This window comes from Balaenoptera physalus (genome assembly GCF_965194825.1).
Source record: "Balaenoptera physalus genome assembly, chromosome: 6".
Taxonomy (NCBI): domain Eukaryota; kingdom Metazoa; phylum Chordata; class Mammalia; order Artiodactyla; family Balaenopteridae; genus Balaenoptera; species Balaenoptera physalus.
The window spans coordinates 116,248,404-116,319,767 of NC_138885.1; the positions used below are offsets into that span (position 1 = coordinate 116,248,404).

The 71,364-nt window shown below is 48.0% G+C and overlaps 2 protein-coding genes and 1 long non-coding RNA gene across 5 annotated transcripts; 1 reads left to right on the top strand and 2 right to left on the bottom strand.

Moving 5' to 3' along the window:
- Positions 1-20,082: 20,082 nt before the first annotated feature.
- On the bottom strand, positions 20,083-22,369 carry LOC309662259 (uncharacterized protein; the record flags this gene model as incomplete). Its single annotated transcript, XM_082464721.1, has 3 exons — positions 20,083-21,210; positions 21,407-21,563; positions 22,303-22,369. The coding sequence occupies 3 exons, from the start codon at positions 22,367-22,369 to the stop codon at positions 20,436-20,438; spliced, it is 999 nt and encodes a 332-aa protein (XP_082320847.1). The 3' UTR covers positions 20,083-20,435.
- A 3,615-nt stretch (positions 22,370-25,984) lies between these two features.
- Positions 25,985-26,416, top strand: LOC309663118. Of its 2 annotated transcripts, none has more exons than XR_014265115.1 (3): positions 25,985-26,112; positions 26,242-26,279; positions 26,385-26,416. It is a non-coding gene; the product is annotated as an uncharacterized lncRNA (long non-coding RNA). The 2 variants fall into 2 exon arrangements; XR_014265116.1 differs by having other exon boundaries at positions 26,242-26,298; positions 26,385-26,400.
- A 320-nt stretch (positions 26,417-26,736) lies between these two features.
- Positions 26,737-31,716, bottom strand: LOC309663117 (transmembrane protein 18-like). 2 transcript variants are annotated; one of them, XM_082466539.1, is made up of 5 exons: positions 31,601-31,716; positions 30,528-30,645; positions 28,141-28,195; positions 26,965-27,058; positions 26,737-26,877 (listed from the first exon to the last, which is right to left on the bottom strand). In XM_082466539.1, exons 1-5 carry the CDS (start codon positions 31,655-31,657, stop codon positions 26,785-26,787), a joined length of 417 nt encoding a protein of 138 aa, XP_082322665.1. In that variant the 5' UTR covers positions 31,658-31,716; the 3' UTR covers positions 26,737-26,784. The 2 variants fall into 2 exon arrangements, with proteins under 2 accessions (XP_082322665.1, XP_082322664.1); XM_082466538.1 differs by having other exon boundaries at positions 30,528-30,648.
- Positions 31,717-71,364: the final 39,648 nt, after the last annotated feature.

Here is a 71,364-nt window from a genome sequence, read left to right on the forward strand (position 1 = left end):
TCTTTCAGACTCCTTCCATGCAGTAGACGTTCAATAAATATGCTCTATAAAGGAACAGTTGAAAAGATGAAGAAATGGTGTTGTGTTGAATTGAATTTCCGTGTGACAAAGAGCCTCGGCGCTGCTCTCTGCGTCCTCTGTGCTGCGCGGGTCATGCGTAAAGGAACCCGGTCACGACTGCACTTGGCTGCCTGTCGCTGCTCCTTTTTGAAATTATGACATAACCACTCCAACAGGCTTGTCTGACCCCAACCGTGGCTTCTAGACTGAATGGTTGAGTAACTCTAAGTAGGAGAGGCAGAGGAGCCCGGGATGTCTGGATGGGCTCCGGCCAGGTTGCAACCGTGGAGTGTCAGACAGTTGCCAGCACCCAGAGGGGCCTCTGAGAGCCGACACCAAAGCTGCAGTCAGGCTAGTGACAAGGGCATTAGAGGTGAGCAGGAAGTAGGGGGTGGTTCGCCAGAGTTCACGCTGCCGTGGGAGGATCGGGCCCGTGTATCTCACACGCGCGCACACGCACACACAGGACACGGTCACGGGAACACTCCCGGGGCTGTTTGTATAAGTCATGTCACCAGACTAAGCAGCGGAGCTACCCAAGCCAGCAGGAATATTAAAATAGACGCCACAAAGGAATTTTGAAATCACAGCGCAGTTATAAGGGCATGTCATTCGAATTAGCCAACTTTACATTTTTAAGATATAAATATATTTTAAAAATTTTAATTCATGTGCGAGTTTTAAAATAATTCTAATCTCCCAAGGTTACAAAAACCATGTAATTTTCAAAGTTGTTGGAATTTGTATATTGTGAATATTTTCAGAAAAAAAATATAACTAGAGTCACTTTTTTAATTACTGCAAAATCGACCACAGTAAGAGATTATCGTAATTTTATAGCCCAATGCTCCCAGTGAGACTTTCAGGAAGGAGTGTAACATGAAGTTACATACAGAGGGTTTCTTTTAATGAAACATTTACCAATTCTCTTATGCCTTAAATAAAGTAAAAATGTTCTAAAACAGTTAATTATTACTAATTATTAATGCTTTAGTTTGTAGCTAGCTTTAAAATTCTAGGAACTGTAATATACTGTATCTTTCATATATCAAATATATATATTTGATATATTTAAATATATATTGACCATATTTTGGTATAGCTATAATTCTGCATCTCTGCTCCCCTTAACAATAAGCTTCCGTAAGAAAACTTGCTTACCTGCCCTGCTTATGGGCTTGTAGAATTAGTATATAATAATATTGTAACGTCTTTGCATATCATGTTTCTTTGACCAGGAGCAGATGATTTTCAACACACCTCTTGTCTATAAACAAATCATTTTCCATAATAGCCAGGAGAGAAAATAAATAATAATGATCAGAAAAGAAATGCAGCCAAATTTTCTTTGATTGAACTTCATATGTATGATTATGCCACTAAATTAATGTTTTAATTAATAAATAACACGGACATAAAAGGGAAAAATAATGCATTAAATATTCAATTATGTTCACATATTTTTGAAAAAAAGTTAAAATGTATATTAAACATTAGTCTGTCACAGCAATGAGTAGCTACATTGCAGGTTCTATTTTTGAGGATTCTTTCACAAATACTGGAGCATCAAGTGGTCTTCTCTGCAGGGTCACAGTTCCTGGACGTATAGCCCAAAGCTGCCAGTCTGCCCTCAAGGTCAAAAGCACATTTCAGTCATTTTATTTTGGATTTTTTGTGTGCATGAAGGAACAGATATACATGTAGATAGGAAATGTCTTAAGTATTAAGATAATTTTGGTCAAGATTCATAAATATCCCATTTCACAATAAATTCCAGAAATTTCAACACTGCCCATGTCACTGTTTCTCTGAGATTAATTCTAGATGCTTTCAGAGTCTCCAGGATTAAGACATTTCCACTAATATGCCTTCAACAGAAAATTGGCCAAAATTTTCTAATATGTTCCATAAACCACCACAGTTTTTCAAGCTCTCATGAATCAGAGAAAGTGGCTGAATTACATTATTCGATCCATTGCTGAGAAGAAGTATCCACTTTTTGTTGAATCTGCTGGGGGTGTTGAGCCCACGGCGTCTGATTCCCCAGGGGTGTCGTGCTTCACAGGCATGGAACTGACTCCTGTTCTGTCCTTTGTCCTTATGCTTGCTCTACCGTCACTGCTGGTTTCAGATCTACTGTTTAAAAGCAGTCACCTAGTACCCGGGGCTGGAAACTCAAGGATTCAGGACCCCTGGGCACGTGACCCCAAGAAGGGTGTGCATAGCTGACTCAGCGGGTAGTCCACCCAGGAGTTCTCTGAAGACACTTCTTATTGAATTCAACAGCTACTAAAACAGAAGGCATGCAAATGGGAGATTTGAAGTTGTCCTGGATAATTATTAAAACAAAGCAATTATTTAGAACATGGATCGATAAAATATTTCTACTGGGTAGAGCATGTTATCACTTAAATTGTCTACAATTGCATGGTTTAGAAAAGCAATGATTTACAGTGACTTTTATTATTGTTTTGAGTTCTTGGCAGACTTGCCCCTGTGGTGCCCTTCACAGAGCCCTGATTGGTACCCACCACACAAGCTAAGGAGGAACATCAACCAAACCTTCAGGTCCTGCTGTGGGTCCCCAGCAGTAACCTTTGTCTTCAGGTTGGTGTTTGACTCTCTTGTGTATGAGCGTTACGTACGTGAACCCCTAGTAACACGGGGATTGGCTGCTTGCTACACAGAGCCTCTGGTGGTTTTTCTGTTCGAGGGCTCTTGTGAGATGTTTCCATGCTAATATATGCAGTCGTAGGAGTTCACTTTAACTGCTGTAATCAAATCTAGGAATGCTTATTTCCCTACTATGTGCCAGTGGGAATTCTGTGATAAGGAAAACAGGCAGAGTTCTTGTACTCCTGGAACTTACAGTCTCCTAGGAAGACAAACCCATCAGCAATTAAATATAACCTGTCTGATTATGACTATACAGAATCATATCTATGCTAATAATTAAAACAACATTTATCATCAAATCATGCTGGAAGCTTTTACGAAAAATAAATAACTGTCTCTGATGATTAGAAACATAATTCATATGGTATTATGGTTATCAAATAAAATTCAGGAAAATGACTTCATATTTAAAGAGTTGCAACTCCCAGATTCAAAAGTGGCAAAAAAAAAAAATAGTTTGTCTAAAAAAGAGATGTTTTAGAATAGCACTCCATTAAAACTAAGGTATAGAGAAATATTTAGAGAAATAATTTGAGAATAAACACAAATAAACCCAGAACAAAATCATAAAAACTTGATAAAAGAGAAAGATATGTATTGCTTAAAAGAAAACTAAGGAAAAAGGATTGCTTGAGTATGAAAGTTGGAGCAATAACTCAGCTTCTGTAATTCATGATACTTACATTAAGCGTTTTATTTTGGGGTTTTTCTCCCAATAAAAGAGTGGAGAACACCCTTACTGTGGTAGAAGATGTAATCTATGAAACGAGAGAATCAGAGATTTTTAGTGTCGAGTAGATATCACTTGAATACCCACGGTCTCTTTCCATGAAGAATGTGTACAACCGAACCTGCTGAACCTTTGTTTAAAAGTTTGGGTGACACCAGAGGGTCCAAGATCACTAAAACTGACTTTAAAAATTCCTTTATATTTATTCCAAGTAAGCAAACTATATTTTTTTAGGTGCTAGATTTTCTCACTTCAAATGCTGTATGATTAGGAATATTGGTTTGGTTTTGTTTGCTTGGATTTCAAGAAAATTGAAAGCATAGAAGCATAGGGAATATCTTTACTTCATTTCATAACCATAGAGTGTGTGAGGGGTGTGGGAGACAATAAAAGGAAAAAAAATATCAATTTATTTAAAAGGAAATGCATAAAACAAATACTTATATTTGGAGCAGAATTTTGAATTATAATAATTTGATATCCTGAAATCTTGAAGAATCCAATTAGGATAACTTAGTTTCTTTAAGAAAAAATACTACCTAACTGATAATAAAATATTATGACTCTCTGCAAAGGTTATAATGCAATATATTTTTCCATTCTCCTGTAATGGTCACTGACATTTCCAGTGTTTCTCTTTTACAAATAATGTTGCCATGAAGATTATTTTATGTCTCCTTGGGATTTGTGTGATAGATTCCTCAAGGTACAGACATAGAGGGAGGATATACATGTGCAAATCTTCCACTGAACTCACTATTTTTCAATGACTGCCTTAGGTGGTTGAGCCATTTACACTCTGTGCAGCACTTCATGATCTCCTGTGACTTTAGACACTGACCAGAATGTGTTATTTCTGGACTTGTACATTTTTAACCGCCTGGTGAATGTAAAGTGGCATCTCGCAGTTTTATTTTGCACCACCCTGATTACCAGTGAGGTTATCTGTATTTCAATATACTTTTCATTCGGGATTTCTCATCTGTGCACTGATTTTTTTGTATCTTTTGCCCATTTTTATATTGGGTTTTTGACATTTTTGTATTTTTTATAGCATTTCTCCATACTGTAGAAGCTAATTCTTTGTAGACCAGAGGAGCTCACTACAGCTTTCTAATACATCTTGATACTTAGTAGGAAAAGTCACCATTCCATTTTTATTTTATCTTGTTTACATAAATTTTTAAGTGCCAATTTTCAAGGTCCCTGTAAAAACCTCTTAGGGTTTTTATTAGAACCACAGAGAATTTACAGATCCATTAGGAAGCAGAAGGCATCTTTCTGATAATAGGTGTTCCTATCCATGAATATGGTATATGAATCCCTGATTGTTCTATAATTTTGTTCAATAAAAAGTGGTAATTTTCTTTATTATAATCTCTTGGTTTTACTGAGTAAACAAATATATCATTTTCAAATAGTAATAGGTTTTTTTTTAATCTTTACAGCTTTTATTTGTCTTCTTGGACTATTATTTAAGAATATTACCTAAATGGACTATTACCTAAAGTACAGTGCTGAGTAAAAATGCTAGTAGTGGTCATCTCTGCCTCTCTTCTTCTTAACTATAATACTTGCTCTATTCTCTGACAAATAACCTTCATTAATTTTCTAGAATGTTTAGTTCTTTTGGTTTCCTAGGAGTTACTTTTAAAAATAATAAATGGGTGCTTACTTTGTTCAAATTCTATTTTTTCTATATCTATTAGGAAGAAGATATGGTTTTTCATTTCAGTTTGATAACAATTTTCACACGTTAATATATTTGTATTATTAAAACTAACTCTTTCTGGGATCATCATAAATTTGTCTTGATATATTGTTTTGTTGTTGTGTGTGTGTGTGTGTTGTGTTTATATTTTGCTACAGATGATTTGAGTAACAAAATTAACAATCTTGACCTAATAGATATAAAAATTTACCCTCAAGTCTTGGGTATGTTCTCCTGAAGCACATGTGGAACATTCAAGAGCTGACCATGTACCAGGCTGTAAAACAAGTTGATATCATTACAAAAACTCAGTGTAAGACATAAAACTTTCCTGACCCCAGTAACATTGTTAGAAATAAAAGGTAAAATGCTATTTTAACATACAACAGCACACATTTGTAAAGTAAATGAAATCCACATATAACTCGTAGATGAAAGAAATGTCAAAGAAAGTTTGAAAATATATACAGGTGAATAATAACAAAAAATACTACATTAAATCTTTGGGAGACAGCAAAAACAGTATATAAAGGACAATTTATAGCCACAGGTACTCAAAATACAGATTTTTTTAAAAGACTGAACAATAATAAATTAAGAATATAAGTAAATGTTTATGCCATTAAATTAAGCAAATGAGTGGTTTAAAATCTACTTACAAAAATACTATCAGCCTCAAAAGTTTTATATTATATCAATGCATCACAGTAGAGATAAACCCAAACTTTTACAAACTACTTAGAGTATAAATTAGGGAATATTCTTAGAGTGCCTATTTTTTTTAATTTTTGATGAGTCTCTTATAAGCAAATTTGATTATCTGCATCTTTTTAATAATCAACTTAACAACCATTTGAATTTGACTTTGCATGTTTCACCCATTTACATCTATTTTGATGAGAGATAGGTTTGCATTTATGTCTATTATCTTATTTCATAGGTTATACTGACCCTTGTTATTAACAGTGGTTCATCTTCTACTCTAACGACTGCTTTCGAATTGAGTGATTTATTCCATATTTTTCCTTGTCTAGTAATTCCAAAGCTATTTATTGACTTTCACTTTTTTCTTTAGCAACCATCATTGAGATTTTGACATGTGTCTAAACACTCTCTAAAGGTAAGAAGCCCTAAAGTGCTGTTTTGGTGGGAAGAGTTTTGCTTCAAAATTCTATTTTAATGTTTATAGGGAAATCATGTTAAGTCCATTTTAATAAGTTATATTTTTCTAAGAATTTATTAATTTACTGCAATAATTCAATATTATTTATATTTTGTTGAATCTGCAGTTTATGCAGTTAGATGTCCTTTTTATTCCTGATATTGACATTTCTGAATTATTTCCTAAACTAGGATCTGTAGAGATTTATCAGTTTTATTAGTATTTTTATAGATCTATTTTTTTATCTTTAGGCTTTCTATTGTATGATGTTTTCTATTTCACTAATTACCTCTCTTATCTTGACTACTGTTTCCTTCTCTGAGTTTTTTGGTTGCTCTTTTGCTAACTTCTTTGGATGGTGACTTAATGTTCAGTCTTTCTTCTTTGCTTATCTCTTCACTTTAATACTGCAGTCACCCTCCATCTCTGCCAAGATTGGTCCCCAGGTGTTGACAGGTGGCACTGTCACCTCTCACTCTGGTACTGCATCACCACCTGCCCTTGAACAACAAGACTGCGGTTGTTTTGAAACAAGTGAGCATGTCCTGTCCTTACTCAATCCCTCCAGGTTTTCTCCAAGCAGGTAGACTGCACTGCACTCCGTGGGACCCACATGACCCTCTGCTACTTCGTCCCCAGTGTCATCTGAAGCCATGCCGGCCTCGTGACTGCAGTGGCTCTTCTGTGGATCCTTGTGTCTGGAGTGTTTCCCACTCCATTTGATCACCATTCTATCCCACCTCAAGGAGCTGTCCCACTTCCCCGTGGTGCCATCCCAGAACAAGCCTGTTTTCCAATCTGCGGTGATCTTGTTTTATTCTGTGTGGGTTTTTTAAAATTTAATTTCTTTCTAGAGTGGGTCGGCACTGAGAGGAGGAAAACTTTCTTTTAAATGTGTCTCTATTTGCAGAACTTACTACTTGAGAGGTGCTCAACCAGCCTTTGTTGGAAGGAGTTACCTCGAGGTGGGAACCACATGAAGATCATCACTGAGCAGCCTGGGTGTGAGGGGCTGGGTGTCCACAGCCTGAGCTGCAATCCAGGTTCTCACCCACTTGCCCCGTCACCCTTCGGGGCTGAGTTCCTTACTCTGTGACCAGTAGGCTTACCAACATCACCTCTAAATGGACGTTTGCTGAATATGTCACCAGACATGGAAGGATATCGCCAGAACTGCAGGTGTGCTAAGTCAGGTTCCTGGGGTCTTCAGAGCCAGTCCCTGCCTTGGGGTCCTGTCCCTGAGCTGCAGGAACCCCAAGACTGGGGCTGCAGATGATGGTGCAGGAGTATCAGAGGTCAGACCTGGGCGACGTGGGCGGGAGGTGAGGCCGGCGTCCAGGGACAGGGGAGGGCCATCACTTGGAAGGGTACGAGAGGGCATGTCTATGCATTTACTTATATTTATATGTATTCCTGTGTTTCCTCATTTTCCATTCAAATGCCAAAAAGTTCCAAAGTGCATCTTAGCCAAGATGTTCTACCAACTTCCCTAATGTGTGGCTCCATTCACCTTGCTCGCCAATGACTGTTTATATGCCTTTGACTGTCAGATGCCTGTGGTTCCTTCTGGTAGAGAGTGAGACCCAGTGAGAGGAAGAGAGGAGGGGAGGAGGGAAGAACGGAGCCGAGGACGTGGTTCCATCCATCCTGCCGTCCTGCTCGTCTACTACTCAGTCCCCTGCAGTCAAGTTTCATATCTCGGTATTTTCCTAATAAAACCGTCTCCCTCACTATACTTCACACTGATATCCTCCATATACTTTAATTTGTTTCTCTTATTTTAATTCCATTCTGTTTTGGGTGCCTGACCTCAAGATCATATTGCATACCCGTTCCAAGTTTTGAGTCTTTGCATTTGTTTCCACTCACATTTTTAGAACCTGAAGACTTAAATATCAAGCTACTTGTCTCTGTCTCAGTGTTACATGAATGAGTCTGTTTTCCAGCAAACGTGGTGTGAGGTTTATGTCGGCCTTAATTAGGGAATAATGATGCCCTGGACACACACATCTGGATTGTAATCAGCCCCCATCCCCCCCTCGTTCTTCCTTTCCCTTCCTGAGGGGTCCTGGTCTCCTGTAATATACGAGGTGGTCCTGAACATTTATTACAAGAACAAAATGCATACCATACACCTCACTATTTATAATAACTGCCAAGGACTGAGATTACATATTTCAGTGAAAATACCATAAAACATTACATGTAAAGTCAATTATGTCTGTATTACTAAGACTTTAAATCTGCTACCTTAAATATCTGTCATTGACACTGAATTTTTAAAAATCACTTTACATTTATGTATTATTTCACAATGACTAAAATCCCTCTTATACTATGAAATTGGTTTTAATTATTTTGTAAATAAAAAGAGCTTTATAATCCTATTCTTAAATGGTATGTTTAGCTTACTATTTAAAATGACAATTTTAGCTGTAGATGAATGTATTTTGCTGGACGAAATTAAGGAACTTAGAAATATTACCTCACATCGACCACGTATTTGGCCTTTACATACTGCACATATGTGTATTTGTGCAATATTGTGTGTATCGGGTAACATGTACACACGTATTTAGCAATAAATCCAAAGAAAGCACTGTTACTAGTTTTACTGTTACTAGTTTTACTGTTACTAGTTACTGTTCCTAGCAGCTGTTACTAGTTTTCACAATGAATGTTACAGTTGGGGTTAAAGCGAGGATCTCACCAACTCATGGACGAACTGTCTTGTTAGAATGGAGAGTCTGAGAGACAGAAGAATGTCCAAACAAAATGTGGCTCATTGCGTTTCTCTAGAAAAGGCTGACACGTTTATTCTGGATTGGAGGTGAGATGCTGGCCCCAGACAGCCCCCGGGGTTTCCAGTTGTTGCACGCCCCGTGGGACACGACCGTTCCCGCAGGAGTGAAAACGATGAGATGTAGGTGGCTTTGGGGAGCAAGTGGTGGGGACACAGGCCACCCAGGAGTCTGACCTGGGGGCCTGGCTAGGCTGGGATGTGGGAGCTTCCAGGCGCCCAGGAGAGGCAGGAGCTGCTGGTCCGAGGACCACACGGGGTCAGGCATCCACAGCCAGGGCTTCGTCCTCAGCCTGATCTCTCAGGGAACACCTCCTGACGCGGCCACATGACTCCCAGGTCTCGGCAGGTGCAACGTTCTGGGGGGCTCTTGCTGTCGATGGGACGGGAAGAAGCACCAGCTTTCAATTAAATCAAACACCTCCGCCCGATGACCCTTCCCTCCTGGGTGGGACGCTCCCCCCTCCCTGGGGGCTGTTATGTTCTCGAGGGAGAGTCACACCCCAAGGAGAGGAGTGGGCAGCCTATGTGGTGTTGCTAAACGAGACGTATTCAGAGCATCTCACTTCCTCCACACGAGACCCAGTGGCCGCCGTCACTCGGAGACTTTTCCCATGGCAGGTGGGAACTCAGCAGAGCCGAGGCGGGTTCAAGTTAGGTGCAGATCAGCGAGGAGGACCTTTCATCTGGAGGAAACTCCGTGACCAACACTGAAGACGAGAAAGACCAAGCAGGTGTTGTTTGGGGGATTGGTCCCCCAGAGCAGTGGGGCGTGGGGAATGCCCAACCTTGAGGCACCCTGTGGGTCTGAACAATTGATGAATAAGACAAACAGATGGAGTACGTGGCAGTGACCAGACCTGGAGATGGTGACAGAGCTGCAAAGTGGCCAGGGAAGGACCGGGGAGGAGGGATGTCTGGGGGAGAGGGTTTACAGAGAGAACAAAGGAGGAAGTCAGGAAAGGCTTCAAGCTTGGACCCAAGAGAGTAGACCTACGTGTGGCTGGAGAGACAGGAGTGGATGTGGTCACCCCGGGACAGGGCAGCCTTGCCGTCGTGTCTGCAGAGAGCGGGTTTCCCTGCGGCAGCCCCGGCCCGCATGCAGCCTGCTGCCCGGACTCGTCTGACCCCCACCCGCTGGCTCTCCAGCCTCCCCCCTGCTCGGGTCTGTGTTATCACCATGCTGTCCTCACGCCTGTGACTTTCCTTGCTTCTCACCGGGACGAAAACCCAGGGTCCCTTCATCTACAGAGACCAGCCGAGAAAGACTCTGAAATCACCAAACGGAGGAGAAAAGACAGAATGACCTGAATCATCAAATTCAAGTTCAGGGATTTTAGGGCAACCTTTGACACTGAAGAAAACGTAAACTTAAGGTAAATAAGAGGAGGTGCGCTCCGTGCGGTAGGTGGTAAACCACGGAGCTCACCAGCAAGGGCCACTGAGATGCAGCTTTGTTAACTTCAGAAGTGACATCCTAGAAACTTTCCCCATCTTTTCCACTGAAGCGGTGGCGAAGTCCCTGTGCCCCCGTCGGGGGGGGGGGACACTGGCCTGGGGCCTCGCCGAGGCTGAGGCTGATGTGGGCGACGGGCGTCTGGTCAGCAGTGGAGGATGGCGGGGAGGACGGCAGGGAGGACGGCGGGGAGGATGGTGGGGAGGACGGCAGGGAGGACGGCGGGGAGAAGCAGCGTTGGGCCCGTAGAGGAACTGCAGGCTCCCCGAGGGCAACTTATGAAGAGAAACCCTGCAGTGCCACCTGCTGCCTGACTCCTGAAGACGCCGGAGTAAGAGGTCTGAGCCAAAGTCACTCACTAAAGCGGGAAACGCGGGGCAGGCGCTGTCCGTGTCACTGGGTCATTTCCTACATGCACCTGGGAGGGAATCAGGGCACACGTGGGTTCTGTGGAGCCCAGTAGACAGATCCGACTGAAGCAAGGAGAGACGTATTCAAAGGACTCTTCCTCCTGGGGGCCCTCCTTTCTGAGGAGGGGCGGGCAGGGCTGGGGGGCCGTGTGGGCAGGGCAGGGCCTTGCAGGGAACGGCCCCCATCAGGAGAGCACCCCCAAGGGGCCTCGGCAGCCCCCTCTGAGGGCAGGGTGGTCTCAGGGTGAAACACGCCCATAACCCACCCAGGCTTTGCCCTTCACTCGTTCTAACATGAGAGATCCGCAGAGTTTATTGCGTCGTCCATCAGAGTTCCTGGACGTGAGACTAGAATCCACCTTCTCGCCTGCCATCCGCTGTGAGCGGGCCTGGAACTCAGAAACCTCCCATCCGCCTTCGTGGCCGCGCATCCAGACGGCCTCAGTTTAATTCTGGGACCAAAGGTGTGAATGTTTGGGCGTGTGTGGGTGAGAAGGTTCCAGAAGTGGAGCTGCTCACCCCGGGCCAGCCGTGGCAACCACAGGCGATGTCCTGGATCTGGCTTCCTCAGCCCTTTCCGAGTGCGCACTGACCTCCCTGAGGAGGGCCGACCTTGAAGTGAAGGATCACCTTCTTGGGGTGAATGAGAAAGATCCCAGAGCACAGCTTACCTGCCAAAGGCCATGAGGATGTTTCAGGCGGGGCCCCGGCATCTCCACGTTTTCTTGCTTTGTTTCTGTAGCTGGCCCTGGGGCGGAGGGGTGGTTATTTTGTTTTCAGACAGGAAGTGAGGTGAGTTGAGTAGCCGGTGGGCTTGGGGCAGAACTGGGTCTTCTGGACCCAAACGCGGCTCAGGACTCCGTCAGAGGAGCCAGGCGTGGCCCCATCCAGGAGACAAGCTGAGTCTGGGAGTCAGCTTTTTTCAAACCTGGGTGACGTACTGACCCTTCAAAATGTGGGGAAATTCCCCAAATTAACTAACTTGAGAACTATTGGCCTAAAAAACTAAAATGTATTTAATTAATTCTATCAATTACTAAATATCACTGCAAGATAAGCCTTTCAAACTAGTAAAATAAAGTCAGAGATTATCATGAAAATGGAATCCTAGGATTTAAAACACATCTTATTCCAGACCTGACTTCTGACATCCTTGGACCCAACCTAGCAGAGGCGGGCCCAGATCTGGGGACTGGGGCAGGTGCACCTCGCCAAGAAGAGTGAAAGCTGTGAGTCCAGGGTGCCCGAGGGCACGTGAAGGCCGCAGGGAGCAGGGGACATGCAGCTGGTGGGAGACGTGCAGCTGGGCAGCGGGGATCTGCTGGGCCCTGGGCACAAACGGCTCAGATCTAACTGGGGGGCAGATCCGGGGAGCCTACTGTGTGCACCCAGGGCCATGAATTAACACGGAGACACCGCGAGGTCGGGGTCCAGACAAGTAAACTGCTGGCCGCTGTGTGTGTGCTGCCTGATTGAGGGTCGACCTGCAGAAGTGTCGTGTATTCAAGAAACGTCCTGCTCCTTCGGTGAGAAGAGCGGTCCCTGCAGGCTTGGGTGGACGGTCTTTGCCCATCGCCCACGTTCAGATTCCCCTCAGGCAGAGGACACCCCCAGCCCGGACTCGAAGCCCTGGTTAATCTCCCAGGTGGCCAGAGCCCCTCAGTCCCTTCAGGTGAGTCTCAGGCCCAGACATCTGCCTGAGCATGGCAGCGGCCCCGGGGCGGACAGGGTGCAGGGGGAGCCCCGTGAGAACCAGTGCCTCAAAACCCGCAAGAAAACGGGCCCTTGCCCTTATCTGGGCCCCCTGGGGCTTGTATCGTCACACGTCCTGCAGTGGAGATTGGGAAACACAGACGGTGCTTCCAAACAAGCCAGGAGCCCTGGGGCAGAGCGGGACGCCCTGGGGCCGATTTCACTGCCCGGGCAAGTCCGCACCAGGCCTGCTGCCCCTGATGGCACAGCTGGGGAGAGATCGCAGTCCTGACTGTCGCCCCCCATTGCAGGGTTAGACTAGAGCTTATTTTTATGTGTGGTTTGTGTGGAAGTGAGTTTAAATATGTCCTTTCCAAACCTGATTTTAGAGAAACAGGGATCAACATCTATCAATACCCAGCAGCAACTGCCAGGTTTGGAGTCAGTGGGTTGAGGGGGTTTCATCCTGAGAGCCCTCGGGCTACCAGGTCTGGGCTCCCTCGTTGCCGACAATCAAAGATGGTTGACATTCACGTGACTTTAGCCCAAAAAGTGTGGTGATACGAATCACAGTAGTGTCAATGATGAAACTATGCAACTGATCAATGAAAATTTTTTTACCCCACCAAACCTCTTTTCTTTAAATTTCTCACGCACGGGCCCTCTTTTTTTCCCCAGAAACGCAAGCTGCTGTCTTCCTTCTCTCCGCTGGCCCGCCGCCTCTTACACCAGCTCACCGAGGACAGCGCCACCAGCCTGCTCTGTCCACTCTCTGGGCCAGCGTCTCCAGGCAGCTCTGACCCAATGACCACGCAAGGGTGATTTCTGAGGGAATGCATGTAGAACTAGATGAAGTACAACAAGTTTAGCTTCTACTTCCAATTCGGACATCAAATTCCGAGGGCTGGGCCTCTTCCTCACACCAAGCAAGGCTCCGAGGCCCGCTGGGTGCCCTACGGTTCGACTCAGCCCTGACACTGTCTGCCTGGAGATGGCCTCCGACCCCAAGCTGAAGGGCTCAGTCCTGTACGACTGCCCTTCCTCCGCTGCCCACTGGGCCTCCAGGTCGTGCTCCAGGGGCCTCGGCAAGGTGCCCAACTTGAGTCAGTGATTGAACTCAACCTCCCAGAGGTCAGGGGTGGGACCGACGGGGGCGGGGGGGGGGGGAAATCCCTGGCTCCCAGCCCCCATCCTCGGGGGCTTTTCAAACATCACCTCACTCACGTAACAAAAGACACCCAAGGCTCTCCTCACAGGAAGTTCAAAGGGTTTCAGGAGTGGGACTTTGACCAAATATGTATTTCTTACTGTAGATCACAATATCAAAATGTTACACCAGGTCCTTGCAGTTTTAAAGATAATTATAACTGGGAAATGTTGACCATTATATTTGTGAATGAAAAATGTTGCTGCCGTATCAGTAAGCAAAGGACGCTGCAGCCATCCAGCCATCCGCCATTACAGCCGCCCAGACGGTGAGCCCTGAGGATGCCACTGCCACGCCCTCAGCCACTGCAGCCACCCCCTGAAGACGCTGCCCCCTGAGGGCACTCAGGAGGGAAAGCACAGGACACTGGCCCCAGAGAGCTGAGGTACGGATCAAAGGAACGATTCCAGTGAGCCCAGACTCTTGCATCTTCCCATACATAGAAAAGCACTAAATTCTTTAACTTGGGATGTCTGGTTTTCTTTAATTAACAGTAATTTTTCGATGTTCCAACTACCTGATCTTTGTGGCAAAAACCCCTGTAGATCCCGGCTCCCCCCGACCTCTTGTGAGCGGTCCCTCAGAGCTCTCTGAGAGGCTGCGTCCTGGGCTTAAGTCCTCAGTTTTGTCCTCCAAATAAACATCATTCTCAACTTTTAGGCTGTGCATTTTTTTCAGTTCACATATACATGTATATATTTGTATATTTTTATAATATATATTTTACAAGTATGATTTTGCCAAGAGAAAAGTCACCTGGCTCAGGTGACAAGCACTTGTACACGCAGTGCGTGTTTCACTCACTATGAATCTGTGACACGAGGACACACGTTTACCTGCGTCACTGTGCTCAGCGCTGCATGGGGCAGGGTCGGCCCGCGCCTTCTCGGGGATGCCCCCCCCACCCCCCAGCCCTGCTCCCAGGTGGGCTCAGGTGCGTGTGACTCTGGCTGATGAGACCAGGCAGACAGACACCAGCACTCCCAGGCGCACCCCCAGCTCCTCACTGACCCTGCAGGTCCCTCCCCCAGGTGCGGAGCCAGGACAGAGCCTCCTAGTGTGAAGACAGCAGGACCGTGGGTAGTTGGTTAGGGCAGCTCATAGGCGTGGGGCTGTCCTCCCAGACACTCAGTACAGCACAGGAGAATGGACCGAAGGGCTTAACTTTGCATTAACTTCACAGCAAAGAAACACGCTGCTCCAGACGGTAGGAACCTTTCCCAGGCCCTAGAGCTCTCAGCGTTGATGTGAAACAAATTCACACTGAGCGTGAATGATTAGTAACAATTAGAAGTGCAACAGTATTTGCATTTTATTTATAATTTTTAAAAACATTAAGACATTTCTATTTGTAGAGCAGATTTCAGCTAGATCCTGGAAGTGCAGGAGATAATTTGGTCCAAAATTTTTCACAGAGATGGCGTTCTAGTTTTTTAGAATAATCGCTTTTTCCTTTTGCAAAGGAGTCACTGCTTCCTGAGCCACCTCCCCGTGCTCGCATCTGTCTCGGAAAAGTTAAGCTTGAGAAAAGTGAAATTCTCCAGTTTGCCTGCCAATTCATCCCTTAGAAATATCAAAACATAATTCCAATTTAAGTATTTAGAATATTTTTCTCTATATGAATATTACAGCCAAATAGAATAAAATATTTATGTATTCACAAATACAGATTTACAAACTATAACTGTGGTATTCTTTTCTAATAGAGATTTGGCAAAAAAAAAAAAGAGTAAAAAAGGAGGGACTCAGAGCTGAGATGGGGGACCAGTTACTTGAGAAATAGGTGGTCACAGATGAGCTGACGGCTGGTCTTACTCAGAAGGCCAGTCCGCCTGGGTCTCGGGGGAACCTGAGGAAACCACAGGTGACGCTTGAGTCTTACCGACCGGGTGGGTTCATGACACTTCCCGGCAACCCTTTGCTCACATCGATGAGGTAATATTTTCAAAATGACTCTGAAATGCATCTTTAATGAATTAAGTACAACACACCTGCAGACGATCGAAGTAACACATATCTTAAGGTGCAATCTCGAGGTCTCAAAACCCACACAGTTGTTATGGGAGTCAATACCGTGGCCGTTTTGTATTCCCAAAATACGGGCTTTAGTGCCAAGCATGTCTGTCTCGGTAGAAAAAAATCATTTTTTCCAATTTTCATGCCATTGCATTTGCTAAAATACCCTTTTGAATTTATAGTTCAATGCAAACATTTTTTTGCTGTAGACTTCATGCTTCTGTAGAACTATCCAGAAAACAAATTGGAAGAATCACTTTACTTCTTTAGTAACTATTTACTGGACACTACTCCAGGTGCCTGGGGAGGACATGGAAATAACGACACAAGCCCTGAATCTTAAAATAACTAATAGCATTTTTTATTTGATTTTTTTGTATGATCTAGTCCATACCTTCATGGAAATTATTATCTGGTTAGATAGATAATATGTAAGCATTTAAAGAGATGGTTAAAACCAAAATAACATGTGCTAGCATTTGTTAAGTCATGTCAATACTCTGGAACCCAAATAAAAGTCTGTTTTCCATGATTTTCCCTAATTTTTGCCACAACACAGTGCGTAGGTATCAGCCATACCTTTTTCCAACTGAAACTGAGACTCAGAGAGGTTGAGTGCTTTACCAAAACTTAAAAAAAAGCAAACAGAGCTGAGATACAGAATCGGGGTGTCACATCCGAGCTCATCTCTTCCCGCCACACCCAGACACACTCGACCCTCCAGGGAAGTAGGGGGCGGACACTGGACGGCGCTGGGTCCCCCTCCTGGACCGGCCCCGGGAGGGACAGGGCACGGCTTGCCCCTGGCCAAGGAGCTGTGAGTGACAAGGGCAGTGGCCCTGGCTCTGCTGGGACGGTGTGGGGACATGGCAGCACGCTAAAGTCATATGTCTTCATAACTTGGGTCCTTTCAAAAAATGTAAAGTAAAAACAAAACAGGAAGTTTACTCATAGTTGGTAGACTTTAGGCCGTTTTAGAAAGAAGAGGCTGCACAGCCAAAACCAGCGTCAAACCCCAGGATGTTGGTGCCACCGCCCTCCCCCATGGGCCGCCAGCCCTCCTCCACGTGTGGGAGTGGCTGCCACGTGCCAGACATCGAGGCCACTGTCACGGGTGGCGGTGCTGGCCACGGACGAGCTGGTGGCAGAGAAGCCAAGGGTGGACGGTGCAGGTCGTCGCTGTGGGGTCTGCAGGGGCCCTGAGACAAGAAGGTGTCTCCCTGGGGGCCTTGGTGACCCCCGTCTGCAGTCTGCACTGTCCTGGGAGTTACTGCCTTGACCACGTCTCTGTGCTCAGGGTCCAGGCTCAGTGGGTCCTCGGCTGCAGCCACAGGGCAGCAGGGACTACAGTCACTGGTCATGCCAGCAACCGCTCTCAGGACTCAGTTCCTCGAGGATGGCGGGTCAGGGGTCGTCCTTGGTTTCCCGCTACACTGGCCTCTCCAACCTGGCGGCTTGTTCCCCCAGAGCAGGAAATGTTCACAGTCTTGGAAGTGACCCCATGGCTCTGCCATGTCCTTATCACTGGAAGCCCTTCACTAAGTCCAGCTCACATTCTCCAGGGGAAGGAATCGCATGCGGCCTGAGTGCCAGGGCCTTCCTTGAAAGATGCCAACGTGGTGGGGGGCAGGAATAATTGGGTCAGGAATGCACGAAATTTCACTCTAATCAAAGGACAGGATGTTCTCTAAAAATCAGAAGTGCAGAGCCCTTGACATCTGGTGGACCGAAAGCCAGGAGAGATGGCTGAGCTGACCCGGGGCAGGTGAGGGGGGAGGGAAGCCCTTGGAGGTGGTGCGAACACCCCAAGGCTGCAGGGACCCCAAGGACCCCCAAGGGGCAGCGTGGCCGGTGCCCTTCCTCAGGCCCACACGAGGGCTCTGGTGGGGCTGAAATGCAGCTCCCCGCCTGGCTGGGGCCCTGGGATCTTCTGCGAGTCCAGGCGAGGTCACCGTGAGTGACAGCCCGGCTTCAGGACCAGCATCGGCAGTGGGGGGCCGGGCCTTCTTCCTCTAGATCAGGATCGCAAGACGGTCCAGGGGAGTGACTTGACCCCCTCCCGCAAAGGCCAGACTCTGCACCCGGGGCGTCATCCTGCACAACCGGCCCCCCGGGGCCTGGAGGCGTCTCTGATCCCGACTGGTGGCCATCCTGACGGACCGTGCACTCCCAGGAGATCTGCGTCTTCTGGGGAACCGTCCGCAGAGAGGACAGTTTCCCAACACTGCTTCTTACCAGCCTTTCCTGCTACAAGCCCAATTAGGGGTTCCTGTGATACCAAACCATGGGAAACTTATGAAGTATTCAGACTATTCTGTTTACTCCGGTGATGCAATCAAATCAATAGCAGTTGTAACCAGAATCTGGGGAGTGATTTTCTGGAATGGATTCTAAAATATTTGCAGCTCAGGGGGGTGGCCGTTGTCAGGCCGTGTGATAAAGCGCAGGTCAATTACAGAGCTCGATGCTCTAAATTAATGCCACATGACAGCACGTTCGGGCCGCTTAACAGACGTGGTTTTTAAAGGGGGTTGACAAATGGAACTTACGGGCCTGTTTTCCTTTCGAGAGGCTGTGATGGAATTCTGCAGCCCCCCTGCCGTGGGCTGACATGAAAAGATGACTCTGCAGAGTCCAGATTTAACACCTGGTTACGCTCTGGCCCTGGGACTGCAGTGCGTTTAGCTTCTCAGGGGTCCACTACCCCCTCCATCTGGTACCAAGGGACCACGTGAGCCGGTTCTGTTCCCTTCAAACTGCTCCCAACAAAGAACCCGGCAGCATCTACGGAAAACCAGGGTTGAACTAAATAACCAACGCTTTTCTCAGTTCAAGAAGCATTTTGGGGTCTGCCGTGTGCCAGGCCTGCTGGACTCTCCACGGACTTGTAGGCAGGCAGGATGAGAACAGCAAGAGGAACGTCACCGGGGGCCTGAGACCCCCTCAGGTCCCAAGGTCCGGAGCTTCCCCCCATGAGCCTTTGATGGTGAGACTTTTTCTGGATGTGCAAGGAAAGGCTTTGCTGGTTGTTAAAGGGATTTCATGCAAAATGATGTAAAACAAGGCGAAGTGAAGAGATGCCATTGGAAGATGCAGACTTAGTGCCTGTGGGGTTCAGAGCCAGTTCACAAATGAGCCAGAACCTGGGCTGTTAACGCCCTCTGGGACCCTGCATGGGTGGCCCGACGCAGTGCCCCCGGGGGCCTCCGTGAGGTGTCCATGGAGGCGGGACAGCCACGTAGCGGCCCGACCCGAGGGCAGCAACAACTGTGCCGGCAGGAAATGGGGCTGGCGCCTCATTTCTCCTCGTGGGGACCGTCCCAGAGCTCCTAGGCCACGGGTCAGCCCTGGCCACACCCCCGACTCAGGGTGGACAGCGTTCTGGCCTCGGGCTCCTCACGAGGGGACGCCTGCAACGAGCCTGGTGCCGCGGGGCGCCCTCGGCTGGGGTCGTGCAGGCTTGTGGGTGAACCGCCCTCCAGGCCTCCTCATGTGGCCTCTTCCCTGACGCTGCTTCTCCCGCCCGAGACCCCTCAGCACCCCTTCTCGCCAGCATCCACCTTCTTACAGACACAGGCAACACCCCGCCCAGAAGCGTCCTCAGCCAGGAGCCCCTGGTTCTGCCCCTTCCTGGACGCGGGGCCTTGAGCATCTGGGCTTCAGGGGAGTAGCAGGCACTGTGGGTGCCCGGCTCAGGCACGGGCGCTGCACGGGAGCCTGCCTCCTCCAGGCCGCCACAGTTAGGAGATGCAAGGAAAGAAACATTACCTACAGGGCACACCGTGTTTCCCTACAGCTATTCTACTGCAAGCCATGGCTTACTTGACTGTAAGTGGGATTTCTTCTTCAGAGTTGAACTTGGCAGAAATGCGCTAAAAATGCTAGCTACGCTCCTAAACCACAGGGCACGTAAACCTTGAAGTCAGAAACGTTTCCAAAAACTGCCATTTAATTTTCTGAAAAGCAAGCCAAATACAATGACAGTTATGATTTCCACTTGAATCGAAGGAGGGTCAGTGGCGGGGGACCTGACCCGGCCCCAGACCCCTTCCCCGGGCCAGCCCACCGCCCTCGGGATGAGGCTGCCTGGGCCTGCGAAGGGGTTTGCAGAACCAAGGAAGGGTCCTGATCCATCTGGGGGATACCCCGGGGCGGCCTGACCTCATCAGGAGAGTCCCCAGGGAGACCTGAGGAGGCAGCAGGTGAGGCCGGGGACCCAGAATCTGCTGACAGCCCCGTGCACTCGGCAGGGGACCCCATGGCCCGGACGAGGCACAGCCGGGCTGCGACTTCAGCCTTGAGACCTGAGAGGAGAGCCCGGCCCTGTTTTCAGCGGTTACACTGCGGTGTTTGTTCTGCAGAGAAAACTAAGACAGTTGCTAAAACTTGAATTATTTCCTGTAATTTCTCTGCAAAATTCTCCACAACCGTTGCAGCACAAGTGAGAGCTGCGTGTCAGCTGAGCTGCTTGGAGAAGGGCACCACTGCCCCCGGGACGGCTCAGGGCACAAGCCTCTACCGCATCCTCTCCTCCGGGCCGGCGCCGTCCTGGGTCTCTGACGCTTCGCCCTGGAGGCTTGGGTACGTGTGTCTCCAGCCGGGACTTGAGAGGAAGTGGATGGGAAAACTGTAAAGGCCTGTAGTCCAGCTGCTGAGGCCCCGAGGCGGCGAGGTGGCGGAATTTAGTGCCTGGCGTGAGAGCGAGGCCGGGGGCGAAGGGCCCACGGGGGTGGAGGCGGCATTCCAACGATGTGACGGCGCTCCCAGAGCAGGCCGGTATTTGAAGGGAGATGATCTTAGGGCAGCCGGACCGTCCGAGGAGGGAACTGACGGGTCTGAGACCAAGCGGCTCCTGAGACGGGGTGTGCCCCTCTTGGGGGGGCGGCCTCGCGGGGGGCCGTCCTTGGTTAGGACAAAGTAGGGAGCCCCGGGCGGGACAGCGGAGGCTTTCGAGGACCAAGGCCTGTGGGCGGGGTCTGGTTGCGGAGGCAGGTGATGTCCCGGGAGCCCCCAGCATGTCCCTGGTGACGGGCAGACAGGCCCCGAGGCCCGAGGGGGCTGGGCCAGCGGGCAGCTCTGCTGACGTGGCAAAGCGGTCCCCACTCTGAGCTCTGCGGGTCCCCCTGAGACCCCGGCGTGGACCCGCCGAGGGTCCTGAAGGAGAGGCTGCAGTGGTACGGCCAGGAGCTTCCAGAAACGGCGGGCCGTCTTCAAGGGCTGGGGAGCGCCAGCCGCCTGAGCAATAGATGAAGATGTCTTCTTAAAAGTGCTGATGTTTTCAACAAAGACTCTGAAACAAGCAAAAAAACACAGGCAAGCCAATAAGTGAAAAAAAGCAAAGACAAGCTAACCTTTCATGTGTTCTCATGGAAAAGCTTTGTCTTCTCCTAAAATTGCAGTTTGGCTTGTTTCCTACATCAATTTACATGTAAACTCCGAAGTTCTAGCCCTTTTATTGTGACACAAACAACCAAACCAACCTTTACCTTCTTATTGTTTTTGAGGCTGAATCTTGGGAAAATTCCGGATCACATCTTCTCTTTTCGGGTTGGTCATAAATCACCTGGCCTGTCACTGCTGTGAAAACTCCTGGGCAACTAAGACGACGGGGAGTTGGCGGGTCTGCAGCCCCGAGCCCACGACCTCAGCTTCTCTCACCAGCTAGAACAGCGGGCCGGGCCTGCGCTCTGGGACCCGCTCCCTGAATTCCTGCTCGTCTCAGGAAACCACGGTTCAGGTTGGATGCCCAGCGCCCCCGGTGGACGTCACAGGTACCGAGTATCTCGGCCTTCACTGTTGCTTGCAATCCACGTAGATTCCATTCCAGTTATTAGCCTTCCTTCTAGTTTTACTGTAGAAAATGTAGGGAAAACATGTTGGCATCTCTAGACTGAGAACTGTACTTTGAAACATAAACGTAAATGTTAACTGTGGAAACAGAAGCATCCGTTTGCTGCAACACGTTTAAAAGCAACTCGTGGGACCCGGGACTGCCGGCCATCCTGCCGCCCCCACGTGAGGCCGCGTTTCCAGAGGGTCTGTCCCTGCTGTGTCGTGACGACACAGGCATCCAAGGTCAGGCAGAACACGTGTAAACAGCTGCCGAGACGGAAGCAGACAGCAGGCTGGTCCCACTCAGGGGCAGAGCGGGCGCTCAGAGCTGGGGATTCAGGGACGAAGCCCCCATCTGATGCTCTGGGACTCTGAGGCCGGTCGTGCTGGACTCAGCGCCGGCCTGTGACGGACGCAGGGACTCTGGGGGGAGGCGGGCCCCCCCTCCACCTGAGGACGGAGGGTCGGGCCCTCAGGCCAGGCAGACGCCCGGGACTCCATCAGCTTCCCGCTCACACCCACCACCGCGGGGCCCCGGGACCCGGCAGACCTGGAGCCCGCGTTCGCAGCCTCGGGGCCCGGCTGCGCGGTGAGGGGTGAACTTGCTGCTGCCACATCCTCGGGGGCTACTGGGCGGTGACCACAGGCTCCCCTGTAGCAGCCACGGCACCCCTTTCCTTGGCTCAATCTGTCTGCAGAGCAGCCTTGAAACTAGAAGACAGTTCACGAGCAAATGTGCTTATTGACTGACCGGGAGGGACGGGGGCCGGGCTGCTACGGCCGGGCGGTGTCCCCTCGTGTCACAGGAGGGCGAGTTCCTGACCTCCAGACGCCTGCGTGTGCCTGTGTGCACGTGTGCGTGGGCCACGACGTAGTCTGGACGCTGTTAACCTAGTTCGCGTGAAGAAAGGGACTCAGAGCCCCTGGGCCCGCTCGGCGCCCTCAGCCCAGACAGCAGACGTCACACTCCTAGAGGCAAGGCCGCCTGGCCTGGACTCAGCCTCGGGCGGTGACACGGTGCGTTAGCGCCCCCTGGGGGTCGCATGTGCCAACACGAGCGGAGGCTGAGAAACGGATTAATAGCGCGGTGGAACCGGCGGAGGTCGGGCTCCGCCTGCGAGCTGCCCAGAGAAGCCTCCTGGCCCTGTGGTCACCTGTCCGCGTCCTCCTGCTGGGCGCCTGGGGAGAGCTGAGGCTTCACAGCTCCCAGGGGCTCCAGGCGATTCTGACGTTAGATAAACCCCGTGTTACCACCAGCCCAGCAAGAGCAGAGCAGGGAGATCTGACACGTGTCGGATGCTTTGGTCCTTACAGCGATCTTATTAAATACGCGAGGCAGACCCCTTCCCACCGGGGTCTTGTCTCCCAGGGAGCGACGCTGTACACTTCTAAGCAAACCCCTGGGACCCTGGGAACTCTTCGTGCAGGAGATGGGATCTTACAAAAGGAGCTACTCCCAGGGCGCCTCCGCGGGGCTGAGACTTAGCACGGGAAGCACCCTCCCTGCACCCACGTCACACACACACACGTGACTCCCGAGAAGTTTTTCATGAACACGTTAATCGTTACAATCACGTGCACTAATGCGTGGAACTCCACAACAATTTTCTGTGGCTCCTGTTCTGGAATATAATTGTGTATTTTAATTTGCTGTGGAACAGGGCTATTAAAACTCCCAGGACGGTGTGGAGACCCCAGGGTGCGGATGTGACAGCTCTGCAAACACAGAAACCCATCCTGTCTGCACCTGAACTTCCAATCTCTGACCGTTTTCAGTGTCAGTTATTCTGCTCCAGACGGAGACTCCAGGGAGTAAACAGAGGACGCTCTGCATCTGTCACACACACACACCCCTTGGCTGCGGAGATAGGTCCCCTGGTCACTAGCCCAACCTAAGCAGGCGATCAGCTACAAAAGGAAGTGAGGTGATGACTGAGGCTGGATGCTACGCTGCAGGAAAGGGAACAGAATCCCACCAATTTCTACTCAATGTATTTCAAAACTTTAGACCTTTGAATTACATACCAAGTATGTCTTGAGAGATTCTTGGATAAATGTTTATACTGTCAAAATATAAATTGTCTGAATTTACAACTTTTTTCAACTTTGCAACTTTTACTATGAAATGCATGTAACTTTAACACTCAAATCTGATTTCACATAAACTGAATTTACTATTTTGGTTTGATAACTATGACGTCAGTAACAACTTGCAGAGCACAATTTAAAGAGCAAAAAGCTTATCTTGATTAACTTCACGGTAACACCTTCTATTTTCTGCGGTTTACACCACAATTCTCAGCAAGCGAACCCCTCAGGAAGAGACCGTGGCCCTGACATCCCTTCATGGACGCCTGCTGAGATTGTAAGGATGCCAGCAGAAGGTGACAGCCAAGTGACATGCAGTTAGTTCAAAACAGTCACAAACACACTGTCATCTTTACAGTTTTGCTTATTTATTTCATGTAGATGTTAGCTGATGTGTAAATGTTTTGTGGTCTGTTTCATTTACTTACACAAACTTCCATCAGATGCCCAAACAACGTCACCGGGCATCCTTCTCTGGCTCCAAATCCACCCCCTTTTGCTAAAGCTTTGGGGTGAGAAGGGACCGCAGGAAACCAGGAATGGGGATATGCTTTCCTTCAACGGACCAGGAGGCCCCCTGTGAACCCCTCCTGTCAAGCCCCACGCAGCAAGGCTCATACACCCCAAACCCTCTGGAGACACTTCTGGCTTGTAGGATTTCCCCAAGCAGGAGGACAGAGAAATATTTGTTAACACTGAATTAGCCACTGAATGTGAACTTACTAAAAAGTTAAAAAATAGTCTGTTTGTGAAAATAAAACTGTTCCAAAAAAATTGCACACGCCAGTGAACAAAAAGGCCCACATCATGTCTTTAGGTTGATATGCCATTAACGCCATATTTATGCAAAGTTAACAATGTTATTACACTACTGTCACAGGAAAACTGAGATCCAGTCAGACAGTCCCATATTAAGAGAGCCCAAATAATTATGGACAGTGAAAATGCCCCAGAACCTCCTTGGCTTGTGTGGCCGAGGCCAGGATGTTCCTATCCATGCATTCTGTCCCCTGGGCCCTGGCCCAACCGCACAGCTGGAGGGGACCAGCCTCCCGCCCTCAGCCCCTCCCACCATACCCGTGCTCCCAGGGCACCGCGCTCACAGGGAACCGGCCAGCTCGGCCCTGCTCTCCGAGGAAATCACTCGGGATGCAGTGGACTCTTCTGAAGCCATGAGACCATTAGACACCCTGAAGTGGAAATTTCCAGAAATGCACAATGAGGCATGCTGCCAGGTACAAGAAATTTAAAATCTGACTTCACATGAGATGCTGTTTTTTAAGCCGATTTTTAAAACATTCAATACAGAAGTTTAAGACATCAAGGAGGGACTGGAAAAAATTTCAGGATAAGATCTCCAGTAGCTTTATCTAGGAAGTTCTACCTACTCACTTCTACAACTAATGTCAAAATTCAGGAAATAATTTCTCTACTGAGAGTTTACAACTACCTAGAAAAACTTTATATATCTGGATTTCAAGATTTAATTTCATAATCTGTCAAAGTGTCACCTTTTGAGCTTCTAAATATAAAAGCTTTCATATGAACAGATTTTCTTTTCTTTTTGAAATCTGAAGAATGTATTTCACTTATCTTGTGAAAATTATGGTAACTGTTCACAAAGTATTTTCTTAAACCCGAATCAGGAGCCAACAGCAGCCTCTTTACGGAACACTGTGTGTTCAGACAGGGGCTCTGCTCACCTGTCACCCTCCAGCTGCAGCTCCACGTGTGACAAGACCACGAGCGTCCTGCACAGACGCTGGTTTACAGAGCAGACATCACAGGGAAATAGTGCACCTGCTCCGATAAACCAACAGCGTCACGTCCCAGGACACCCAAAGGGTAAAAAGAAGGTGGAACATAGGAATATAATCAATCTTTGTATTTGCCATAAAAAAAATCTGTTAGTTGAAACAGGTGTTGACAGAATGTTGACTGTGTTTACTTGTAACTTTCCTTCCAGAAAACAACTCAAGGGGCTCATCCAGCCACTGCTTCCGTGGATCCCGACCCGGGGCCTCCGAGTGTCATCACATCTCTAACTGGATGAAAGGCAAGGCAGCCCCTCGTGTTCTGTCCTGTGGCAGCACCACACGGAGAGGCCACCGCTGTGCAAACCAGGGTGACACGAGGTGACACGGGGTGACGGAGGTGACGGGGGTGATGGAGGTGACAGGGGTGATGGAGGTGATAGGAGATGATGGGGGTGATGGGGGTTGACGGGGATGACAGGGTGACGGAGGTGATGGGGATGACGGGGTGATGGGAGGTGACGGGGGTGATGGAGGTGACACGGAGTGACACGAGGTGACACAGGGTGATGGAGGTGACGGGTGATGGAGGTGACAGGGGTGATGGAGGTGATAGGAGATGATGGGGGTGATGAGGGTGATGGGAGGTGACAGGGGGTGATGGAGGTGATGGAGGGTGATGGAGGTGACGGGGGGTGATGGAGGTGATGGGGGGTGATGGAGGTGACGGGGGGTGATGGAGGTGATGTGGGGTGATGGAGGTGACGGGGGGCGACGGGGGGTGATGGAGGTGATGGAGGTGATAGGAGGTGACGGGGGTGACGGAGGTGACGGGGTGATGGAGGTGATAGGAGGTGACGGGGATGATAGGGGTGATGGAGGTGATGGGGGTTGATGGGGGTGATGGGGTGACGGAGGTGCCCACGCGTGGATGGCACTGTCCCTCACTCAGTCACCGTCCCCACGTGGATGGACGTCTGGTAGCTCACACGGTCGCAGGAGTGCTGTGGACGCGTGGCGGCGTGCGCGGCTCCGTCTGCTTACAACTTAACTGGAGAGACGGGAGCCCCTGCAGCCCCGGCGAGGGCCCTGGTGGACGTGCGGTAAACTCTGTCCTAGAAGCTGGTCTAGGTGCGTTCCAGGAGCGGACGGGGTCTGAAGGATGCTCACGCAGGGCCGGCTCCGAGCCGTCACTCCTCCTTGGGTCTGCTCCTCGCCCTCCGCCTCTCCTGCAGGGTCCTCAGCTCGGTCATCTCGGTCAGGGTCTTGCGCACCCACAGGACCTGGGAAGAACCGTGCAGAGACGCCGTCAGAAGTGGACACGCGCCGTGTGGGGAGGACGGAGGCCTGGAGCTCTGTCACGCACGTACCACGATGGCCAGGGCGTTGAGCAGCAGTGGCGCCGAGAACACTATGGAGATGAACATGCCCCTCGAGTCGAAATACTGGTATTTCGAGAACAACCTGTTTCAAGAAAGATTTAAAGATTACGGGGCGTCACAACACGGCGTTCTCGTGATACTCTGTCTCAGGAGCCCCTCCACACAGGAGGACGAGGTGGGCGCACAGCCCCGCCTACACACGATGGCGACCTCAGTCCCTTTACGAGGCGACCCTCCTAACCCCGTGGGGGACGACCCCCAGGCCCTCCAGGGGCATTGCGGCCCCCATGCAAGCTCAGGCCGAGCCCCCGGAGAGGGGGACACGGCGTGGCCGGGCCAGGCTGCCCCCAGCGTCCCGCTCGGTGGCGGCGCAGGACGTGAACTTTACGTCACTGACTCAGCGACAGTCATCGCCCTGGGGCCACAGTGAACAGAGCCCAGCGCGGGGTGCTCAGCATGTGCGTCTTAATTAGAAGCGGAAGAGACAAAGCGGGGGCCGGGTCGTGCGGGGGGCCGAGGGCGGGCTCCTGACCGAACGACAGGGGCCTGAAGCCGCCAGGAGGGCACGGCGGCCGGGGCACGGCTGTCACTCTGCTCTGAGGCCCGTGCGGTCCGGGTGCCGAAGGCAGAGCCGGGAGGCGGGGTGCTGATCGGGCCACGTCGTCCCCCGGGTTGCGGGGACACAGGGGGACAGCGGCACTCCCCTCCCCACTCGTTCCAGCCTCCCGAGGGTTCCTGCCTGACCTGCGAGGTCCAGAAGGAGAAGCTGCGGCCCCCGAGGGAGGAGAAGGCCTGGGGGCGGCTCTGGAAGGGGGGCCAAGGGGAAGGGTCAACTCTACAGCGCTCACTGGACACGGAGTGGCTTGCCCGGGTGTGTGAGCAGGAAAGGACACGCGGGTGAGGACAGAATGGCCGGTGTCCCGGAAACCGGGGAACCAGCGTTTTCAGGACCAAGTAAATCGTGGGTGGATCTCAGTCTCCCCGTCACGGACTAGAGCGCTTCTGTTTTGGGGTGGGGGGGGCCTCCAGGGCCCACGGTGACCGAGGAGACCGGACGGTGGTCACCGTCCAAGGCTCATCGTGAAGGAGGCTGGGGGCCTCCCAGTGTGCTCTGCCGCTGACGGGGACGGTGTCACGCAGGGTCCGCGTGCCCGGGCCGCTCACCTCCAGTTCACTGCCACCGCTTCATTGATGTACTCCGCGCAGTAGACTAAGGTCACTGAGAAGAGAGCAAGCCCACGTGAGAAGTCAGGGGACCAGCCCACCGCCACCGCCTTACACATCCTTCACAACGTGCTACGTAACGTAAACGTGACAGAACAACGCCACGCTGGATGAGACGTAACTTCTATTTCACACATAACGTGAGGGAACATTACACAGAAAGGAAACCCAAGGTGACACACGAGGCCGGTGGTCTCGGTCAGACCAGGCCAGCCCTCAGCGGGGCAGCGCCGCGGGGACCAGGCTTCCTGCCCCGACGCCACCGTGGCCGCACTGCGCCGTCTGCCGACCTCCCTGCCCCGCAGGTCACCGTCGGGTGCAAGGCCGGCAGTGGCACCCGAGGGCCCTGAGACCGGAGCTGAAGGCCACCTGCCTCCACCCTCCGGCTGCCTGGATCCCCCAGTGGTGCTGGCGGCAAAGACACGGAGGGCGCACCGACCTGAGGGGACAGGAGCCGAGGGGACGGCCCTGGCCGCCCTCACAGTCCCACCTGGAGCGCGGGGAGCGCTGGGGGCGTGGGGAGGGGGCCCACCCAGGGCGGGAGGACCGCGGGCTGGCCCAGCACCACGTGCTGCTCAGGGCCTGGAGGGGGTGGAGGAGGGGGAGGACGGCCACCAGGAGCCTCAGCCTTGTAAAAATGTGCACACCCTCCGGTTCCTGGGGTAAAATGGGGGGAGCAGTCCTTGACCACTCCCTCGACGACTGGACCCGGAGACGCACATCAAGGAAGCAAAAGAAAGGAGACGGTAGAGGAAAAGAGAGGCCTGAGCACGGGGGGCCCACCTCCCCGGAGGGCAACGTGATGCATCGACCACGCGCCCCACTCGGGAGCTGGGGAGCAGTGAACCAGTCTGTGCTTCATTTGTAAAACTGCAGCAAATAACATCCCAATCTTCTGCAGGTGTGAGAATTAAATGCGCCATCAGATGTGTAAACGCACTTAGACCAGCATCTATCAGCCCCACGCTAAAACAGTCACCCTCTGTTCGTCCTTGAAAACAACAAACCCAAACGTAGCTCCCAGGTTCACAAAGCTGTTCAAGTATGGGCTCCTTGCATGAGGCTCTGTGGCTGAGGCCATCACCTTTTTTGTGCTTCCTGCCTCAGGGCCTTTGCACACATTATTCCCGGGGCTTGGAGTGTCCCTTCCGGCCCTCGAACGCCTGCTGCCTGGCTGGTTCCCCCGCATCCTTCCCCCCTCAGTTTACCTGTCAGGGCAGTGACTTAAGTGCAGCCCCCTCCAAGGGTTTCACGGTGCTCCTGCCTCTCCTGCCATGATGCGCAGCAGGGCTGTGGTTACCCAGTGTATGCTGGGGCCCCACCAGCTCTACGAGGCTCAGGGGCCCATCTGTCCTGCTCACCCCTCGCGTTCCTTACTAGGGCTCTCACGTAAAGAAATGAAGTAACATCCATCCCTGACCCTCAGGACTATTTCTGTGATGCAGGCTTGCTGCTTCGCGCCTGTCCTAAGACAACCTCTTGTTTGGAGTTCCCACCTTGCACAAGGCCAACTGAAAAATGACAGTTAAGATGAGTTTTTGGACTTTGTTAAACTACCAAGCAAGATCTTCAGCATCTTCCCAACGTCCGCAAGATTAAGAGCCCAGCATAGCCTCTGAGGCCCCGGCCCACCTTTCCTGCCTGAACATACTTCTAACTGGTCAGCGTCAGAATGTGGTTCCTCTGACACCTGGCCCACCCTTTCTGTCCGTCACCCCTGTGCTCTCACCCGTTGCCTCCGCCCCAGATGCCAGGCCTGGGCCAGACATCTGTTCCTTACCCAAAGAAAAAGAGATTTTACTCACTCTTTACAGCCCCTACCATAACTTTATCTCCTCTGTGAAATCTTTCTCAATGATTCCACACAGCTCTGTTCCTTCTCCAAACCCTGTAGATCTTACCTTCAAAACTGACCCGGGCAGTGTGTTATTTTTGCACCACAGAGCTTTCCTTCCTGGTTTGCACTCCCTCCCAGAGCACGCAGAGCAGCTAAGCCCCCAGAGGAGCCTCTTGTACAGACTCAGCGTTTCGGCAAACCCAGCTCTCGTTTGTGTAACTGGTATTCAGCACCCTCCCAGGAACACAACAGGTGCTTGAGACGCCTTTCAAATCCAATATCCAAAATGTACCTTATCTTTACAGTACCCACAAGTGAAATATGGGAGCGGCCTGCAATCAAAGTAGAACACAAGACAGGAGCGTTGGGAGGCCTTACAAGTACATTCACATATCACTGGGGCTACAGAGAGAACGCGCACACGCGCTGCCGCAGCACACAGCCGTACTCACCCAGGCACTGGAAGTACTCACCGCGGAACTGTACTCACCCAGGCACAGGAAATGCCCCACCTGCAGCTTATAGCTCCGCGATGAGAAGCAGGTGAGCAGCACGCAGAGCACGTGGAAGGCAGCCAGCCCCACGAGCCAGGGCTCCGTCCAGTCCGTCTGCTGGAGGACACACAGCAGAAACCCCTCAGGGTCCCCCTGCACTGGACCAGGCTGCACGCTGCCTCCCCTCTGAGCACGTCCCGAGCGCCCCAGGCCTCACAGGACACGGGCTGGGGGGACAGGGACCCCCACTGCACCCACGTCCAGGGACTGTCACCCGGCCGTGCCTGGCTGCCCCCACACAGGACTGAAGGCTTTCCTACTTGTCGAACAGAACTGCACTTCAGGCTGGGAGATTCTAAAGACCCTCCTCCGCGGGGAGATGAGAAAGTGGTGCCTGGGTCGGGATGCACTCGGTCGCCCCCAGAGGCAAAGCTACCAGTTCCTTAGAGCAGTGATTAAAGCCTCAGAAATCCGGGCCACCCAAACTTGCAAGACGTGGTTTTCTCCCGCCTTTGTGACACACACCCTGCACTCCAGATAGTGCTGCGACCGCATGTCTGCTCAACTCCAGAGGTGGGCTCATCCGCACCCCTGTACTCGGACCCCCTCCTTGAGGCTCAGGTCCCCCGGGGGCACGGGTGCTGGCGGAGCGGCCCGCGCCCCGCCACTCTGCCCACAGCGGGTCCACGCCACCCGGACCCCCCATCCCAGCCCAGGACGGCCCACCTCCCCGCTCCCCGCCGCCACGAGGTCCCAGCTCTCCCCGCAAACCCCCGACCCCCGACCGCCCCGCACCTCAGCATCCCGCCTGCCCTGAAGGTCCTCCCACCTCGTCCCGCCCCCACGCCCCGGACCCCCGCCACGCCCCGGCCCCTCCCCGCCACGCCCCGGCACCCTCCCCCGCCCCGCCCCGCCCCGCCCCGCCCCGCCCACCCAGATACTGGCCCGGACCCTGCACCCCCCCACGCACGCCTCCCGTCCGGTGCCGCCGGCCTCCCCGGCGGACGCTGGGAAATTTGGAGAGGCCCCTGCCGACAGCGACCGAACTGTCAAGGAGGCAGCAACTTACCGTGATCACGGCGGGGATGCTGACGGGGAACTTGCTGACTGAGAATGCAGACGACATCGCCCCCGGAAAGGCCCAGCCTCACCACCACCTTTTCGTCTTCCCCGCCCCGCCCGGATAGGTCAAGGAGTCCTCTGGTGTCCTCTCGCGTTATCTCCACTTGTCGCGATGACTGCTGTGTCCGGAAGCGGCAGGCACCCTGCCATCTCGCGATATCTCCAGTGCCCGGTAACAAGTTCAAATCTCGCGAGATTCCGTGGTGTTAAATATAAGGGAATTACGAGTAGCCGCCAGCGTTGTTTTCCCCGCCGAGCTGCTGCGAGAGGGATGTTTTAGTTCTTCCTATGTGACGGGCGCTCATAAATGGCAGCTCGGAGGACTGGGGGCTAGTGGGCGTCCCTGCCTTCCTCCCCCGCAACTCCCAGGGCTGGGGGCGTGGGGTATCGCTCAGGAGAGTGACCTGGACCCCTAGGAACATAGGGGAGAGTGACCTGGATCCCGGGGACAGAAAGGGACAGTGTCCGGGACTCGGGCGGGGGACAGAGAGGGAATTGACCTGGACACTGGGGAAAACGGGACAGTGAGCTTTATAGACAAAAGCTTTATAGACAAAATACAACAAATTAATATCTCATCTTCAATTTATATATTCACTATTCTGTTAGTGTCTCCTGACCTCAGGGATCTTGGAGGAGTTTGTAACTACATGGATTACAGGGCACATCGCCATGTGCTGTTTCCGTTGATTTATGTTTCTGTCTCAGACATAGGAGACGGTATATTTATTGATCTTTGTCAAACTCACAACATTTTGTGCATTGCCTGGACATACTAAGAAATTTTTAAATGGAATTTGAGGGTTTAAATCATGTGTAACAATTGTGCCTTCGTGTGTCAAAATTGGGGCTGCCAGGCTGTGGACTCGGGCCGGCTGTGGACTCAGGTTAGCCGTGGGCTCCTAGGTGGGGCAAGCAGGTGTTTCAACTGTGGTGGTTTGCAGACCTTGGGCTCAGCCAGGTGGGCTTTGGCCTCTGCATGTGGCGCTGATGTGGGTCTACAAAGGCAGGGACTGGGGTAGATGCCATCAGATCAGAGACACCCAACAAGGGCTCGATTTTATACAAGTCTTAGAGACATTGTTTGCTTTGGCCTTTGCAAGGCGGCTCCAGCTGTAAAGGGGGGTTTCTGGCCCAGCAAATCGTGCCCTCCACCATTCTGCAGGAAGGGCCAAGGGGTGAAGCCGGGAAGCCCTGGACCGTCCAGCAGTATACGAGTCACACCAGGGTGCCTCCAGACTGAACCTGGACGTTGGGCATCTCCGGGGCCCAACCTGCCACACAGCCAGCACTGTGTTCTTTCCTGTGGCTGCCCTGACGGAACACCCGACGGGGGGCTTAAAACAGCAGGAGATGGTCCCTCTCAGTCTGGAGGCCAGAAGTCCAAAGTCCCAGGGGCAGCAGGGCCAAGCTCCCTCTGAAGGAGGGGGGCAAGGTCCCTACTGCCTTTTCCAGCTTCCCATGGAGGATGGCAAGCCCTACATTCCACTGTCACGTGTGCCTCCATCTTCTCTTCTCATCAGGGCACCGGTCACTGAGTCAGCGTCCACCCTCCTCCAGTAGAGCCTCATCCTAGCTTGATCACATCTGCAAAGACCCTGTTTCCAATAGGGTCCCAGTCACGGGGACTAGAGCTTGAACATATCTTTGGGGGACACAGTTAACCCATAACCTGTGTAACAGATAGCTCTGCCATACCCAGGGGTGCCTGCTCCGGGAATGGACACAGCAAGTGGGAAGAAAAGGTTCTGAACACAGTGGATGGGAAAAAAAGAAGGAAACCTCAGTAGGAGCTCAGGTATGTAGGTTTCAATTGCCACTATCTTAGGGAGGAAGTAATAGATGTCCTCCCCTCCCCGAGGATATAATACCTGTGTTACGGAACTCAGGTCCAGCTGCTTGCTGCTCAAAACTCAATGTTCAAAAGGTAAGTTTTGGTAGAAATGGGAAATATTGCTTCTAATCAGAAAGCCAGCAATCTGGGGAGAAGGTGGGCTGGGTGTCCCCAAAACCAACTCCGAAGATTCTGCCCGGCCACGAACGTTTTTAAAGGGAGAGAGGGGACGTAATCTCAGTTAAATCGTGGAGGTAGGAGATCAGACTCATCGCCATCCCCCACTGTGTGCAGGCTGTCGACTCCTTGGCTCTTTCTTTAGATGCTGTCTTGTTCACAGTTTGTTCACAAGATTCCTGAAAGGGGAAGCTGAGGAAAAGATCTGGTCATCTGTTAATTACTTATTCTTCATTTTTACTTCCTTGATCTACGGGAAGAACCAACAGATTAGGCAAGGCTTTGTGTGACCAAGAGATTTGAAAGGTGTGCTTGGGTCTGAGATAAGCAGAGCATGGGGGTGGCTGGTTTAAGTTTAGTGACAAGACAAAAGGGGCCTCCTGCAGAGAGCTCGTTCCTGCCAGAAGCTGCTAACACCTGCATAATCTCAAAATTGACTTCCTTCTGGGACCGTCTCTTAATTGGCTTCAGTCCTGCTTCACAGGCCACAGCGTTCCTTATCTGAAAGAGGTTGACGTGATGGGGGTGTAGTTGACCGTTACCAGAAGCAGAAACCCCCTATGTTGACCTATTACTTAAATGCTCCTGAACCACTCGATGGGATGGATGTTATGGATTCACCTCGCAGTGAGGAGACTGAGACTCAGGGAAGTAAACACGCTGCCTAGCATGGCAGCCAGGGACACCGTCAGGATCTGGGCTAGACTCAGCTGATTCCAGAGACTGTTACTTTTCCGTGGCACAGACTCTGCCAGATGCTTTCCCCATCAGCCTCCTCCCAAGTGGTCCCCCTCTAATTAGAAAACGCTTCTTTGCATAGGAGGCAGCTATTCCCCAGAGTAGTAAACCGTTGGTTCAATGCCTGACTCTCTTCGCAAATACTGCCTAGTCTCAGAATGCAACTCTCCAACAATTCTGCCGACCAACAATCTGCCTTCTTGAGTTGACGTTCGGGTCTTAGGTCAGGTTGAGCTCTTCTCTCGAGGCAAAGCTGGAGTCGTGGGGTGAGGGCCCGAAATGCTGTGACTGTTAAACCATCTGTCCAGGTGAGGATTTGGTTAGAAGACGGAGCTGTCTGAGGATGGGCCTGCCGTCCTGCAGTGACTGCTCTTAGCGCTGACGTTGGATGCTTATACTCAGCGTTTACTACCCTGACCTGTCAGGGAGATGGGTTGTTGAAATCCAAGACTTCAAAGGCAGGTTTTCTCCTCACGACGATGGCTTCTTACACCAGGGCATAAAGGGCGGGGTTCTCGGCGTCCCGCCGACGCCGGCTCCAGGGCAGAGTCGCTGGCCAAAGGCCGGGTCAGAGGAGCTGACTGCGTGCAACGCAGGGCAAGAGGGATGCTTTAGCAGCTGCCGCGCACTCCTGCTGTTCCCATGACAACCCTCCCGGGAAGTGACCGGTCCGCTCCGTGGGCTCCTGTCGCCTCAGGGCGCCCGCTGCCTTCACGGCAGCCACTGGTGCGTTCCTCTAAGAGTCCAGAGCCGGTGGAGAAGGCGTTGTGGGTGTCGACTGAAAACTAATGCACAGCCTAAAAGTTGAGAATGATGTTTATTTGGCGGACAAAACTGAGGACTCAAGCCCAGGACGCAGCCTGTCAGTAGCGCTGAGGGACGGCTGTGAAGAGATCAGGGGGGAGCCAGGATCTACAGGGGTTTTTGCCGCAAAGACCAGGCTGTCAGAACATCAAAGATGACTGTTCATTAAAGAAAACCAGACATCTCAGGTTAATGAATTTAACACTTTTCTATGCATGGGAAGATGCAAGAGTCTGGGCTCACTGGAATCGTTCCTTTGATCTGCACCTCAGCTGCCTGGGGCCAGTGTCCTGTGCTTTCCCTCCTGAGTGCCCTCAGGGGGCACCGTCTTCAGGGGGCGCTGCAGGGGCTGAGGGCGTGGCAGCGGGCATCCTCAGGGCTCACTGTCCGGGCAGCTGTGATGGCGGATGGCTTGATGGCTGCAGCATCCTTTGTCTACTGATACGGCAGCAACATTTTTCATTCACGTGGGCTTTCCTGTGCTCGGGCCGTGGGGTTTATCATCTCACTTATTTTTAAGACATTTGAGGGCTTCCCTGGTGGCGCAGTGGTTGAGAATCTGCCTGCTAACGCAGGGGACACGGGTTCGAGCCCTGGTCTGGGAAGGTCCCACATGCCGCGGAGCAACTGGGCCCGTGAGCCACAACGACTGAGCCTGCGCGTCTGGAGCCTGTGCTCCGCAACAAGAGAGGCCGCGATAGTGAGAGGCCCGCGCACCGCGATGAAGAGTGGCCCCCGCTTGCCGCAACTAGAGAAAGCCCTCGCACAGAAACCAAGACCCAACACAGCCATAAATAAATAAATAAATAAATACATTTAAAAAGAAAAAAAGAAGAAGCTGGTCCCACGTGATGGGTGGAGAGTCGAACTCTCCTCTCCTCTCCTCTCAGGCAGCCTCTTTAAAAAAAAAGAAAAAAAAAAAGACATTTGAGACAAGTAAGATATAATTTTAAATGCAGTTGTTAAGCACAAGGAAATTTCCACCTCTGCTTCAAGCAATCATTGGCTCATTCTTACCAAATTAATGGGCCAAAGACATTCTGTTGAGTATCTCTCACCTTATTCGTTTAGGGGCAACTGCTATTGTCCTGGTGCCACAGAAAGACAAAAGCCCCAAGGCATGAATGGTGCAGCCAGCAAAAGCCTGCTTGTGACTTCAAGCAAAAATCAGCAGGTGATCATTCCTGGGCTCTTGCTATGCAGATAAGCCTTTGGGATTCCTTGAATGTTAGGGCCGGTGCTCTGACACGAAGAATCGTGTTGGGAGATTTGCGGGCTCCTGCACTGTGGAGGTGGCAGGGTTCCCCAAATATTACACCCTTCTTACTGGTGTAAAATCACAACGTGACACGTGGCGATCAGTTCATATTGACGTCTCCTGGGACATTTAGAGAGGATAGACTTCACGTGGAATATCTTAGTCCTTCTGTGACAGCTGCCAGATGATTTTCTGGGTAACATTCTGCGTGGGCTGCCATAACAAAATACCACAGACCAGGTGGGTTAAAGGACAGAAATTCACTATCTTACAATCCTGGAGGCTGGAAGTCTGAGGTCAAGGTGTCCGCAAGTTGGTTTCCTCCGAGGCCTCTCTCCTTGGCTTGGAGACCACTGTCTTCTCCCTGTGTCCTCACGTGGTCATCCCTCTGTGCCTGTCTGCGTCCCAAGCTCCTCTTCTTTTAAGGCATCAGCCATGTTGGACTACAGCCCTCCCATGTAATCTCATTTTACCTTAATTAAAGGCCATCTTTCCAAATATCATCACATTCTGAGGTACTGGGGGTAGGACCCCAACACATGAATTTGGGGCAGGCACAGTTCAGCCATGACAACTCCCAAGGGGATCATTCAGTGCAGAGAGAGGACCTTTCATGTCCTTGTTTCTAATGGGATAAGCTCTGGGAATAGTGGAATGAAAATGGACTTTAGATCAAAGAAAACGATTTGAACCTGAATTCTTTCCCTTACTGGCTGCATGACCTTGCGACTATTATTTTTTACTTATGTGAGCACTAGTTTACTCCTGTGTAAATGAGCATTCTAAGGCCTTTCTGATGTAATTTTTTGTGGACTGTGGTGATATGCCTTCACTGCCTTGCTCTGTGCCAAGTGTATGCTATCTGCCTCATAAATAATAGCTATTACTATTTCTATACTGTTTTATCCCAACTATCCCCGGGGCATCTTCTTTTCAACTTTTTTTTAATGCATAAGATGGATATTCTATCTGTTTCCAACTCTTTTCTGCGTGTGGAGGAAGCAGTGCAGATGGAGGTGAAGGGAGATGCATCAGCTACTCTCGTCATGACAGTGCTGTTTCTTTTATTTTGGGGACGGTGTTGTTCTGAACAGAACACTATATTTTATTTGCTTCTTTGAATTCCATTGCACATTGAATATTGCATCTTGGAAGAGGTTTAAAGGTCAGAAACATTTTTTTTCTGAGACTCTACAGCCAGTTCATATCCAATCACTGTAATTTTGCTTCTAATGTAAATATTCCTGCATTCATTAAACATAAGGTATTTACACAGATATTCTACTCTGAAGCTGGAGATCTAGGTTGCCTAATAAATAGGTCTCTTATTGAAGATGTGAACAGTGTTCATCTTTGCTTCCTTGATTTCTTAACTTGCCAGGTTCATGTTCCTCTTTGTCCTAAATTGCTTCCAGTCTATTCGAGAATATAGGATGTACAGTTACTCCTTGGAAGGAGGTAGACACTTCTGACCAGTGACAGGAGGCAGGTGTGAGTTGGGCTTTTACCAAACCCTTTTCTCTTCTTCCTGGGCATGAAGCTCATCCCCGCCTCCACGTGGCCAATGGCAGTGTTAACAAGGACTTTAACCAAAAAAAGGGAGAAGGAAGTGATCGATTGAAGGTCAAACTGTGTGTGCACAGATCTTGGAAAGAGGGCTGCACCTTCTGGTTGTGTGTCTGTCACTTGGCGACACCTGGCATCCGTGTTGGGGTCTGTCTGGGTTCCCAGAGTCCCTTCCCGGCCCCTTCGGTTGTCCTGAGTCACCCTCTCCTCCAGCTTCAGCTCATGGAAATTCAGCTCTGCAAAGGAGGGGAGCGGGTGCTCGGGGGCGAGCAGGAGTCAGCAGCTGGAGGCCCCACTCGGGGAGTCCTCCTTACACCCGACTTCCGGGGCGTGTTAGTGGCTTGCAGGTCGCTATATTCGTGCGTGATCATTTTAACTTTTCTTCAGTTATTGCTTTGAAATCATGCAACTGCCAAGAAGCATGACATTTTTGTTATCACGAACTTTGTGATTAGAGCTGCTGAATTTCAATAACATCTTAAGGAATATCATAAGAAGATGAATGCAGTATCTAATCTAGAATACAAATTTACAGTGAGCAGAAATAATAGTTTGTTTTGAATCACAAATCTCCCTCCACACACAAATCCACATGTAATTCTGCATAGTATGTCTCTGGATTGTTAGTTGTGACCTGGATGAAATGATAAATTAATAATATGGTGATGACACACTTTTTCCTTTGACAGCAGAGTGAATTTAACTATTGAGAAGCAGGAAAAATTGACAACATACTTTGATGGATTGGTCATTTAACTAAAAGCCAACTGGATACATCTTTCCTTTTTGACAAAAATCAAGGTTTCTGAAGCTGCTATCCATGGTGGCCTCAGTAGATCCATGAAGCTCTGGATATCACCAAGTTTCTTCTTCAGTCTGTTTACATGTAATTTTTCTGCAGAAAATGTCTAAATCCTTAGTTAAATTCTCAGAGAGTCCATGGAGAATATCCAGTCCATTTTCTGGTTCCCAGAGCTTACATATCCTGGACTTGTCTGCTCTGTTGTTTCCCCTACGACGCATCTCCCAGTGTGCTGTGAGCTGGAGCCTTTCCCGGGGGCACACGTCCCTCCACACTCATAAAGCAGCTGAAGTGTAAATGAGGAATGAAGTGAATAAGATCAGCCCACCCAAGGCGAAGAGGAGCGCCACGCGTCTGGGCAGCTAGAATCACCACTAGGCGTTCGACCATCCCCAGCGAGAGACAGGCAGGGCCACCCTCCTGGCTGGAAAGTCCTGGATCACACATTTCCTCATAACACTGTCAACAGAAACCCCTTTTGAGTTCAGAACTGTCCAGTTCGGGATGATAATTGTACAATCACTCTAGTTACCGGGAACATGATCGGATCAGCGGATCCAGCATCGCTTTACCTTTTTGCTGTAAATGAGTTATTTTGTCAGAAGTGATGTTTTATGTGAAATTGTGAACGGTGGATGAAGTGGTCAAGACGTCCACAGTTGGCATCAGTGGAAGAAGCACCGTGAGCCCCGGGCACCCAGTTTGGGGGGATTTTCGTGCGGCTGACCATTGGGGGTCTGTAACCTGTGTCTACTTCCTGTGAACATGTGAATCGTAACTGCACGGGCAGATCACAGAGGGGAAAGGGAGTGGCCATGGTGACCGAGCGCTGGCTGGAGGGACGGTGCTGACTGAAATTCACGTGTCCTCTGACACGGAGGCTTCTCTGCCGAAGGGACCTCCTGGCATGTCAGTCTATCCTTTACGGACCAAGGTAGATCTTCCTAAAACTTCACCTTCACTAATCCTACATTTATTCTTCAAATATCTGTTCATCTGACACAGGACGTGCTTGAAAATCCAGGTCAACCTCTGCCTACAGCCGTCTCTCCCGTGAATGCCCTGTTTAGGCAGAATCCCCTTGCTGTCCCCATGGAAGAAGTAGCAATAGGGTGATGGATTTGCAGCCCTACCAGGGGTCAGCTGTGTCAGCAAATAGAGGGGTCTGGAAATGAGGACTATGGGTAAACACATCGCGTGCGTTCAGACACTGACTTCGTTCCATAGAGGGGTCTGGAAATGAGGGCTGTGGGTAAACACATCGCGTGCGTTCAGACACTGACTTCGTTCCATAGAGGGGTGTGGAAATGAGGACTGTGGGTAAACACATCGCACGCGTTCAGACTCTGGCTTCGTTCCATAGAGGGGTCTGGAAATGAGGACTGTGGGTAAACACATCGCGTGCTTTCCGACACTGGCTTCGCTCCACAGAAAATCTGCAGGTGGTGCTTAGCGGTCTCTTCCTCTCCTTTAACTATTACTAAATGATGCTTCCTTATCACGTGCCCACGGCTACGTCCTGTCGTTAAAAAGACACGGACTCTTGCTACTGTCTGTTCCCTTCACTGCTTTCGTGGTCTTTGAATTACATGCACCGAGTCGGTTAATATTTCATTGGTAAAAGGATAGAATTAAAACAGAAAGGCCAGGTTCCTTTGCTTGCAAAGGTGCTGTTCCATGTCTGCTCTGTTCTGGGCTGAAAGATGTGCCGTCCTCCCTGGAGACAAGTCTCAAAAAGTAAGCAAAACAAAACGCTCGCATGAAAAGTAATCGTCCATAAATCTACTCCAAATCATGTGTGATAGTTTGATGTTTTAAGCAGTGTTATTGTTAAATAATCTTTTTATCAATCATCTATTATTTTCCAGTGGCTGCCATAGAGAATGCTTTTACTTTTTTATCGTGTGATATTTTATTTACAGGATATAGAATGTAAGTGAGTGTTAATACTCACCTTTTCCAAGAGAGTCTGAAACTGAGCAGTTCAGACCTGAGAAGGTTAGGGACTTTCTTTCTCTTGATTTTAAAATTCCTCTGTCCCATATGACTTACAAGAGCATATTTTTATTTTCTTTATCGTCTATAAATTTACACTGAACTCAATTTCATCATTTTAAGAGTGACGCCTATCCTAATACTATCTTCTGCACACAGCCACAGAGAGTATTTATAAAAAAAGGATGCATTAAACTGTTTTATGGAAGCTTTACCTGCAACAATAGCCTTAAATCACATTTTCCTTTCCTGATGGAGGGCAATGACTTTCTCCTTCTCTTTGTAGGAGATAGCTTTCTCTACAACCTCCCCATTGATTTTAAGGGAGGATCCAAGCTTCTTTTTCCTCTATAGTCTATTATGTCTTAGTTTGTAATCGAATTCAAATTATTTATGCAACAGTAGTACTTATTTTATTTCATTTACATACTTGCTTTTCATTGAAGAGTATAGGTGAACTGAGGTTTATATACCTATTTTAAATTCACTCTGGCATAAATGAAGGTTAATTTAGAATTCTGACAGGTCCTAAGGGTCAGATCTTCCCTCTTGCCAGGTCCAATCTAATAGAGTTCCCATTTTTCCCTTGGAAATCTACCACAAAAAATCCTCACCCGTTTTTATAGGGTCTTTTACTTGACGTTTTCTAGCACCATCAGAGTGTGGAAAGGTAGGCACCGGCGCCTCTGGCGTCTGAATTGCCTGGACCCCCAGTGTCTGCCGGCTGCTGCCCTCGAAGCTGCACAGACTCACTCCCTAGGTGCCCTGGAGGGTCTCTGTCTCGGGTGGGCTGTGATCAGAGCGATGGGGGGACGCACTTGCCTGGTCTTCCAGGGCGGGGTGCAGACCTCACTGTCCTCTCTGAGGAGCCAGGGGAGGGGCGAGCAGCATGGAAGCACGGGCAGGATGCGGCAGGCGAGGCTGAGATGCCTCCACACGCGCTGATTCCTGGTCAGGAAACCACGCTGAGCAGGACGGATGCGGGCATCCAGGCCTCTGGTACCGTGTTCTGTCAGCGAGGGTCCAGCTGCTTAGCACTGCTTGGAAAGTTACTGCTTTGTTGGAAGCAGCCGTGAGAAGCATGAAGTTATATATTCCTGGTAATGCTTGTTGTACTGGAAGAAGGAAAACCATGTCTTCAGCATAAGTGGCATTTCCAAAACCGCCAGGAGGAGGTCCTCCTGTAGCGGAAGTAACTTCCGGACGATACGTTTACACCGAGGGAGTGTGTCAGAGGTCTCATCATTTCTACACATTATAAACTATATGGAAAACGGCCAGCTGACTCACGCTGATGACACCTGACCGCTACACACATCTCTCACGTTTGCTAAGAGTTCACTCGGCCCAGGAATTACTGACCACCTTAAAGATCACGTGAAGCACAGTTTCAGACAGTTGATGTTCCTTCATTCATGTTCTCAAAACTCAGCAAAAATGTTGGTATCTTACATTTTGTATACAAATTTAATGATCATATCTTTTCTAAATAAAAATAGAATATTATACCAGAAATTGAGACCTTTGAATAATCACTTTAATTGTCAACACACTCATGACCTCTTTTAAATTTTAATGTGTTGTATACATTTAAGAACGTATAGAGTCTGACTTTTTTTTTTTTTTGAAAAGCACATTTATTTATTTATTTATTTATTTATTTATGGCTGTGTTGGGTCTTCGTTTCTGTGCGAGGGCTTTCTCCAGTTGCGGCAAGCGTGAGCCACTCTTCATCACGGTGCGCAGGCCTCTCACTATCGCGGCCTCTCTTGTTGGGAAGCACAGGCTCCAGACGCGCAGGCTCAGTAGTTGTGGCTCACGGGCCTAGTTGCTCCGCGGCATGTGGGATCTCCCCAGACCAGGGCTCGAACCCGTGTCCCCTGCATTGGCAGGCAGACTCTCAGCCACTGCGCCGCCAGGGAAGCCCCCTAGAGTCTGACATTTTAAAAGGAGATTGTTATGTATGCAACATTCGTTCTGAAACTTCTTTTACCCAGACATCTTTTTTAATATGAGGAGGGAATTTAACCAAGTCTTAAAAAATGTGTTGCTTCAAAAATCAGAGTCACTACAGGAAAAAAGAGTAACATAGGTTAGAGGGGAGAAAATGGGGTGGGGGGAGAGAAGAGAGAGGCAGTGGTCAGATGAACATGAGCTGTTGTTCAATTTAATCGTGTGTCACAGAGATACACACAGTTCTTAAATCATCTCTGGCATCACCGTGGAAACGTGAGGGCACTTTCTCTGGAGAGGGGACCACATCCCCTGCAGGCAGCATTTCGTCCTTTGGAAAGCCAATCTGTTAGGAAGTTAAGCTTACCTTTTTTCTCATATGTTTTAATTTTTTTCCCTGAGGCCAAAACTATTTTTCTACTTAACATCTCCTAAAATATTCTTTATGTCTTTACGGACCCACCACCCACTGAGCACTTGGGGAAACGGCGGGGCCAGCATTGACCCTCCCTTACCCCGTCCTGCCTGTAAAGCTCTGTATGCGAAGTCTGCCGGGGCTGCGCCTACGAGAACACACATCATAAGGACATGATGTAGCTATCGCCCACCAGTTGCTTCTGTGGCTTTCCTTACAAACACGGCTGTTGAGAATGTTTTCCCATTTATAGGAAACAAATGTGAAACAAGGTGAAAGCGTTTCCTTCTGTCCAATATGGATTCAGCCTATAGTTTGAGGACTTATTTAAACATTACACTCTCTTCCTCTCCTTTTCAAGCCAACTTCCAACTTGATTATTGTGTTGTAATGATCAAGGACACGTGCATTCAGTCCTACAGTAAATTACAAGTCCTCCAGTTGTGTCGTCTCCCTGCCACTGGACCATCAGGAGAAACAACGCCAAGTCTGTTACTTAAGCCTGTAACCAAAGTCCTCTTCAGTACTGTAATGGATCAGTCTAATGACCCAGGCTTATTAACGATCCATTAATAAGCCTATTAATGGTTATCAATGAGAGGAAATTGGGGATTAGGAGAGAGGAGATAAAAGCAGACAGCAGAGCAGATGGGATTTTCTTTTATTTGTCTTTGCAACGCAACCTTAGGGAAAGAATAAATGCTGAAAGTAGGAAAAGTATACCTAAACCTTGGGCCTCTATTACGACACCTGCAAAGCAGAGAGCAAATAGGTGAAGAAAGGTAAGGAACGTGGGAAGGGTGCTCTGCTCCGCCACCTGACCCCACGTAGCCAGGAGTGGAAGGAAGGGCTGGAGAAGGTAACTCTAAGAGCAGATGACCATGTCCTCCTGTCCTGCTGCCCTCCCCGCACAGGTGACCAGACCTTCTCCTTAGGCTGCACACCTAGAGCAAGAGGGGGGAGGACGTCTGCTTCTCCTAATAGTGCTCATCGCAGGCAAATCGTTCCGATGAACACCACTGGCAGCAACCAGAAAATTGCATAAACACAATCAATATAGAGAAGAAAAACATTAAAGTCATCAGAGACCGAGCAAGGCAATAAGGAATCCAAGGATCTGGTTCCTACAAAGACGGGAAAATGGGGAGCGGACCCCAACACTGGTGCCCTCTTCCCTTCATTGAATGTGTTGATTCACAAGCAGCAGCTGAGATGTGGAGAAACCAAGGAGAAAGAGGCTGGGAAATTCAGAAAATACATTTTACATCGTACAGAACTAAAGGGACGAGAGTTTGAGTTCAGGGCCCACTATAGGGAAGGGGCTCAAATGGGCCCCCAGAAGTAAGGTGAGCAGAACGCAGAGAGGAGGTGGGGACCCAGCGGGGACATCACAGTAAGGATCCACCTCCACCTGCCCGGCCACCAGCCGAGTCCGAAGTGACCCCTCTCCGGGGAAAGACAGTGGCATCTGGAGGCCCAAACTATCTCTGAAATTATCTATATACTGTCGGTGACTCGCTCAGATGTTTCCAAGCATGTGGGGGACAGCATCAACTGCCTAAAACCAAGAAATTCAATCCTAACTGTTCACTAGTCGACATTTTATAGGCGTTTCTTGTCAGTCAAATAAGCTAAATAAAATAAATGGTAAGAATATTTGAAATGAAAAATACACGCGTCTCTACTTACAGATGAAACGTGTTTATGAAAGAAATAGTCTGTAAACTGTTAAGTTTCACAGATGAGTTAGACTCACTAAGCACAATGTCATTTCACAGAAACCCAGTTTATTCTCCAGCAATTAACTAACAGAAAGTACATTTTTAAAGTGATACCATTTACCACAGCATAAAACTCACCAAGGCCCTAGGAAGCATGTGTAAATAAGTGTAAGGCCTCTATACCAAAGTTATGAAGATTATTGAGAGAAGGGAAAGAAAGCCTAGATAAATGAAGGACAGAGTGTTTTCTCAGGTTGGAGGAAGCAACATTCTGAGAATAAAACTTCTCCCTGAATCAGAGCAGGTATTTTTGTTTGTTTGTTTGCTGCCAAGAGACTTGCTAATCTAAAATTTAAAAGGAAGCAGAAAGAACCAAGAATAGCAAAAGATCTTAGAGCCCAGAGGAGAATATATACTACCCAAAGTCAGGATTTATTGGAAAACTAAGTTAAGTAGAACAGTGCAGTTCTGGTGAAACGGAAGGAAAGAGATCGATGAAATAGAGTCTGGGCAAGAGAAAGCCTGCCCAGAAAGTTGATATAAAACAAACGGGGAAAAAGGGAAGTCTGCTTAGTAAAAAGTGCTGGATCGACTGAAATACTCAGTGAAAAAAACTCAAATCTGGATGGACTGCAAATCTAAATGTGAAAAATAAGATAAAACAGCTTCTAGAAAATAATGTAAAGATTCTCTCCTTTGTTATTGGGGTAGGGAAAATTTCTTAAACAGGATAAAAAAGCTCTGGATATAAAGAAAAAGGGACTTCTATTTATTAAAGACTCCACTACAAGTTTTGTTTTTTTTTTTAAAGCCAGCCACAGAGGAGGAGAACATATTTGTAATACATATAACTATCGAGAGAATCATTACAGTGATAATAATAACATATATAAATCAATAAGGAAAAGACCATCAGAAACAAAAAAGAATATCATGAGTGGGCAATTTGCAACAGGGAATCTCCAAATGGCCAATAAATGCATGAAAAGTTGCTCAATCCCATTAGCCCTCAGGAAAATGAAAATGAAAACCAAAATGACAGAAACAATCAACACAGTGAAAATCAACCTGTGAAATGAGAGAGAATATTTGTAAAGCATATATCTGATAAGATGTTAATATCCAAAATATGTAAGGGACTCCTACAACTCAGCAGCAAAAAACAAATAATCTCATTAAAAATGGGCAAAGGACTTGAATGGATATTTCTCTGAAGAAGGCATAAAAATGGCCAATAGGTGCATGAAAAGATGCTTAACATCATTAATCACCAGGAAAATGCAAATCAAAATCACAATGGGATACCACCTCACACCTATTAGAATGGCTATTATCAGAAAAAAAAGAAAAAAGAAAAAGAAGATAAGTGTGGGTGAGATGTGGAGAGAAGGGAACCCTCGTGCACTCTCAGTAGGAAAATAAATGGTGTGGCTATAATGGAAAACAGTATGGAGGTTCCTCAAGAAATTAGAAATAGAACTGCCATACAATCCAGCAATCCCACTTTTGGGTATTTATCAGAAAGAATCTTGAAGAGATGCCTGCACTCCTATGTTTATTGCAGCATTATTCACAGCAGCCAAGACACAGAAACAACCAATGTTCACTGATGGCTGAATGAATCAAGAACATGTGGTGTATATATACAATGGAATACTATTCAGCCTTAAAGAAGAAGGAAATCCTGCCATTTTTGACAACATGGAAGAACCTTGAAGACTTTGTGTTAAGGGAAGTAAGCCATCACAGAAGGATAAACACTGCGTGATTCCACTCATATGAGGAGGTACCTGGGGCCATCAGACTCGGAAGCAGAGGGTGGATGGTGGTGGCCTGGGCCTGGGTGGGGGGCAAAGGGGGAGACGCTGGTCTAGGGGATAAAGTTTCAGTTCTGCAGGATAAGTTGTGGAGACCTGCTGTACAACATGTGCCTACCGTTAAAAATCCTTAAAGAGGGTGGATCTCATGCAACGTGTTCTTACCACAATTAAATAACAAAACATAATGAAGCACCATTGCCTTGTACCTGAAATGCTAATTCTGATGCCATTGGCTCCACTGTTGGTGAGACTGTGAGCGGCTGAACTCCCCGAGCTGCCTGTTGTCACCTGGTGTAACCACTTTAGGAAGCTCTGCCATTTACCTTAAAATCTGGGTGTACACGCATCACAAAACTTAGCATTTCTACTACTAGTTATACAACCAACAGAGATGCATGCATAGGTGCCTGTGTTTATACCAGTATCATTTATAACTGACTCATGTTGAAAAAGTATCCATGAACAAGCAATAAAAGGGATAATCAGTCATGGTGTGTTTATACAACAACCTATAAAACAGCAATAAAAAAATAACTCCTCTACATGACAGCACATATGACCGTCACAAATGTACTGCTGCTCAAGGAATACACACACACACAGAGACACACACACACAGGTTAACCCTGGGCTGGTGATAAACTAGTGATTGGGTGGATAGGAATTCATGGGTGTTTTCACTTTGGGGTAATGCATCAGGTGATAACATTTGTCACTTCACCCAAGTATGCTAAACTTCAGTATAAATGTGAGTCAAAAAGAAGAAATTAAGACTACACATATTAATAAGAAAAATAAGCTCTGTTAGCTTGATTTGTTCTTCGTGACCTGTGAAGACGCTGGTGGTTATTTCTTCCTTTTCCTGTACGCCCACGGGCTGAGGTATAACAAGAATTTTCACACTAAGTTACGGGGAGGGAAGTACCACGGGCCGCAGGAGCGAGCTCGCAGGTTGGAATCAGTGTTAGTGATGCTTCCTGGTTAAAGTGCACCCACGTTTCGCAAGCAGCTTCGCTGCAGGAGGGTTATCAGAGGAGGCGTTTTCATCAGAGAACCCTGGACAAGTGTATCCAGTGCTCTTTCTGGATGTGCCAGCACCAGGGCTTACGTTACATTTGGGAAACCTCCCTAAACTATGCCACCTCTAGGACCACGGAGATACAGGCGGCGGTGCAGGCGCCGTGGATGGAGATGCTGGCGGGCGCGCAGGCGCACAAGGCCCCCGCGTGGGTCCGGAGCGGGTGCTGGTGGTGGGGCTTCAACGCTGGGGCCGCCCTCACCTGGGACTGCGCCCCGGGTGGCCTCGTCCCCGCAGTCAGGGGCTGGACCCTGAGAGCAGAGCTCGGGGGCTGGCCGTGCCCGGGCCGGGAGGGGGATCTCTCCAGGCCCCTCCAGCTCTGCAGGCTGTGCGGCAGCCTTGTGTTCCTCAGCCCGCGGCGGCACCTGGCCACCTGTACACGTTGTTCTGTGTGTGTGTGTGTGTGTGTGTGTGCGTGCGTGTGTGTGTGTGTGCGCGTGTGTGGTGTCCGGGCCCAGACTCCCCCTTTAACAGGGACTCCTGTTGTGTTGGATTAGGGCACACCTGACCCAGGATGACCACATCTTAACTAGCCACACCTGAAGTGTCCCCATTTCCCAGGAGGGGCCCCTCCTGAGGTCCTGGCCTTCCGACACGCGACATCTCCCCGACACGTGTGTCCGCCCCGTGCTGTAGGCATCGTGCTGACTTGGTCCAGGGTATTTCAGCACGTGGGGGGCCGTCGGTGTCCAGTTGCTGACTGAGCAGATGAACAAATTCAGGTGCAGGTTCCCATCAGGATGGTGGCAGGAGACATCGCTCCCTCACGAGAACCTGGACGTGGAGTCTTGTTATAGCAGAAATCGGTTAGGGCTGCTTCCAATCTGCAAGGCCTTTTTCTTTCAGCCCGATCAGCCGTTTTCTCAGAAATGTTTCTCTTTCTTACTTAATCCCATTCTGAAAATGGTTACTTTCTAATCAGAGCTGTACAATGCACCTGGTGTTTGCTCCTCCAAGGAAGCACTCCCAGCACTCCCTTCCTTTGTGACCATCCTTTGTTCCAGAAAGAGAGTCACAGTGTGATAGCCTCAAGGACCACTGGAACCCTCCCAAGACTGCCCGACACCAACTTTGACCACGTAGAAGTTTTCCAGGAGGAAAGAAGAATGCAAGCTTGCACCTGCCCTTCTCCTTATCAGCACACTGCCTTCCCCTCCTGAACTCTAAGACCCCGTCCTATTTTCTCCCAAGGGACGGCACAGTCTTGAGGGCGCTGGCTTACTGTGGCCTCCTTTGCCTGGCAAAGCAATAAAGGCTACTCTTTTCTACTTCACCCAAAACTCTGTCTCTGCGCTTGTATTTGGCACCAGAGAACGGAGGCTGGGATTCGGCAACAGTCTCAAAACTCTGAGAAGCTGTCCTCCCGCCTCTGCCCTTCCTCCTGTCCCCGCAGGGCGACCTCTGCTCACCCGCTTCTAGGAAACAAGCTCTGGGATGTTGGTTCCCACACAGCACGGCCCCCGGCCCGTGGTCCCCGGGTCACGGGTCTGCACGCAACACTGGTAGATCCGCCCACTGGTCCCCGGTGGACCGCAGCGGTCTTTCTTCTCTCACTCTCCATCTTAGCTTTTAGCAATTAAAATAGTTTTTTCACATGCAGAAAATATGAATTCCTTACACTTTTCTTTGCCATTATTGTTTTTAAATTAGCTCCTTCGTGCTACTAGATTTTAACTTTTCCATGCTTACTTGGAAGGCACTTGAGTAGAGGTGACAAGTACTTTCTGAACTCAATCATACCCAATAGTTTTTCTTTTCACTGTGAAGGATCTTTGAATGTGTGTGTTTCTTTCACTAGGCTGGCGGAGAAATTTATAAACTGATATTAGAATTTCTTAAAGGCATTCTAGATAATGAGGTGAAAAACACCAAGTGTGATGTGGGAGGGATTCAGCCCCTGAAATGTTGTTTACGAATCACTGGCTGAATCTTATCACAGGAGAACAGATTTAGTTTTCAAACACTTAGTTTTGAGAAGCATCTAAAATTCAATATGCGCCGAACCTTCAAATGCTTTTGAAGGAGGTTGTCTGCTGCAAAGCTAAATAGCAGTGAACTTAAAAATGTATCTCTTCTGGCTCTAAATCAGCCCATCTGCTGCGGAGAAGCCAGCGTACGGTGAGAGCCCAGAAGCCGCTCGGTCCGAGCCCAGAAGCCACGCGGGTCCTCCCACACTGAACCACCTTGAGGACTCCTGGCTGGTTTCCCAGTAATTACGGCTTTGGTGCTGCCAAAGTGACTTGATAAATTGTGAATACAATGAGCAGTTTGAAAGGCTAGTGTGACCTTTTCATTCCCAACCACAAAAAAAATATAAAATAAAGTTTCTAAAAGGCTGATGAAAATACATAATCTAAATCTATTCCATACCTGATAATGAAACAATAAATTAATCATTAATCATGGTTAAAGATGTTTGTGTATGTGCATTTAAATATATGTAATAAATAGTAAATACACACATAGAAGAAGAAGTCACCTTCAGCAGCCCCATGTCTGCTGGCCTCTGTTACGAGGTCTTTGTGTCACAGGCTGTCCGGTTATTGGGAAACAATGGAGGAAGAAGACCACACACTCAGCCCTTAGTTTAGGGTCTTTGCACAGGATGTGGTCTCCTTCTGACCCGGGCTTGAATCTCATTATTGCAACTTGTGAGCTCATATTATCCTGGACGAATGACAGGGTTCTCTGAGGATGAGCAGAGGGGATCTGCTCGTCGTGGGGATCTCCCACGTGGAGTTCCTGTGAGTGTTAAATAAACGTCTGCGTGCACACACACACGCATGAAGCACAGGCACGCCGAGGTCCAGCATCTGAGGTCCTGGTCGTACTGGCTCATCAGCCTCGCTGTGCTGACGGCTGCATCAGGCCATTTAACCTGATGCCATTACGTATCCAGCTGGCCCAGTTCTCATTCATTTTTCAGATTCTAGGCTCAACAAACTCTCCAAATACAATTTAGTGTTTACGATCTATTCTCCATTCCATGTTGTAGCCGTGCAAAGAAGGAGTCTTGCACTGCCTGTTGTTTGAAGACACACACAGACACACCCACACACACAGACACTCATGCACATCTTCTGAATTTTGAGACAAGCGAATGCTTGCTGAAATGTAACTCTTTGTTAACTTTGTTAACGCTCAGGTTTCTGTGCACGGACACGAGTTAATAAGTAGCTGGTGTGGAACAACCATCGCTTTTGTATATCGATTTACCCACAATTAGTTTCTAACTGTTGACCACATTTAGTTACTTAACTTTGATCTGATTTGCTTCTGTAGACTTTGCTTAGTGTACGTCTCAATTTCATCTTTGTGAAACAATAGATGATTGGCTTGAAACTCTTAATCCTAACAGTGTTTTGTATAATTTACTAGCAAATGAGCATCAGGGACAAATATTTAGGAATTAGAACAGTAGGTAAGATTACCCACTGCAAAGTCACTCAGCTCCCCAAAGGGCTTTCTAACCATCTCTCCTCCCTCCACCATCCAACAGCTGCTCTTGGTTACTTCCTAGACCGAGATCATTATTCCTTTTCTGGCTTCCAAAGCTTTACCGTGTGTGGCCTCACTTTAGCCAGCCAGCTCTTCACATCTCCTCATCCTGTGTCCTTTGCTTCTGCCCTCACTACCACCTGCTCTCCTGCCCTGGGAGGGTGGGGTGACCCCAGCCTGCGTCCAGGTTTGCAGTCACATTAAGTGAAATAAATAAATTCAACCCAGTCTCATCTCTCAAAACATCCAAAGGGCAGAGCTGGACGTGGTCAGTGCCTGACGTGGGTTCAGGCCCAGCTCTGTCGCCTTTTATTTGATCCTGGGCGAATTCCATGAGCTTGAGTCTCAGCTTCCTTTGCCTGGGAGATGGGATCGACGGTTTCCAGGTGACAGCGTGCGTAAGCGAGGCTCACACAGAGGGAGTGCCCGATGCACACCACGAAGCACCCAGCGCAGCCTGGCTCCCGCCGCGTGGCCCCTTCAGGAGCCTCGAGATCTTGGAGGGACGGCTAGCTGTGCCTGGAGGCTCTGGGCCCCAGCACCTGGGCATGAGGTAACTGCTCAAGTTGGCGGGTTCGCTGGTAAACTGATCGCCACGCATCACACATCATTAATCCATGTGAAGCACTCGGCAGAGTGCACTTTAGTTTGGCTCTAATAATTTCAAAATAAAAGGAATACAACAAAATTATACAAATAACATATAACAGAAGGAATAAAGGATTTCCCTTTGTCTATTACTTTCAGCTCACCCCGCTTTACTCACTGTAAGCTAGTCTTAAGATCTTCTTAATAATCAGTAGTAACAGAAGTGAACTAGCCCTGGTTCATTATTCACGGCGACTCCAGGATCTCTGAGCGTCACGAGTGATCTTTGCTGAAGGCCCTGAGCGGAGCGTGTCTGTTACCGAGTGTGGCCACTAGATGGACACATGCACACTCTCCCCACGCTCCTGCGGGTCTATTTTCATTCTTAACTGAAGTCCTGTTCAAGCAACTGCATCTTTTTTCTCTCTGTTCCTGGAGCCGTGAATTTTTATAACATTTTTCATTGTCCTTTTAATAATCCTTGAAACTTTTTGTGCCTTCATTTAACCCCAAAGCCAGATTACTATTCAAATGGTCCCATTTGATAAAAATATTAGGTGTCTATCAAGTAACAGCAGCTTAATCCTGCCGCCCCAGGAAGCTGATGGAGCTGCGGCTTTGGGGTTGCGAGGGGAGCAGGCAGGGGTCTGCACCCGGCAACGACCTTGAGGACGAGCATCAGGCCCAGAGCACACCTGTGCTGCAGAACTGGAAGACGGAGCCCTGTGGGGGGGTGAGAGCCCGGGAGGGGGTCTGAAGCGTCCGCCTCTCGGGCTCGTTTTACCCTGTCTATAAACAATCGGTACTCGGGGAAGGGGATTGGAACTCATCACTCCCAGAACCCTCAGCTTCAGCGATTTGCTCAAGGTCACAGAGCTGTTCAGAGGCAGCTCAAAAGCGATTTCAGGTGGGAATCCTCCTCTTCTACTTGGAGATAAATCATCATTCAATGCCAGGTGTGCTGAGCACTCGGGGTGTCAGAGAGCCGGAGGTTCAAATCCTGTCCCTCGCCCGCCGACCTCCAGGCGTGGTGGGGTGAACCCGCCTCTCTCTCCCCTCCAGGGGCGTCTGCTCAGCGCCCAGTGACGTGGAGGCCGCGGGGTCCCAGGGTCCGCGTCACAGAGCAGCCCGAGCGGGGCTCATCCCCTGCTTGAAAGACGCCTGTCTGCGCTGGACGGCGGTGGACTTGTTCCTGAGATGGAGAGGCGGCAGGTGCGGGGTCAGCAGGGAAGGAGAAGGACACAGGGGGCTGCAGGGCGAGGAGGTCAGGAGCCATCACCGGCCACCCTTGGTGGCACGTCTGCCTGTTTGGACTCTCTTTTCAGAAGGTAGAGGAGAACAGCTGTGCAGCTTTAAGCTGTGGAGTCCCTAACAGATCATTTTATGAAGCTTGCTCACTGTGGGAATGTGTGGAAGGGGGAGGGCGGTGGTCCCTGACTCGGGATGGGGGCCCGTGGGTGGGGTCACAGTGGGGAAGCCAGTGTGGACGGGTGGTCACGACAGCGCCACAGGGGACCTGAGAGGGGAGAGTCAGGGGGTTCTGGGCCCCACGGGTCGGGCGGAGGGGCTGGGAGAGGACGCTGGGGTGGGATGCAAGCCTGGCGCTTCGCCTGAAAGCTCTGAACGGAGGGACGAGCACGCGGTGCCCTCGGGAGCAGCCAGAGCCCCTCCGGTTCCTGGGGTGCCGGGCTGCAGCCAGAGCACCACCGGGGTGCGAGCCCCGGCCTGGATTTCAGGAGATGGACAGAGGCTGCTGGGCAGCCTGGATTTCCACAGCATCGAACGCGTGGAGGCCCCGCTTTAATCCCGCCGTGCCCCCTGACCTCACTGAGCGCGACGTGTGGGGCCGGGGCCGCCGTTCCTGCTCCGTCCTCCGCGGTACCCGGTGCCCCTCACCTCGTGTTGTGGCAAACGTGTTACCTTGAATTTCCCGGCGATGGATCAAGCCTAGAGCTAGAAAATGCAATTTCTCTTTCCTCTGGGAGACCCACCTCACAGCCCCTCTGATGCAGGACTGTGGAGACTGTCCGCCTCTCTTTGCAACGTTCTTGGCCTGAGGCTTCCGGCCAAACATTATTAACTACATGCAGAAACAATTTTAAGGCTTTTTTTTTTTTTTTTTTTTAATTTATTTTTGGCTGTGTTGGGTCTTTGTTTCTGTGCGAGGGCTTTCTCTAGTTGCGGCAAGCGGGGGCCACTCTTCATCGCGGTGCGCGGGCCTCTCACTATCGCAACCTCTCTTGTTGCGGAGCACAGGCTCCAGACGCGCAGGCTCAGTAGTTGTGGCTCACAGGCCTAGTTGCTCCGCGGCATGTGGGATCTTCCCAGACCAGGGCTCGAACCCGTGTCCCCTGAATTGGCAGGCAGATTCTCAACCACTGCGCCACCAGGGAAACCCTAAGACATTTTTTTTAATTGAAGTAAAATTGCTCTGCAATGTTGTGTTAGTTTCTGCTGTACAGTGAAGTGAATCAGCTATAGGTATACATACATCTCCTCCCTCTTGGACCTCCCTCCCCCCCATCCCACCCAGCTAGGTCACCACAGAGCACCGAGCTGAGCTCCCCGTGCTGTACAGCAGGTGCCCACTAGCTGTCTGTTTTACACGTGTTAGTGTATTGATGTCAAACCTAATCTCCCAATTCGTCCCACCCTCCCCTTCCCCCCTGTGTCCACATGTCCGTCGTACAGAGTGAAGTAAACCGTTTTAAGACTTTTTAACCCAAGCTTTCTATATTCATTCGGAAGTACATACTATTAACCAGGTTCGTGAAACCAAAGTGTTTTCCCGAAACCCCAAATTTCTTACTGAATTTCCTTCAGTGACATTTGTTTGTCTTTTTCAAGTCACATGAGGAAACTTTACTGTCAAGACTCAGTCTTTAAATAATGACCAAATAAGACCTGTTTCTCCCCAGGGGCCCTGTTCCCTCCTCTTACAAACGTCAGAAATAAAGGGTCTGTCAAATGAGAAACCTCTGAAGCGGATACAAGTTCCACGTCCCTGTGAGGTAAAGCCCGCTTTGTATTTGAGAAAATGAATAGTTACATATCCATTTAGTCAACCTTTCTGTCAACACATATGTATTGACGTTTACCTGTGGAACGCGGGCCTTACTGAGATGATTCTTTTGGTTTGTGTGTGGCCCTCATCCAGCAGATGGGTGAACAGGTTCATGACAAGTCCACATTGGCAGATCTATTTCTGCCATAATCAGAGGTGATTCCAGACACTTGGCTACTTTTTATTAATTGTTTTGTTGTGTCTATTAAGATCAGGAAGAACTTTAAAGTTAGTTTCATTGGCATGTAGGTATTAAATCCAATAAATAGATTATTTTAATTCTCATAGATAATAAAATATATTTTGCACCGAAAAAGCACTCTTTCACCTTTTATTTTATTTGAATGGTTAAGAAAAACACATTCTTCTTTTCCATTAGTTTCTCTTTTAGAAGTCATAATTTTCAGTCCAAATCCAAACTGGTAATTGTTCAGTTAATTAAAAACAAAATACAAGCATGTGCTGAAGCACCTGTGTCTGCAATGTCTCAAGGAACAGTAACAACTGAGCAGAAATGGTCACTGAACCTCCCAGGCGCCCAGAAGGGTCCAGGTGCCCCTGCTTCTGGAGTCCCCTCGGCCCTGGACTCCTGAGGGGGGTGTGTGGGGTGTAGGCTGACATCCCTCCTGTTCAAGCTACTTCCTGCTGCGTTTCTCTCATTTGCATCTAAAAGGGGTCCTGATTACTAACTCGGCCAAACTGAGAAAACCAAGGACACTTCGCTTCTACCTTCAGGGTCAGAGCAAGATCCTCCTTTCCGCCTTTCCTTCCACCCGCGTCCGGCTCAGAGCACGGTCAGCTCTGCTCCCTGACCTCTGGGCTGCGTTCCCATCTTCCTCGGCTTCTGCTTATGGATGTATTAGCCCACCTAGTGTTTGCATTGAGAGTTTTCTCCCACTTTTCCTCTTCTGCTTGTGTTGAAGCTCCTGGAACCGGGGCTGCGCCTTGCCAGCTCAGCGGACGTCCCTCCACTCGACCGCACACACCGTGCCGTTGAGAAGGGGTGTTTGGGAAGCAGGCGGGCTGGACGTGCTGCTCTGAGCCTCGGAGCCAGCACGTGCTTCAGGGATGCTGGCTGGGGGGAGAGGCTGCTTCCCTGGGAGGCCTTGAGAGGATGGTTTTCTTTTCTTTTTTTTATTGAGGTGTAGTTGATTTACAATGTTGTACCGATCTCTGCTGTACAGCAGAGTGACTCAGTTTTACACATAGACAACAAGGTCCTACTGTATACAGCACAGGGAACAATATCCAATCTCCTGGGATAAACCATAACAGAGGAGGGTTTTCTGAAGGAAGACATCTGAGCTGAGACCTGCGGGATCTTTGGGAGCAGGAACCAGAGAGGACTCTGAGGGGTGTCCAAGTCCCAGGAGGGGGTCACGGGGGAACCTTCTGGACCCTGTGAGGTGGGCCCCGAAAGAGAACCTGCACCAGAATTCCAGGCCAAGACCCCATGGCCTTGAAAGATAGACAAATCACTGTGCTTTTTTCCAGCATGTGAGGGACGTCCATCAGGCGGCATCTTGTCAAAGACATTTGGATTTTTAACCCCACTCTCAAATATGAAAAGTCACTTTGTCTCAGAAAAAAGAATGCTGTCAACATTCAAAAGTCAAGAAGGGGGTCTTTCAGGAGGCTGCCTTAGAGACCAGAGGCCTAGCTCCTGCAGGCCTGACTGAAACGATTTGTCCACAGTTGTCCCCTTAGCTCCAGGCCTGGAGCTGGGGTCCCCCACCGGCTCTTCCGAGGTCAATCCAGGGCCGTGTGGAAGTCAGATGCTCTTTCCTGACAGAAGTCAGATCGTCTCCTGGGCTTTCCCTCCACATTCTCTTGGGTAACAAAATCCAAGGCACGCGATGCTGAGCTGTATCATTTCTCTGGAGCAGAGTTGTTCTCTAGACTAAACCACAATTTGGAAGCTTGAAAGGTGTAAAGCAAACAACCAAGAAAGGAAAAGAGAAGGTGAAAACAGACAGGGGACGGGCTTCTGCGCTCACTGCCTTGGCAACAAACTTCCAGAAGCCTGATGGTGCCTTGCGATGTGGTCGTATTCCTGTCCTTTATGATCGTGAGAGAACAAACCCAGCATTTTCAGTGCGTTTTACACGACAGCAAAAAGAAATGCTGTCCCCCCTGTTAATGACGCTGGGAATCAAGACGCAGAATTTTAGTCATCAGAGATGCAGATGATCATTTTTTCAGAATAATTAGAGTGGGAGCCAAGAGAGTCAGGGCACAAGGGTCCCCGTGACAGGAGAGGGGGGACATTCAGACATGACAGCTCGCCTGGTGTTGACATGGGCGGACGAGGGGGTCTCCAGTGCTACAGGGAAGGTTCCAGAGATTTCAGCCGTCACGAGAAGGGGTCCCTAAAAGCAGCATGAACTTTCAACCATTTTCTGTAAAAGCTTTATTAGGGACCAAGTATATTGCTACAGCAGAATCTCATGCTTCTTTGTCTTCTAAGAGATGACAGTTGTCATTGTTTTCCAGTATATGAAAGGAGTGCAGATTTTGACTTTAGCAATGACTTCTGTGCTGTAGAAAGAAGGGGAGTGATGTGCTTCTTTGGCAGCGTCAGCCCTTTAAGATGACGGTGATCTTGAAGCTTCCAAAGAGGTCCGGGGCTTTCGGTGCTTCAGTGAAGGGTGGGCCAGCCTCCCAGGGCTCAGCATTCCCGAGCCGTCCCCACCGTTGGCTGATGGGTGCAGGCCCAGTTCACGCCCAGCATAAGTCATGGTTTTAGACTCACCTGACACAGAGGCTAACTCGATCTTAACACCAACAGAGCAACCACACACATTTCCCCCAGAACAGGTCATGGACCCTGTGACTGGAGGTTTCCATCTGTGTAGAGGCTCCCTGGACCCCAAGCCTGCACGGACCCCCTCACCCTGCCCGCAATGTCTTCACAGGAAACTCCCCCAGCACAGAGCCCATGGTGGAATCCAGTTAACATGCCACCTGATCGCATTTAATTACCAGTCCACAGTGATTTACTCAGAGCCAGCGATGATTTCCAGGAGGGTTAGCTAGGTTAACAGTGCATTATTCTTCCAATGCTTAGATCAGATTTTTTTATCTTCATCTTTTCTCTAAACTATTTTTTCCTTCCTCTTAATGTGAGGAAAGGAATCTAAGTATTGGGGCAGCTGGTCAACTGGCATGTTTTGCCATTAAGTTTTGTCATGTTTAAAAGGATGGGTTTGAAAATAATACTTAAGTTTTTATTTGTGCTCTGGTTTCTTCTACAAAGCAGTTGGAGAAGGACTGCATGAAAACTGGGTAATCTTGCCAACTCAGTAGAATATCACTGAAGAAAGAGATGTGACTTTTATTTTAAGAAAATGCTTAGAAGTCTAACAAAATGCAGAAAACACACAAAGGCAATGGAATGTGATGAAAACGTGACTCTGGGGAAGAATGGGTGATTATATTACTTGTAACGGGTCTTGGAGATGGAGCACGTGCCTTTCAGAGCTCATGGTTCTCTTGAAACAGGTAGGATTTGTCGTGAGCGTCTACAGGCCTGAGTTACACCAGATAACGTAGAACAAAGGAAGCATTTTCGATTAATGAAAATGCATCTTTGTTTGTGCTTTAAAAAATTGATGTCTAAGTCCTGCCTGCCATATGCCCATGGGAACATATGTAATGCTTGAAACTGGATATTTAGTTTGACTAGGTTAATTTCAAAAACAATGACAACTGAACTTAAAAGATCAGGCTATAAACGAAAGGAAATAAGAGTACAGGTTGTTAAAAGACAGGTATAAAATAATGCAGAAGAAGTGCTGCTTCTTTCTATCAATCAGGCTCCAGTGATCTTAATTCAGCTCGAGCTAGTTTTCCATGTTTGATTTCTTTTTATTATTTTAAGGAGCAGATTTTCACTTGCCAGATGGATTTTTGAAAGCAGTTCCAGTTTTTTCTTTTTTCTTCTTGGTTTTCCCCAAATGCAAAGGAACAGGTGTCTTTGGGCTGACGTGTCCTTTCCAGGTTACACCCTTAGGATTCTGCCATCTTGGTACCAAGTAAACTTTGAACTCAGTGCTGGGTTATAGAACACAAGGTACGGACTGGATGGGGTATTTTCAGGGAAACTATTTCATGCTGTTAATTTGAAGAGAAGTGCTAGGCTGACTGCACGCACTTGACAAAATGCTTCTTTTGTTTTAATATGTACAGTGGTAATTTTCCCAGAGGTGATCTTTAATTTCTGTATTGTGGTAAGTCACTAGCTTGTTCTGATATACTTGAAATATAAACCTGTATGTTAACCATACTCAGTGAATTCTTTGTTTTAATATCTTTGCTTTCAAAATAACATGGCATCCCAGAAAAGTGATGTGTACTTTTCTGTCATTTTGTCAAATTTCAAGGTAATTCCATTTAAATAATGTGAAAAAATGATATGTTTATTTATAAAAATAATATTTGGAGATAAGATATATAATAGAAGCTTTAGGGCATACTATTTTTTAAGATTGCATGGTAAAATAGGACTACTGGGATGGTTTTTCGTTTTGAAACAAAAGTCTCTGATGATAATGCTAAGAGACGTGGTCACAGAAGTGTCTGCTCACAACCCCGTCCTGCATGCTCGCCCAGAGAATGATTGTATGCTCCACTATGGGAAACATGTACAGCCATTTTATTTATTATAACTTTTTTTCTGCGGTATTAAAAGTTGGGAAAAGCTTACGTGTTTGTCATTAGTAAAATAGAGCCTATGCGTGCCCCGGACTACCACTCCACGATCTGGAGAAGTAAACAATGCTTTACATGCAGCAATGAATGACATCAGAAATGAGAATCAAAATGGTGTGCAATACATACAATAGTAAGTATGTAAATTAAAATATATGAAGAACATCACATATTTTTTCACACACAAGCTGGACTACCAAGAGATTCATTAATTATAATAGAGTGAGTGCTTATTGGAGGGAGAATAAAGATAGGGAACAGGGAATAAAAGGAACAAAACAGAAAATACAATTTCATAACAGAGGGACCCAGCCTGGACCTCTGATGATCACCTTCTGTCAGTTCAAAATACGAAAGAATCAACTCTTTCCTTTCAGTGTCTTGTCTTTATAATAAAAAAATAATAAAGTGTAAAAGAATGTAAAATCATGATATTAAAGCTGGTCTTGGATTATAAAAATAGATGAATTACTATTAACAAAGAACATTTTAAATCAGATATATTAAGCAGAGGCTAATTTTTTAATGCTACCAATAGATAAAGAAGAGAAGCATCTAGAAAAAAAAATCACATGTTTTATTAGATGATTAAATAGGGTCTGGACAGTCATCGCACAGAGATGTTAAATTTTCCATTATTTTTTTTTTCCATTATTTTTTGACAGACTGGAAACTGTAGAGCCTCTTTAATTAAAATATAATCAGCTGTGACGGAAAATCCACTAAGAATTTGTGAGTCAAAATGTGATTTGAGAAGATGACAATTTCCTTAATAAAATGTCAAACTTCAGCTCTAACATGTCACTATTTACATTAATTGAAAACGGTTTAATACACCAATGAAGTTAGAGGTTGTCAGAATGAATTTTTCAAATGACCGAAAAAAGATGTTTAAAAGAAACTCACTTCAAATATAATGTCATATGTAGGATCAAAATAAAGGGATCTAAACAGATGTACTCTGCAAATCTGAATTTTAGAAAGGAGAGGACTTAGTATATTAACAACAGATACAGTAAACTTTAGAGCAAAAAAATTACCAGGGACAAAGATAAATATTATCCATGGATAAAAAGATTGACCCGTGGAGAAGGCACAGCAATCCTGAATGCAAATCACCAGACACAGCCTCAAAATACGTAAAACCAGAGCTAATGCAGCTGAAAGAGAAGCGGACAAATCCACACTCAGAGTTGGCAACTTTCAGCAACTGACAGGACTCTCAGAAATTCATCACGGGCGAGGAAAGCTGACACCCTGAGGCAGCGGGTCTAATGGACATTTACAGAACCTCAACTCACATACACGCCATCCTAAAATCCACAGAACCCGCACCAAAATACACCATGTCTTAGTGTATATGAGAAGCCAAACAATTTTAAAATACTTGAAACCATACCAGGTGTGCTCTCTGACCACAATGGCATCAAAATAGAAATCAATAAAATAAACATAATACAAAATTTCTGAACATATAAAAATTAACAAAACATTTCTAAATAATCCATGTGTCAAAGAGAAAATCTCAAGGGAAATAAGAATAAATCACAAGTATAAATAAAAATTAAAATATATTAAAATATGAGAAGCAACTAGACCATTGCTGAGAGAGAAATTTTATACCACTAAATGCTAAATTAGAAAAGATGAAATCCTCAGATAAATGGGTTAAGCTCCCAACTCAAGAAAATATAAGAAGATAAACTCAAATCATGAAAAAGAAAGGGAATAGGAGCAGAAATCCATAAAATTGAAAACAAGAAAATAATACAGATCATCAATGAAACAAAAAGTTGGTTCTTGGGCTTCCCTGGTGGCGCAGTGGTTGAGAGTCTGCCTGCCAATGCAGGGGACACGGGTTCGAGCCCTGGTCTGGGAAGATCCCACATGCCGCGGAGCAACTAGGCCCGTGAGCCACAATTACTGAGCCTGCGCATCTGGAGCCTGTGCTCCGCAACAAGAGAGGCCGCGATAGTGAGAGGCCCGCGCACCGCGATGAAGAGTGGCCCCCACTTGCCGCAACTGGAGAAAGCCCTCGCACAGAAACGAAGACCCAACACAGCCATAAATAAATAAATAAATAATTAATTAAAAAAAAAAAAAAGAAAAAAAAGAAAACAAGGGAATATAAACTTAAAAAAAAAAAGTTGGTTCTTTAAAAAGACTCTTTAAAATGATAAACCTCTAGTGAGACTGAAAATGGTAAAAAGAGAAAAGATACAACTTACTAATATAGGGAATGAAGCAAGATATATCACTGTAGATCCCACAGATTCTAAAATATTAACAAAAACATAAACAATTCTGTGCACATGAATTTGAAACCTTACACGAAATATATCATTTCCACAAAAAAACACAAAAAATCACTCAACATGAAGTGGATAATTGGAATAATCATATAAATATAATGTAACTATCCTATAAATAAATGTACTGAGATAGGGCAACTGACATTATCCAGTTTGTGGAGCAGGAAGAAAAATGAATGAAGACACGTGAGCAGAACCTCATGTGAGCAGAACCTAAGGGTCTGTGAGATGCCATCAAGTGAACCAACATATACCACATACACAAATATACAACACACACATGCAACACACACAAACATACATGCACCACTCACACACAACATATACATGCAACACACATACACATAAAACATACACATGCAACATACAATACACACAACATGCACAAATATATACGCATACAGAACACACATACAACATACACAAGAATACAAAAGGATACAAAACTATCATCCAAACATAAAGGATAAATGAATCCGTTCCCAGATAGGCAGAGCTGGGGTGTCTGATGTAGTGCCTGTCCGACAGGAAATGCTGAAAGGATTCCTTCTGACTGAAATGAAGACCCAGGTCGTCACTGGCACACGGTGTATCAAGATGAGACCTGAGCCGTGGGAAGAAGGAGGGACATTGATAAATATTCACGCACAGGAAATATAACCACCATTTTGCAAGTCATCTTCTTCTTTCTATGTGATTAGAAAGACAAAGGTACAAAAAAGCAATTTTCGACCCATGTTGATGGGCACACATGCTAGACGTAATTTTTGAGGGTAACACGCAGAGGACGGGATGGGGCGGTACAGGAGCAGAGGACGTATTCGCAACTACCGTCTGAAGTGGCACTTGCGTATAAAAAATACAAAGAACTCTCAAAGTGCCACAGTGAAATCGAGCAATCTAATTATAATTAGGAAATATGCAAAAGACCCGGAGAGATATTTCACCACAGGGATATAAGGATGGCAGATCAGCACACGGAAATGTGGTCACATCTTACCCACGAGTGAAATGCAAATTAACACCACAAGGAGACCCACTGCTCACCTGTTAAAACAGTTTAGCTTTTTTAAAAAGTGACATTCTAAATGCAGGGAAGGATGTGAAGAGTCTGGTGAGAACGTAGAAAGACAGAGCCACTATGGAAATTAGTTTGCCAGAGTACATGATTATTTCAAAATAAAGTTTAAAAAGTAAAGAGATAGACAAAAAGCAGTCTTGGGGTAGAGAATGTTAACATATATTGGTGAAATATTAAATTCATTAGGAACAATAAATAATTCTGAACATTTTGCATCAATTAAGTTTCCTCAGTCAATCTGCACAACACACACAAATTGATGGAACTCCAAGATTTAAATTTCTCTCAATTTTGTTGAGTCCAACAAACAAAATATTATCAAAAATCCAAGATTTAAACAACACAAAACCTTTATTCCTTGGATATACATATTCAAAATTAGAGAATTGACGCTTTACAACACCCTGTGGACACTATACAAAACTTAACTGTATATATGCTTTGCTGTAAAACAAGACTGGAAAGGGTATTTCTGACAAAATGTAGTCTTATTAGCCCGGCTCTATTCACTGTCTCACGGGAGGGATTTTCTGTGCAAATGTTAACTTCAGTGCGGTCTCCACCTAGATTTCCACCAGAATGCATCAGCACCCCGCATCCTAGGAACCCGCGTGGTGGGGTACTCTGACCGTCCACGATGGCCATTGCTGAGGACGCAGCCCAGGGAGCTGTCACACATCCTAGGTGGCTTTAGTCTTCCCTTTTGGGAAGTAACCCAACAGAATCCGGTTAACCTAAAATTCCTAAAGGAGATTCTGACACATTCCAGTACTTTCCTAAGATGACTGTGGAATCCTTTTCCAGAGACTTTTATTATTATGGAAGATTGAGTAGATATATAAAAATAAGATAATGTTATCCAACCAAGTGATTAATTTTTGTCAGCTCTTTCTCGTCAGCTGCAATCTGAGACATTTTCTGACCCCAACATTTACTTTTCTGAAGTGTGCGTGGCAGCTGTGTTTACAAAGAACCCGTCACACCTGGATGTACTGATTTCCCACCTCAGTTGTTTCTTGCCTGAGCATCTGTGCTAATTGTTTTTAAAAAAAGCAAGGTTTTAGAATTGTTTTAACACCTGGAATATGGAATTTGAATTTCTCAAATGGAGAATTAGATGTTTCATCATCTGTCCCACGAAATCACATTGATCCCTCTCTTTGAAAAGATTTCATTTACTGATCCCTTAGCTGCATTTTTTAAGCAGCTGTTTTTAATAATATATTTTTAAAAGGGCGTTTACAAATATTTATCAAGAAACTTAATTTAGGAAGTCAGCCCCTCTTCCCTGAGCGAGCACTAGCCTTTGAAGAGCGTCATAGGAAACATTTATCTTTCATTTGATCTTCAGCTGGATTTTAACCCACTGCTTGTTGTGTTGGTGTTGGGTGGGGTGAGGTTGAATACATGAAAACAGCCAGATTTACCCTTAATGCCCTTTGCCGATGCTCTACTTCTAGCACTTGCTTGTATTATTCCCCACAAATGATAGAAAATCTTGGCAATTCCCATAGTGCTCGGTGGGTCGTACACTGTCCTTTGAGGTCAGGCGCAGCTGAAATAGACCGATGGCGAGACCCCACCTCTGGGGCTGGTGCTTGACCCTGAGACAGGGCTCAGAAGGGCCAGGCAGCAACAAATATTGTGCAGGGACAAATACCATTCAGAAGGAGTATGAATGCTTAGAGGAACGCGCAGCCCCCAGCACAAGATGCTGCATCATCAGAACTTTCGTGCCCAAATCAGCTTAAGGCTAATAAAAAGTTAACAATTGGCCAGTGGATCTGCCATTGAACCTCTGGCCATCATGCAGTCCGACGGCATCCCAGTCTCACGTCCCCCCATGTGAACAGACGGCCGGGACGAGGGTGAGGGGTGACGCTGCTGCCAGAGCAGGGGCTTTCCTGGGGGCCTCGAGCCGCCCAAAATTCTTCAACCGCAAAGCCAGGGCATCCGGCGACGCAGGCTGTGTTTCCCAAGGATCCAGGACAACAGAATGTCTTAGTTGAATCTTAATACTCTTTTGTGCCATGGTGAGTAGAGTCCTTTAGACGATGGGCCTCGCATCAGGCCCAGCCCAGGCCTACGACCATCCTGGGGAGATGACCACAGAACGTTTAACTCTGCCCGTGAATTTGTCACCCAGAGAGATCACGGTTTTTTGTTTAATATACGGTTTTTGATGATATCTTGATTTTTTTTCCCCAACTAACTGTACTGCGATCAAACTTGTTCCTCCTAATCTTTCTTTTCATTGCTGCCAACGAAGCTTCTCTCCCGACATGCTTCCTCTGAGCCCTGAAGGAAGGACACAAACATAGCAAATCTGATGCCATAAATGACAGCTGCCCTTGCTTGTCCCTGACAGTTTCAATTAGCAGAGGGTTTTCCTACCAAGTAATTTATTATTCATAGAAAATCTTTGATGTAAAATTTATTTTTAATTGAGTAGGTATAAATTTTAACTTGAATTTTAATTTTTACTTTGATTTGTTTTCAAAGTACATCAAAGTTAACACCTTGTTAAGAATCTAATCTCTTTTCTAAGATTTCAGAATCTTGTGATTAATTTGAACAAAACAAAGAAACTGTAAAAGTCTTGGGGTATTTTATGTTCCAAGTGATACTATAAATAAGCTCCGCTTGACCCTCACAGCCCCCCAAACACATGTACCTAAATATCTAATGTGGCACCTGGCAAGCCCTGCTCATTTTACAGAATCAGAAAACTTCAGAGTAAAAATTGTATATTCTTGCAACTGTGATTCCAAGAACTTCTGTGCAGAAACTATTCCCTTTCCCTCTACCGTACCCAGCTTCAATTAGACATTTGAAAAAGCCAAAGTGGGCATCACCTAGTGTTACACGCTCGTGTCGTGAGCCAAAAGGAGCAGGGACCAGACGCTCAGTGAGGCTGTGTTGGTCCCGGCCGGGCACCTTTTTCCTGCTTCAGGAAAATTGGAGTCATCAATTCTGTTCCAGGCAATGTATAGTGACAGATTTCCTTGTGTTTGGTACAGTTTTGTGAACTTCTGCTTGCACTGCCTGGACGAAGCAGTAACACAGTTACTACGTTGAATTAGCACCTGCCAGGTTGTCTGTACACTCACCATCACACCTTCTTAGAGTGGAAGGTGCGGGTCTCAGGTGCCGGATGGAAGAGAAATAACCGAGTGTGATGCTGTCACCAAAGTAACACGCGAGCATCTTTACACGTTAGTTCCATCAGGCCTCTTACGGGTTCACCTCCTGGAATTAACAGGCTTAACTTTTTCACGTGGGCTTGTTTGTCAAAAAGGCGTCTTTAGGGTTTCCCTGGTGGCGCAGTGGTTAAGAATCTGCCTGCTAATGCAGGGGACAGGGGTTCGAGCCCTGGTCCAGGAACATCCCACATGCCGCGGAGCAGCTAAGCCCGTGAGCCACAACTACTGAAGCCTGTGCTCTAGAGGCCGCAAGCCACGGCTGCTGAAGCCCACGTGCCGCAACTGCTGAAGCCCACGTGCCGCAACTTCTGAAGCCCACGAGCCACAACTACTGAAGCCCGCGCGCCTAGAGCCCGTGCTCCGCAGCGGGAGCGGCCACCGCAGTGAGGGGACCGCGCACCGTGGGGAAGAGTGGCCCCCGCTCACCGCAGCTGGAGGGGGCCCGTGCACAGCGACGAGGACCCAATGCAGCCAAAAATAAATAAATTTATACATATAAAAAAAAGGTGTCTTTAAAAAATATACAGTCCATCTGTTTTGGGCGAAGGGTTGGAACTCGCTGGCTATTCAGGCAGCGCTGCCACAGCTTTTATGGTGCGTTTAGTGGACGATCGAGGCCTTGTCCAAGGGGAGCAGCTCAGCTGTGACACTTCTGTGAAGTATGGCAAACCAGGCAAGGTGCCTCACTGCAGGGACGCAACACGGGAAGAAGGCGCAGTTTAGAAAGCTGTAAAACCCCCGGTTTTCTTTCTCAATGTGCCTGGACCTCCCAGTTGGCTCAGAAGGTGAATCACAGCCTGGCAGAGTCTCGCTTGGACTTGGTGGCCAGAGTTCTCTGCGGCTTGAAGGATCCTGGGCCCGACTGGCTCTGATGGGGGAGGGATCTCTAAGGAAGGGGCCGCCCCCGGAGGAGGCTCCCCCCAGCTTGTGCTGGGAGCTGCCCCTCCGCCGACACCCGCACCCCTGCCCCCGTGAGCGGACACCCACGTCCCGGCACTCACACGCTGCCGCGTCTCAGACGGGTTTCCAGACGCCCTTCATTTGCCCTCCTTCTTGCCTGAGATGGGATTAAACACTCAGTTAAAATTTCCCTAAAGAAAGAGAAATATAATGAGGCTAATATGTTCAGTTGGCGGTGAGGTGACTTTAATTTTTATTTCTATACTTCATAATGATTTTCATTTCAGATTGACAAATCAATGTACATAATTTTCAGGAACTTATGGGAAGATGTAAAATATTACATAATGCTTAAGCCATATGAGCTGGTCTGTGATTTTTCTGTGTCCAGAGATACATTTTTTTCAATACTTCAATTGTAATAAAAAGTATGACTATTCATTATTAAGCACTGGACTGGTGCCTCAGAAACATTAGTGTTTTGTTTGAACTTACTATAAAGAGTGGTCATTCTCCTATTAGTCTTGGTGTATTTGAGATTTCTCAAATTAGCACAACACCAGCTGTGACCTCTTCTTGAAGACCGAACAGCCCAGAGATCATTTTCAAAAGTTAGCTTTTCAATTAGCTGCTTCTCCTGTAGATGCAGTGGTAGAAGCTTCAGAAGTCTTACTACTAAGCTCTGAAAAAATGACTGAACCTTTTCTCCAGTTTCTGATACATTCAGTTAGGACAATAATAATAGGGTCTAACAGCTGGGGGCCCTACAAGAAGCAATTATTTCCAGAAGGAAAGAAAATGTGAGTAATTTTGCCTAAAAGTGAAGAAAAACATGGAATCATTTCCATCTCTGAAGTAACAATAGAGCAACCATGGGGTTTTTTTGTTACTTAGGTGACTATTAGTAACACATCTTTTTTAAATGAAGATTTAAAAAATTTCACACAAAACAGCCGAGAAGGAAACACATCACTGTTAAAGTGATCAATATCACATACAGGTTATAGATTAATTAATGCACAGCTAGTAAGTCAATCAGCTTTGTTTGATTTTATCTGGTTAAATATTTCTAAGTCGTAATCACCTTATAGCATTGCTAAAGGAAATATTTTTAAATGCTTAACAGTTTTTACTTCTGTATGATTCTATTAAAATATGTTTGTGTGTGTATAGTTTTTACATACTTGCATCTACAAAGCCTAGTATGTTTTCTGTATTTTAATGTATTCAGTAAGGACTTCTACCTGTTAGCAAGTGAACATTATGTTATCTATGCACAGTGATTTGAATGTAAACCTGGAGTAGTGTTAATTTCTGATTTTGCTCCATTTTTAATCTGTGTTGTTATGAGGTGCAGGATGTTAGTCTAGTGATGGTTGGGGCATTTCAGCAGGGACCACCAGGTGCCCACTCAGCCGGCTCTGGTCCTGAGGACACGTCCCGGTAGCTGTGATGGGGAAGAAGGGGTACAGGGCGTGTGCTGACTTTGTGGGAGGAGAGTCCTGTATGAGGCGGTGCCCCGCTGATGGAGGGGAAGAGGGTGGGGGGCTGCTCCCAAAGGGAGAGAAGAAATGCTCCAGCTTCATGGGTTTCTGGGGTTCTCCTCATCCGTTTGCCCCCGAGAGAGGCCTGATGTGCTTCCGTATTTGGGAAAGTAACTGCTTCAAAATAGGCATTGGCTACCTCAGATCTGTTATAACCGTGTGTCTTGTCCGGTAAGCTACAGCTTACACTTGATGGGAATTTAAAAATTTGAAGAGTTTTAATATCCCAAATTCATTCTAACTTATGATATTAGTGCTTTATCATAAAGAATTGCTGATGCTTTTATGTCTGATAAATACTCATGGTTCTTTCTCAAATGTCAAACCAGGAGAAAATACCCTTTTCCACAGACATTTTGGCTGTTTTGTTTCATTACCTGATTTCTCCCCTTTGATTCTACCCTATGGTTTACCAGCATGCCCTCTCAGCACCTCGTCATTCTACGTGCTTAAATTCTGCGCAATCAACATGCCGGACAGCTTAGCGGAGAGACAGGGTGCGGAGAGCAGCGGTTCGAAGGCCTTCTGACTTGAGTCCCCGTCCTAAGGCTGCACCGGAGGGACAGACTCAGAATGCAGCTGCTCCAACTCCCAGCTCCATCTCGCTGTAACACGCGAAGCAAATTAGAGTTACGAGCACAGGGAGGTCTGAGCACTCACACATTGCTCTTGAAATGAGGTCTCTTTCTTCAGTAGAAAAATGAATCTGTGTAAAGCGATCAGTGTTCAGTGGAAGCAGCAAGGACTGAAAGGAAAGATGGAATTTGTGGCTGGGTGGCTCCTGGGAATGGTGGATGGTGACACTGTTGACGGTAGTGACATTAGACCTGCTCCTGATGGACATTCCCTAGTGACATCTGTGCTGTACTGATGTCACCTGCTCCTTTCACCTTTAAATGCCGACCTTCTCTGTGGTCCACGGGTCAGCACAGAAGGAAGGATCGCAGGGCCTGGCGCTGACTTAGGCCTTTCCTTCACCAGCTCCAGGCCAACTGGGGCCAGTCGGCTTGGGCAGTGACCACGGGGTGGGGGGGGTGTCCCCACTGTCCTGAGCTTCACTGAGGTCTTTGCACTTCAGGGGTCCCATTGGCCCCAGGAGCATCTGGGGCCTTTGTGGGGGGCTCCCAGTGGGAACCCAAAGCCCTGAGTGGTCCAGGGCCTCTGTTGCTGTTTAATATAATAAAGTCAATATGAGGGCTTGTATCTTCCTCAGCCAATTGTCAAGGCTAACTTAACAAAAGTGAAAAACTACTGTAACATACACGCACCCAAAGTGAAGACGTGAGGAGGCGACAGGGGCCCCTGGGAATACACGCTACAGAACCGAGGAAAGAGGTGAAGCAGCGGCAGCATCTAGGCAAAGGTGTAAGGGTGACAGTTAGAGAATCCACGTTAGAAGAACTTAGCCTAACGCACAGCACGGGAGTAACATGTGATCGGGAACCAACAAGTTTAGCCAAGGTCTGAAAGGACGGACGGCCTTTCCAGGGCTGATTCCTTCTCAAGGAGATAAGCGCAGCTGCAGGTTCTCATTCCCTCCAATATGCTCCTCTTGGTCTCAGACATGAACAATTACAGGCTTTAGTTGTACGGTCATTTTGGTGAAAATTACACAATTTTATGATGGAGTAAAACTTTACGAATTCTAAGTCTGCATATCTCTATAGCATAACTTTTTTTTGTGGTTTATTTTTGTCATGAAAAATAAAGTAAGTGGCCCTCCCGTGCTGATGACTTTTTAATGCAGTCACGAGAAACTTTTGAAATCCCAAACCTAATGATATTAGATATTGGAAATGTCACTCCCTGTAACCTATTTATGGGGCATATTCTGAGAATTCACTGTTCACCAGTTTCCATTCTGACTTGAGTTAACATCTGTGTCTTCATCTCCACCTTAAATGGAGCTAGGCTTGCAAAGTTTCTGAAAATTCTAAGTATTTATCTCTGTGAATAAACACCTGGATTGTTTTACTTGTAAAAAAAAAATCTACACCTTTTAAAAAGAACAAAACTCCACTACTTATTAGATTTTTAAAGAGATTTGACTTATTCTAAAATGAAAACACATATTCATAAAATACCCCGTGCATGAATGCTCAGAGTGACTTTATTCATACTTGCTCCAAACTGTCCAAGAAGAACAGAAACAAACAAACAGAAATCTGATGTGGTGTACTCACACAATGGAATCGGGCTAAAATCGCCCAATAACACGCGTGTATCTAAAAAACAGTATGCAGACAGACACCAAGAAGTACCTTTAATAGGACTTGGTTTTTATGCAGCTCTGGACCGGGGGAAGTAGAGCAACAGCGATGGGGACACATCTTGCTGTGGGGCGGCGGCTTTCTCAGGGAGACGTGCTTGGCGTGATTTGGAGGCTGGCGACACTGGTGTGCACGTTGGTCAAAGCTTATCGAAATGTACACTTAAAACATGTGTCTTCTGCGTGTCAGGTGAAAGCACAGATTTTGTTGAACTAAGAGGAACAAAGGTGTGGGGCTAGCCTGGCTCAGCGGAGCTCTGTAGGCCGTGCTGTTCACCTTTTTCTCCCGCTCTCAGCCCCAGACGCTGGTCCCAGGGGGGTGGGGTAGGGGGAGGAGGAGCCCCTGTTAAGGGCTCTGCGAGGGCGCTTAGCGGGTTCTTT

Excerpts from the sequence above, each read along its gene's own strand:
- LOC309663117 (XM_082466538.1), bottom strand. The coding sequence starts at position 31,657 with ATGTCGTCTGCATTCTCAGTCAGCAAGTTCCCCGTCAGCATCCCCGCC. Across the intron at positions 27,059-28,140 it reads GCGGTGGCAGTGAACTGGAG|GTTGTTCTCGAAATACCAGT; the intron begins GTGAGCGGCCCG and ends TTCTTGAAACAG. Across the intron at positions 26,878-26,964 it reads TCAACGCCCTGGCCATCGTG|GTCCTGTGGGTGCGCAAGAC; the intron begins GTACGTGCGTGA and ends GGTTCTTCCCAG.